Raw genomic sequence first — 72089 nt, 5'->3', positions numbered from 1 at the left:
TGCCTTGGTTCCTGCTCTTTGGCATCCCTGGTCCTCTTTGTAATTGCTCAATACATGTTTGCTGAAATAGTTTCTTGTCATTTATCTTGTTCTCTACCTCCCCATTTGTGAAGTAAAAAATGCATGCACTTCCAATCCAAAGCAAACTACTATTAAACACATACTTATTTTTCTACTCCACACCTTTCTCCATTTTCTCCTTTCAACCATTGAACACACTTTATGGTATTGCTTTCCTACATTTTACTTTTCATGTTAAGAGCCCATGTCAAAGATGCAGCAAATGTAATCCATATACTCTACTGTCAATGTTCCTACTTTTTCATTATCTTATTCCATTATATTATGAAATACCATTTTATACCAAAGAGAGAAATAAAAATGTGAGCCTGATTCACTCAAACCTAGCAAACACTGTTCATTTTCTTAAATTGACTTGAGTAAGGAGAAGAAAACCAGACGTTTGTAGTTTCTGAAGTATTAAAAGCATGGTATGAGAGTCTGATGGGGATTTAATTCTAGTCACTCTTTAAAGTAATAGCACAGACTGCACCTTAGAAGTATGATGTGTATTGGCATGCTGTAAAACCAAAACAGCAATGAAAACTAAACACAATAAACACAGTGAATACTCTGTTGCACACAGGAAAAACTTTTTTTTTTTATCCTCAAAAGTCTTTACCAGATAAGATGGTTCTCCAACCTCCTTTTTCTTCTTAAAGCTTCAAACATGATGATCTAACCCAAGATTTTCCAGACCAAGGCAAAGTATGTAATAGTCATTGATTTAATAAATTTCCAAACCTTTTTATTTTTAACTTTATAGTTCATCTCACTTGAATTGCTAACTTAAATATCTTTAAAAATCTTTAGAAATCCCATCTTACATGCTGTCTTGCATATTGGACTGAAAGCTTTATGAGGACATGAACAGTATTGGCCTTGAACTTGCCTTGACTTCTGAGGCATCCCAGCACTTATTACAATGCTTAACAGAGCAGGCACACAATCTGTCTTCATTGAATTCAATTAAACTAAACTGATCTTTCCTGAAACTATTTTAAAATAGATATAACATGTTAACGATGTTAATTGCTAGATTCTGAAATAAGCCAGTAAAAGTCCACAAGGCTTCAAGGTAATTTGAATCCATAAAATGTTACCAAGGTTTGGTTTTAAAATGGCCATGGTAAGGGTGTTATTTTGTGGAATTCACAATGGCAATGATTTTCTGTCATTCTCTTCCTAATGTCTTTTTCTCTCCTTGCAGGTCTTTTGAGTTTTTACACTTGTTTCTTTTCCTCACACGCAATAACAAAAAGAGAACAATTGAGTCAGACATTCTCTGCCACAGAGTTTCAGTGCAGACCAGCTTTATATAAGGGTCCTGATGAAGAGGAAAATGATTCAAGCCACAGTCACTCTTAATTTCCATCCAAGTCTTCAGCTGGCTGTACTTCTATAGATTGACTATGTGTCTGTTCTGATGTATCTACCTAGTAACCTTGCTTGGCTGGAAACTATTACATTTTACTAGCATCTCTGAACTGCAAAGAAGTCACAGAGTATCTTTCCTACTTCCCTTTCACTCTAACAAGGATAAGATTTATGACCAGGAGAATCAAGGAAGGGGCCAGGTGCACCAGAGCTTAGTGCTCACCAGTCAGAACATGGTGGAACCCACACAGCTGTGGATCTGAAGAAACCTATTCTGAGACCAAGGAGCAAATGCTGCAGCAAGGAGAACAGAAAATAAAGGCTAGCATCTCAAACTCACATTTTTTAAAATTCCAATTGGTATTTTGTATTTATATTGACATGCTACTTTTCCTCTGGGTTTCTGCATCCAAACACACCTAATTCAATCTCCTTATTTCATTTCACAATATATTCTTTCCCTCTCCCCACCCCTAGAGTTGGAATAGTATCTGGGTGTGGCTGTTTGCTAGAGGAAGTATTTGTTCTAAAGTTTCCTAATATATTCTCCATCATGCAGAAGATATGCACACACATAAGAGGCACCATTGTTGGTTGGTCCATTAACTATAAACATCTTATTAGAATCATAACCTAATATTATGGAAATGAAAAAGGAGAATGATTGAGTGGCACTGAGGAGAAAACTTTTCTCCTTTTTTCTCCTTTCAGAGCTATTGTTAGGCTCAGAATTGCACATTGCTTTTTAGCCCTCTGCCTATTGTGGAAATAAATGATGGCCCAGTCTGAGCACTGGAACTCACATCACTCCTGGGTTTGGTGATTTTTACCAGTCAACCACTGCATTCAAGCTTGACATGTCACAAAAACAATTAGAAATGCAAATCTGGAGCTCAGAAGAGAACTGAAACGGAAAATTGCCATGTTTTGGCTTTTGATAGTCTATAAAACCAGGGACATTGTTGAGATGACCTAATAAAACAATATATTTTGAAAAGGAAAGAGGATCCTAAGGTGATACCTGAAGAATTTCAACACTGAGAAGTTAGGAGGAGATGAGTCAGGCAAGGAAACTGAGGAACAGGAAGGAAGATGGAAATAAAATCATAGAAGATAGTGATAAAGATATTGTAAGAATAGAGTGCTGAAATATGCTTGGAGCTGAAATAAAATGAGGAATGAAAAATGTTTGCTGGATTTAGTAACATGTTGGTCATGGGCGAATTTAGCAAAAATCATGCTAATAGAATGGTGGTGGATAAAAGCTACACTGGAGAGGTACAAATAATGGAATGGAGGAAATCTTTTATAATTCATACATAAAATAATGAACAAGAACATTCATAATATTGAGTGGGAAGTGAGAGAGTTTAGGACAGCGTTGGCTTTATGTGAAGGGTACACAGGAGTTAGGACAATAGTGTAAGGGCATTGCACAATCAGGGGTATGTGTTTGCTTGCATTATTTGTAGTTTGTACACTGATAGGAAGAGTATAATAAAGAGAATAAATGAAGATGTAGGAGACTATGTATATGTCTCTGTGTGTGATAATCTATGAGACTGTGTCTCCTATGAAGAGAAGGAAGTTAGGTTGCAAGAATTTTGGAGAGATGCACCAGTGGAGTAAGAGGGAAGGGGTGCTTCCTCTATAGTAACTAGAAAGGAACAAAGTAAAGTAATTGTAGATGAAGACAGATTCATAAATTAGATAATAGTAAGGCAGACAGAGCTGTTCCATTTGCCAGCTTATATTTTCCTTATGGAGAAAACTGCTTGTAAATGCACTGTATTTTCTCATGAAAGTTAATGCCCAAAAGATGCTACAATGCCTGATGAGTATAAATAAATAAACCTATTAGAAATGTTAATTGACTGAGATGTATATAGTTTGATTTTTTTTTTTGATTTGGTTTTAACATTCTAAAAAGATAATAGTACTAGAAAGGAAAGTGTATTAAATGTTAAGAAGTAATTATTAGGTATAATGAAGGACAATTTTCTGAAATTCAGAATATTTATTTTTTGAGCTGAATCTTTTCCCTGAACAGTTTCACAGCTCTACATCTGGACCTCTGTTAGTGGTGTTGCCAAACGCTGTCTTACTAGGTTCTGATTACACACAGTGACCCTTGGTTTAAGAAAGATGAAAGCTACTGTGTGACCTTGTGCATGTATGTGTTCAAATGAGTGCTAATATTTCAGCAAAAACAATTTAGCATTTGGAAAATGTAATAATAATGTAGTAATGTCTGCTCATAAGTATTTACATAGATGGACAAAAATCTTGTTTTGTTAATTTTTTTAAAACTTGTGACTCTTATAAATTTACAAAAAAAAAAAAAAAAAAGAAAAGAAAACATCATGCTATTGTTTGTAGCATAAGAAAAGTGGATGTAATGTCAATGTTTGTTCTTATGTCTCAACATTTGAAGATATCTCCTTAAAATTTTCTGAGGACCAAGGTAATACTCAAAATATCCAATATTTTTATAAACACTACTTCATAAAGCAAGATTTGTGGTATTATTGAAAATTCAATTGTAAATATTGCCTAAGATATGACACTCTATTTAAAGCTGAACAAACAAGAACACAAAACTACCTAGATTTCATGTTTATAGGTAATTCCAATAAGGGTGGTAATAGCAATGATGCTGGAGATGCTACTGCTGGTGATAATTATAAATATATGCCCATATATACATGTATTTATAGGTATGTATTTACATAAATGCATGTTATAAACTTAGAACAAATATATTTGCATGTAGTTGATACAAATAATACAGAGATTTCACATACACTTTACCCATCTTTCCTGCTTCACCTCAACCCAAATGCTGAATTAGCTACATGGAAGACACAGAACATTATCATCTATTTTACTTTGGATTTGAAATATCCCCCAAAGGGAGACTCATAAATGGGTTAATCCATTCATGGGTTCATAATTGAATGGACTTGTTTTAGTTACCTTTTCTTTGCTGTGAACATATTACTTGAAAGGAACAACTTTGGAGGAGAAAAGTTTATATTGGGATTAGTTTCAGAGGTTTCTTCCACAGTCTACAGACTTCTTATTCTGGATCTTGGGTGAAGCAGAACATCATGGTAGAAGGGGGTGGCAGAGGAGCAACTTCTGTACTCACAGTGGACAGAAAGTGGGGATGGGTCAGGGGCTGCAGGGATGGTGGACCCTTCCAGGCATGCCTCCTGGTGACCTCCCCTCCTCCAGCTATACCCCAGCTGTTTAGTTACCACTCAGTCCATTCAAACTAAGATGGACTGATTAGGTTAAAGCTCTCAGGATCTGATCATTTTGCCTCGGAATATTCTTGCATTAACAAAGGAGCATTTAGGGGGCACATCATACCCAAACCATAGCAGGACAATTGAAGGTGGTAAAACCTGTGGAAGGTGGGGCCTGGTTGGAGGAGGTTGGTCACTGGGGGCATGCCCCAGAAGTATATATATTTTCCTCAATTCTCTTTCTTCCCTGTCCCCATTTCCAGGCTTCCATGAGGTGAACAGCTTTGTTCCACACACTCTTCCACCGCAATGTTCTGCCTTGCCTTGGGCCCAGAGCAACAAAGAAAGCTGACAAGCACTGGAAACTCTGAAACCTTGGGCCAAAATAAATCTTTCCTCTTTTAAGTGTTTTTTCTTGGATATTTTTGTCACAACAATGAAAATCTGACTGATACATTATCATCGCAAGAATCCCTCATGTTGTCTTTTCATAGCCACATCCACTAACCTCCAACTTTTACCACATCCTTAGCCTCTGACAACCACTAATGTATTCTTCATTTCTATAACTTTATTTCAAGATTGTTTTATAAATGAAATCACACAATATGTAAACTTTGGGAATCAGGGTTTTTTTTTTTCATTCAACATAATTTTCCCGGATTTATCCAGGTTAATATAAGTATGTGTATATATGTATGCATAGATAGATAGATAGATAGATAGATAGATGTATATATCTCTCCATATATATTTATCCAGGTTAATATATGTATATATTTCATTTTTATTGCTAAATTAAGTCCATGATATGTATCTATCACTCATTGAGGGACATCTTAATTGTTTCCAATTTAGAGCTATGATGAGTAAAGATGTCATAAACATTTGTATGTACATTTCTTTGTGACCATAAATTTTTATTTCTCATGATTAAGTGCCCAATATAACTGCTGATTTATATGTAGTATTTATATGTTTAGTTTTATATATTATAAAATAACTGCCAATTTTTTTCTAAAACATTCTGATAAAAATTGCCAATGTACTAAAAGGCACTCCCTGCATCACATCCAATCCACGTTATCCAAACAAATGAGACAGCAGAGAGCTGAAGCCCCTCCATGTGCATTGGAGATTTACAGATGATACAAACATTTTCATGATGTTGACAAAGGTCTATTGCTGGTGCAACCAATGAAGAAAAAGGATGTTTTTCTAGTTTACAAAAACTACTCTTGAGAGAGGAAGTTTTGGCCTATGATTTAAAATACTGTTATCTGGAAAGTCTCTCCTATATACTACCCCTGATGCTTTGCAGGTCATCTTAATTGAGAAAACAGGGGAAATAAGTGAATGGTCAAAAATTTAGCTGACAAGAATGGCTTTCATCAAGAATCAAACAATAATACATGCTGGGGAGGATGTGGAGATAAAGGAAGACTTTCCTACTGTTGGTGGGATTGCAAGTTAGTAAAACCAATATGGAAATCAGTATGGAGGTTTCTCAAAAGACTAGGAACAGAATCATATGACCTGGCACTCCTTATTGTATGTCCTAAATAATTTAATTCAGCATGCATAGTGATACATAAGTACTTGTGTTTACAGCAGCACAATTCACAATAGCCAAACTTTGGAACCATGCTAGCTGTCCATCAATGGATGAATGGAAAAAGAAAATGTGATATATACACACAATAAAGTTTTATTTAGCCATAAAGACAAACGAACTTATGTCATTTGTAGGGAAATGGATAGAACTTGAGAACATTATGTTATGTGAGCTAAGCTAAACGCAGAAGGTCAAGGGCTGTATATTTTCTCTCGTATGTGGAAACTACAGAGAAAAAAATTAAAAGAAAGATGTGTGGAGAAAATCTCACAAAAATCAAAGGGAGATCAATAGAACAGAGGAATGGAACTGGGGGAGGGAGGAGAAGATGGAAAGAGGAAATACTGGGGAATGATTCTCGACAAATTATATTGTTATATTGTGTACATATATAAATATGTAACAACAAATCTCACCATTATAAACAACTATAGGGTACCAGTAAAATATATGAGGAAAAAAGCTAAATGACAGATAAAAAATATTTCTAGGGAAGAGTTTTGGAACAGGGCTGAGACAAACTGTTAGTATTTGTATCTATGGAGAAGTAGGTTCAGAGCCTAGATATGGTCATTTTTAGATGATGAAAATGAGATTAAATTGGGTTGTTACTCAGTGTTAGAGTGCTTGTCACTTATGCATAAGGCCTTGAGTTCAGTGCCTACCACCTCTAAATAAATAATATGCAAAAACACATTGAAAAGTTTTTTATAACACTTCTGCCAGAAACAGTACAATTTGAATATCCACTGAAAAAAGAAGGAATAAATAAGTTGTGCAGGTTCAACCAATAGAATATTATACACTGCTGGAAATAAACATACTATTGAGTGAAAAGATAAAGTTCCAGAAATCTAAATATAATTAATACTATTTTATAAAACTTTAAACAAATGAAACAAGGTAATTTATTGCTTCAATACTTATGTTAAATTATTTTTAAGAGCAAGTGAATAGTAATAATAAATGTACAGTAACATTTCCTTCTGTAAAGGGAAAACAGGACAAGATAGAAAAGGAGCATATAGGTAGATGCAAACTTGAGCAATACTCAAGTCCTTGGGTTGGAAATTCATTAAGAAATTTTGCTTTGTAGCTCACATGATACATTGTGTGTATAAACATACTTATGTATATATGTAAATGATTATTTAAACAACAATAAATTTAACGAAAAGTAAAGTCTCAGTATTATATGTGTTATTTACCCAAAATATAAGAACAAGTTGTGTTTATAATACTACCAGTTAAAATTCTCAATAACTGAGGATTTACTATATAGGAAGCAAGTGATAGGCATATAAGCCCTGAAAGGTAGCATCTATGCTCCACGCTGCATTTGGTACCACTAAGTTGGCATATTTCCCTTAATATCTGTAGGATGTTATACAAAACACTTAGTACTAGGAACTAACACCAAATAAGTCAGCATTACATTGGTTTTCTAATTAAAGGTTGGGCAATCTAGATGGTGACACATATGTTCCTATCAATTCATATATTTAGTTATTATATGCAGAAACATTACATTCTATAGATTTAGGTATTGCAATGTTTGGAGACTTTTCACATCCTTTACTATTTTCTAAAATATGTAAAATATGTGACACTCTAGGCCCTCAGAATTTAAAAAAGTTACAAAAATGTAGAGTATATCCCCATCATCTCAACTAAAAGTCAAGATAAACTGGACTCTGTTTTGTATTTTGCCCCAGAAATTCCAGAAACTACTGATTTTACTAAGGGACACCACTGTAATGTTCATTTTTCTGATAGTTTCTCACCTCCACCACCTAAAGTCTATTTCTCTAAAATTTTATGAATTGCTGCTCAAATTCTTCTGGGAGACTCATGATAATTACCACTGCTTCTGCAGAGTTACAAATCTGCTACATCAATTTCAGCCAAAAGATACATGTCTCAAAAAGTCATTTCTCTTCAATGTAAAGCCCTGATGTAATTACCCAGGAAGCCCAGGTTTTCTAGGTGGGGAGTCACACACGACGGATGGTATTGCCTCAACTCCTGCAGGCTATTAGTGTCGTGGTTGTTAAAAATTTGGGGGTGTCATGCCCCTGAGGAACTGATATATCTATCTCATCAGGAGTACTCACAGCCACATGTGCCAAATCCATTTCACTTTCATGTGCTTATGCATCCTGATGCTCATTCATACTCAAAGGATCTGTGGGCCTACAGTGCTGTGACTTGTATGCCTGATGCTCTCATTTTCTTGGATTAACATGAGTCATGAGGGTGAGGTTTAGACAGTTTCCTATCACGTGTGTGAATTAAGCATCTAATTCCATCTTCCCTCTGGTTTCTCTGTCTCATCAAGCTCTGACTTCTGCACAGTTACAGGAATGATGTTTCTAAAACAAAGACTTAATCATTAACACACATCTACCCACTACTCCCTAACAAAAAGTTTTCAAAAGGTCTTTATCGCTGTTCAGAAAAAAAAACACAATTCTCTACAAAGCATCCGAGATCCCAGATGATCTAGACCTCTCCTACATTTCCAGCCTCATCATTTACCATGGCTCTCAGACCCTAGGCCCAGGAAATTTACCACATAGATTCCTGCATTTGCACCATCTGTAGTAACAGTTTACGGATATATTCTAATGCAAAGAATTATTATTTGCTGTTTTTACCACTTGGAGTGGGATTCGTCTCCTTCAGGAAGATTTACGAGCACTCCCCCCCCCACACACACACACTGTAGAAATAGTATTTGTGTGATATGAATGAATGAAAAATTTAGCTGTCAGAAACAATGTAGTTTAGAGAGAAAAAAAAAAAAACTGCACTGCTTGCTTGTCTGGAGGTCTTTCTCATCTAGATTCTGCTACTAATTCAGTGTGAACTCTCAAGCAAGTTATTTTCTAAGTTTTCTTTTCCTGTCTGAAAACATAAAGTGGTTGTACTAGATCCTCTGAAAGGTCCCTTCAACTCTAAATTTCAACTTTTATAAAACTCTCTGCTTACTTTTTATGCCTACCAGAATGTACATTATTGGTGTGTTATTTGATAGGAAGAGGAAGAGAGGACAAAGCAAGGTTGGATGTACATGTAGTCAATCAGAAGGGACCCAGTAATGTATGTTAGTTACATTGATGATGAGCTTTCTTTGTAGTTCCTTTTTCCTGCGGTCAACAAAAAGAATAAAAATAAATTGTCATTGGATTATTTTCTGTCATCAGAAGGAAGTAAGCAAGGGAGGGAAATGTTGCTTAGCAGCTTGTGGTCCTCAATTCTTTTATAAAAATGCAATTATTCAGGTTCCTACAATGTCATTTCTGACAGCAAATGGACTAGGAAAAACATATTTCTACCATAAAGCTTGAAAATGAGAACAAGGACCTTGTCTGTCTTGCCAGCCTCAATTCCCCCATGCCAGACACGTATCTGCTCCTCAGTGAACATTTATTGAATGAAGTGCATCACCATCATTCTATTCAAATGTATAAAGCAGACAACAGTTCATGTAGGATAAGTAATGTAGAAGAATTTCATTAATTTGCTGTTCAATTTTGCAAAATAAGTGTTTGCATATGGGCTGGACAGAGAGTTTGTAAAGAAGGATTTATTGAACATGCTCTGTTGCTTTCGGTAAATTTCAGAACGCAAGGAAAAATTTGTGTCATTACTTTTAAAAGTATTTATGTATAAGTGATCAATATGTTAATTACATTTGATTTAAACCTGTTCACCAAAGCAATTACCCCAGATAATTGCTTTATAATGCCCTTTAAAACCTGATTCTATATAGATTCTAGTATTTTTAAGCAAACTATTTAGTTAAAAGTCTTGATTTGCATAAAGGACAAAATACGGTTATTTGCTTTTAAAATACATTTTCCTAAAATACAATTTCAATCTTTTGACTAAATAATGTTTTCAGGTGAGTAGAGAACTAATAGTGTAGGTACTTGATCTGATATAGGGACAAATGAGGTACTGTCTCTGGTCTCAAGCATCATATACTCTGGTTAAAAAATGGAGACGCTCAAGGATAGAATGCACCTTTTGCACAGACTGGCAAATATTACCCTTTTGTGTACAGAAGGTTAAAAGAATGGAGAATGAGATTTTTGTTCTTGTCATGAAAATCAGAGAAGTTAACAAATAAGAAGTCAAATGTAAGCTTGTTTTTGAAAAATGGATGTAGTTTCTACAATAAAAGGGAAGAAGGAGGTGTTTCTTAAAAAAAAAAGATGGCATGAAAAATGCAGAGAATTTGGCAGGCACAGAGTAGGGATGGGAACAAACTTGTGTTCAGTGGGGTCACAGAGTGGAAGCTTCAGAAACAGGGACCAGTGCCAGACCTTGGATTACATTGAAAGCCAGATGAAGGACACTACCTTCATTCAATTCACAGTGAATGATAGCAAGGAGAGACCAGCAGTAGGAAACTAGGTTATCCTATCATTGCTTTACTCAACTATGACCCAGGACATAACCCTGGTGGTGTGTTGTGAGTGAGTGGAAGAATGACAAAGGAAGCAAGTTAGGGAAGAGTCAGGATAGTTTGGACATCTGTTTGGAAAAGTATGCAAGAAATAAAGAGTAGTGAAAATGAACCTGAAAGTGAGAAGATGAGGCTGTCTAGAGAGAAAGATAAGTCAGAGGGAGAAATGCATTCACTGTAGAGATGATAACGCTGACTTATTATTTTGTACACTTTCTTAGTGTCTATCTTCAAAATGCTAAATTTCAGGTAATGTGTGGCTAATAAAAAATATAAAAAAAAATTCAAGGCAGAGTTTGAATCTAGACCTCAGGAATGGAGTAAGAACTTGTTACACTAACTGTCCAGAGACTTCTCACAATATGCTTATTATCAAAACCTCAGGTCCAATCACATCATGCAAACTAAGTATTTGTCTTGCCAGAAAGGTCTCTAAGTTGAGATCTCCCCCACCTATCTTATCCACCAACACATCTGTCCTCTTGGTCACCAGAATTCTTTTTTTTTTTTTTTTTTTTTTGGTACTGAGGATTGAGCCTAAGGGTACTTTATCACTGAACTGTATCCCCAGCTTTCCCACCCTCCCCACTACCAGATTTATTTTTTTTTTAAACTTGAGACAAGGTGTCACTAAGTTGCTGAGGCTGGCCTCAAACTTGCAATTCTCCCGCCTCAATTTCCCGAGTCACTTGGGTTTCAGGTATGTGTTCCCACACCCAGCTTTTATTTTTTAAACCTAAATTAGCTAAAAATATATAAGCCCAAATTAATGCATCATAATTCCACAGTCTGTTAAGAGGTAAGTGCAACATTCAAAAAGTAAAATTGTGAGTGGCTTTATTATTAGCTATTGATAGATTGCTTGAAGTGAATAAGTAGGACTCAAGGTCAGGCTGCTCATATTGCAGACCAGTTATACCCAGTAAGCCCATAAAGCATATACCCATGGCTCCCTTTCAAAGCAGCCTGAGACCACAGGTACAGTATGGCTTCTGCTGCTGTCACTGCAGTTTCTAAGTTCTCTTGGGGCAGGGCGGTGTGTGGGGGAGTGCTCTCTTCAATGGAAGGGGCTGACTGGCTTGCTTGGGCCTCTTAGGCTGTAGAGAGGATCCTCACCCTCCTTATCCACTTTCAGTGTAGTCACTATCCTCCATAGACTGTGAGAAATTATTCCCTTTTTCTTGTTGGATTCATCTTTGGATTTACGAAGCTCTAAATCAGTTTAATGCTGATTTCCTCCTAAAAAGCAGACAGGTGAATTAGAGAGACAAATGAAAAATAGTTATGAGTCATTCACTTATCCTTTCTAGAGATTTTCCTCATAGGCCTGCAATGTGCCTGTTAAGAACTTAAACCTTTGTTGACTCCATTTAGCTAGCAGTCTGGAAAATGCCAGTGATAAGTACTATTCCTCAAGGACTTTAGCATGTATTCTTCTTCTCTCACTTGATAATTCCAGAAATACCACAGAAGAGGTAATAATACCTTCAGTAATGAGTGTGCCTTGGGAAATTGCTAAACTTTAGAATTCACAAGAAAGCACATCTTTATATCTCAAAGATTTTGTAGTCTTTTTGCTGTGCTCAAGCTCAGGGAATCTCAAACTGCAACCATTTCTCTGGCCAGATGAGGGCGAAATTGCTCTGTTTTTGCACATAAGTCCTGCCTAATGCCTTTGGAAAACAAGCACCAAGCCATCTGCAGAGAGGGGGCACACGCTGAGGGAGGAAGGGGAGAGGGGGCAGGCCACTCTAAAGCTGCAACATAGGGCAGCTCAACCAGTTCTGGGATGTATAAAAAGAAAATGACATTCCCTGCACAACAGTCTAGGGCTGTGGTGTGAAGTGGTATATTAGTTTTACAGAATATAGGAGTGAATTTTTCAGTGTGTCCAATGTGTATGGGTGGGTTTAATAATATTCATTTCTGTAATTTGCATTATATAACTTTCTCAAATCCCTAACAATTAAAACAAATAGAATGCTGACTTAAGCTTATCAGCCTAGTAGTACATTAATAAAGTCTGAAGGGGTCAGTGGTGTAGGGATAAAGTAAAGTCTAAGAAAAATGATGGTGTTTTCTGGGAGTACATATTTTTCTCACTTAGAATATATACCCTGCCCAAACATAATTCAAACCAGCAACTTTCTAGATCTCCCCTATAACTCTGTAATATGATACCTAAACTATGTACCTGCTGTGCTCTTGTGCTATAGGAGAAGCTTCGGTTACATGCAGGATGTCATTCTCATGACTTCTCCCATGCTCACCTTCAACTCCAGCCTTCACTCTGGAGCAACTTGGGCTTGATATTAATCACCACTGTTACTAAAATCTATGTATTGCTGCAGAGTAAGGCCTTCTCTTACTTTTATTTTTCATTACTTTTTGAAATTTGATGGTCTAACTAGTCATAAAGTGGACATATACTACAAAAAAGGAAAAAAAAAAGAATCCAGCTGAACTAGGAGGATAGCTGGAGTAGTAGAGTAGTATCAAGCATGCTTGAAGGCCTAGGTTTGGTCCTTGGCACTACAGAATAAAATCAAATAAAGTATACATATAAGTGAAACAGACTCTGTCTTCCAGAAATTTACATTTTTAATCTACTTTGCAGCCCTCTAGACAATTCACTTTACTAAGGTGGCAATAATTCCTAGGGCCCTCTCATACTGAGGAAAGCAACATTCTCTAGGAAGTTCCTGCAACTCTCCAAGTCCAAGAGGGAAAACGGGCCAGAACGAGACCAATTCATCAACATCAGAGATGAGACCCGAAGAAGGTTTAGAGAAAATTCAATCTATACTCTATTGTTAGACTAATCTTATTAAAGCACAGATCAATTCATTTCACAGCCTTCTCCGTGAATGTCAGAGTGAACCCTACTTTCCTTGGCTTGACATTGATGGCAGCCAGTTCTTCCAGCCTTCTTCTAGTCACCCTGTGAGCTCCAGTCAAAAGGAACCACGGAAAATCCACATTCACATTTCTCTGCTCTGATCCCAGGACAGCTTGCTTTCTCTAGAATTAACTGGTCTGAAGAGAGACCAGTTTTAAAAAGAACAGTTCACCTCCCCCACTCCACATGGCTGCTTGCATCCTTGGTGACCCAACCTAAATACAGCTTCCGCCAGAAAGTCTTTCCCAGTGCCCAATGGGAAGTCCTATGCTTTCCCAAACATGCATCCCATCTAATCTGTCTTAAGATACATAACTTTTGAGAGCTTCCAATCACTCCTGCAAGGTAGGCGGGCCTGCGACCCACTGGCAGAAGAGGAGCAGCGGCCTGCTGAGAGGCAGAGCCGCCCCCTCCCCCTGCGCCAGCAAGGTAGACGGAACTGTGACCACCCACAGAGCAGGCCCAGTGGCCTGCTGAGGGGCAGAGCCGCCCCCCACCCCCCGCGCCTGCCAGGTAGGCGGAACTGTGACCACCAACAGAAAAGGCCCAGTGGCCCGCGAAGGGGCAGAGCTTCCAATCACTCCTGCAAGGTAGGCGGGCCTGCGACCCACCAGCAGAAGAGGAACAGCGGCCTGCTTAGAGGCAGAGCCGCCCCCTCCCCCTGCGCCGGCAAGGTAGACGGAACTGTGACCACCAATAGAACAGACCAGACCTGCAATCGACAGACAGAACAGGCCCAGTGGCCTGAGGAAGGGTAGAGCCGCCCCCCCCACGCCTGCAAGGTAGGCGGACCTGCGACCCACTGGCAGAACAGCCCCAGAGGCCTGCAGAGGGGTAGTGCCGCTGCCTGCGCCTGCAAAGTAGGCAGAACTGCGACCACCGACAGAACAAGACTAGCGGCCCGCAGAGGGACAGAGCCGCTGCCCGCGCCTGCAAGGTAGGCAGACCTGCTACCGACCGGCAGAGCAGGCCCAGCGGCCTGCCAGCGTGGTAGGCACATTGCCCCAATTGGAGGAGGGGCAGAGCCGCCACCCGCGACTGCGAGGGAGACTTTGCAACTATACAAGACCAAAATAAATATATAGGGGGAAAATTCAATAGCACAACAGTTTCACCAAGTAGAAAGGAACGCGAACAGTATGAAGAGACAAGGAAAGAAAGGACCACAAGCAATGTAGTTCAACTCAACGTTAGAAGAGGTAATAGCTGCAGCAGATGGAATGTCAGATAAAGAATTCAGGATATACATGCTTCAGATGATCTGGAGTCTCAAGGAAGACATCAGACAGCAAAATCAGATAATGAAAGATCACTTCAACAATGAATTACATAAACAAATCCAAGAAGCAAAAGATCAACTATACAGGGAGATAGAGGTTATAAAAAACAAACAAACAGAAATCCTAGAAATGCAGGAAGCAATAAACCAACTTAAAAACTCAATTGAGAATACTACCAGCAGAGTAGAATACTTAGAAGATAGAATATCAGACAATGAAGATAAAGTATTTCAACTTGAAAAGAACATAGACAGCTCAGCAAGACTGTTAAGAAACCATGAGCAGAACATCCAAGAAATATGGGATAACATCAAGAGACCAAATTTAAGAGTCATTGGGATACAGGAAGGGACAGAGTTTCAAACCAAAGGAATGAGCAATCTATTCAATGAAATAATATGAGAAAATTTCCCAGACTTGAAGAATGAGACAGAATCCCAAATCCTAGAAGCCTACAGGACGCCGAATGTGCAAAATCATAAGAGATCCACACCTAGACACATTATAATGAAGATGCCCAACATACAGAATAAGGAGAGAATTTTAAAAGCTACAAGAGAAAGGAAGCAGATCACATTTAGGGGTAAGCCAATCAGGATAACAGCTGATCTTTCAACACAGACTCTGAAAGCTAGAAGATCCTGGAATAACATATTTCAAACACTGAAAGAAAATGGGTTCCAACCAAGAATTGTGTTTCCAGCGAAATTAAGCTTCAGGATGGAAGATGAAATTAAAACCTTCCACGATAAACAAAAGTTAAAAGAATTTGCAGCTAGAAAACCATCTCTTCAAAACATCCTTGTCAAAACATTACAGGAAGAGGAAATGGAAAATAACAATGAAAACCAACAGTGGGAGGTAGGACAGTAAAGGGGGGAAAAATGATCAAAGAGGAAAACAAACCATGTTTAGTAACATAAATAAACAAATATGGCTGGAAGAACAACCCATATCTCAATAATAACCCTAAATGTTAATGGCTTAAACTCACCAATTAAGAGACACAGGCTAGTAGAATGGATCACAAAACAAGACCCAACAATATGCTGCCTACAGGAGACGCATTTGATAGGAAAAGACATACATAGGCTGAAGGTGAAAGGTTGGGAAAAATCATATCACTCATATGGACTTCGGAAACAAGCAGGAGTGTCCATACTTATATCAAATAAAATAGATTTCAAGCCAAAGTTAATCAAAAGGGATAAAGAGGGACACTACATACTGCTTAAGGGAACCATACACCAACAAGACATAACAATCATAAATATATATGCCCCAAACAATGGTGCAGCTATGTTCATCAAACAAACTCTTCTCAAGTTCAAGAGTCTAATAGACCACCATACAATAATCATGGGAGACTTCAACACACCTCTCTCACCACTGGACAGATCTTCCAAACAAAAGTTGAATAAGGAAACTATAGAACTCAATAAGACAATTAATAACCTAGACTTAATTGACATATATAGAATATACCACCCAACATCAAGCAGTTACACTTTTTTCTCAGCAGCACATGGATCCTTCTCAAAAATAGATCATATATTATGTCACAGGGAAACTCTTAGACAATATAAAGGAGTAGAGATAATACCATGCATCCTATCTGATCATAATGGAATGGAACTGAAAATCAACGATAAAAGAAGGAAGGAAAAAGAATACATCACTTGGAGAATGAACAATAGGTTACTGAATGATCAATGGGTTATAGAAGACATCAAGGAGGAAATTAAAAAATTCTTAGAGATTAATGAAAACACAGACACAATATATCGGAATCTATGGGATACATTGAAAGCAGTTCTAAGAGGAAAATTCATTGCTTGGAGTTCATTCCTTAAAAAAAGAAAAAACCAACAAATAAATGATCTCATACTTCATCTCAAAATCCTAGAAAAAGAAGAGCAAAACAACAGCAAAAGAAGTAGAAGGCAAGTAATAATTAAAATCAGAGCTGAAATTAATGAAATCGAAACCAAAGAAACAATTGAAAAAATTGACAAAACTAAAAGTTGGTTCTTTGAACAAATAAACAAAATCGACAGACCCTTAGCCATGCTAGCGAAGAGAAGAAGAGAGAGAACTCAAATTACTAGCATACGGGATGAAAAAGGCAATATCACAACAGACACTTCAGATATACAGAAGATAATCAAAAATTATTTTGAATCCTTATACTCCAATAAATTAGAAGATAGTGAAGGCATCGATAAATTTCTTAAGTCATATGATCTACCCAGATAGAGTCAGGAGGATATAGACAACCTAAACAGACCAATATCAATTGAGGAAATAGAAGAAACCATCAAAAGACTACCAACTAAGAAAAGCCCAGGACCGGATGGGTATACAGCAGAGTTTTACAAAACCTTTAAAGAGGAACTAATACCAATAGGTTTCAAGCTACTTCAGGAAATAGAAAAAGAGGGAGAACTTCCAAATTCATTCTACGAGGCCAACATCACCCTGATACCTAAACCAGACAAAGACACTTCAAAGAAAGAAAACTACAGACCAATATCTCTAATGAACCTAGATGCAAAAATCCTCAATAAAATTCTGGCGAATCGGATACAAAAACATATCAAATAATTGTGCACCATGATCAAGTAGGATTCATCCCTGGGATGCAAGGCTGGTTCAATATACGGAAATCAATAAACGTTATTCACCACATCAATAGACTTAAAAATAAGAACCATATGATCATCTCGATAGATGCGGAAAAAGCATTCGACAAAGTACAGCATCCCTTTATGTTCAAAACTCTAGAAAAACTAGGGATAACAGGAACATACCTCAATATTGTAAAAGCAATCTATGCTAAGCCTCAGGCTAGCATCATTCTGAATGGAGAAAAATTGAAGGCATTCCCTCTAAAATCTGGAACAAGACAGGGATGCCCTCTCTCACCACTTCTGTTCAACATAGTTCTCGAAACACTGGCCAGAGCAATTAGACAGACAAAAGAAATTAAAGGCATCAAAATAGGAAAAGAAGAACTTAAATTATCACTATTTGCAGATGACATGATTCTATACCTAGCAGACCCAAAAGGGTCTACAAAGAAACTATTAGAGCTAATAAATGAATTCAGCAAAGTGGCAGGATATAAAATCAACACGCATAAATCAAAGGCATTCCTGTATATCAGCGACAAATCCTCTGAAATGGAAATGAGGACAACCACTCCATTCACAATATCTTCAAAAAAAATTAAAATACTTGGGAATCAACCTAACAAAAGAGGTGAAAGACTTATACAATGAAAACTACAGAACCCTAAAGAGAGAAATAGAAGATCTTAGAAGATGGAAAAATATACCCTGTTCATGGATAGGCAGAACTAACATCATCAAAATGGCGATATTACCAAAAGTTCTCTATAGGTTTAATGCAATGCCAATCAAAATCCCAACGGCATTTCTTGTAGAAATAGAGAAAGCAATCATGAAATTCATATGGAAAAATAAACGACCCAGAATAGCAAAAACAATGCTAAGCAGGAAGTGTGAATCAGGCGGTATAGCGATACCAGACTTCAAACTATACTACAGAGCAATAATAACAAAAACAGCATGGTACTGGTACCAAAACAGGTGGGTGGACCAATGGTACAGAATAGAGGACACAGAAACCAATCCACAAAACTACAACTATCTTATATTTGATAAAGGGGCTAAAAGCATGCAATGGAGGAAGGATAGCATCTTCAACAAATGGTGCTGGGAAAACTAGAAATCCATATGCAACAAAATGAAACTGAATCCCTTTCTCTTGCCATGCACAAAAGTGAATTCAAAATGGATCAAGGAGCTTGATATCAAATCAGAGACGCGCCGTCTGATAGAAGAAAAAGTTGGCTATGATCTACATACTGTGGGGTCGGCTCCAAATTCCTCAATAGGACACCCATAGCACAAAAGTTAATAACTAGAATCAACAAATGGGACTTACTCAAACTAAAAAGTTTTTTTCTCAGCAAAAGAAACAATAAGAGAGGTAAATAGAGAGCCTACATCCTGGGAACAAATCCTTACTCCTCACACTTCAGATAGAGCCCTAATATCCAGAGTATATAAAGAACTCAAAAAATTAGACAATAAGAGAACAAACAACCCAATCAACAAATGGGCCAAGGACCTGAACAGACACTTCTCAGAGGAGGACATACAATCAATCAACAAGTACATGAAAAAATGCTCACCATCTCTAGCAATCAGAGAAATGCAAATCAAAACCACCCTAAGATACCATCTCACTCCAGTTAGATTGGCAGCCATTATGAAGTCAAACAACAACAAGTGCTGGCGAGGATGTGAGAAAAAGTGTATACTTGTACATTGCTGGTGGGACTGCAAATTGGTGCAGCCAATTTGGAAAGCAGTATGGAGATTTCTTGGAAAGCTGGGAATGGAGCCACCATTTGACCCAGCTATTCCCCTTCTGGGTCTATTCCCTAAAGACCTAAAAAGAGCATGCTACAGGGACACTGCTACATCGATGTTCATAGCAGCACAATTCACAATAGCAAGACTGTGGAACCAACCTAGATGCCCTTCAATAGATGAATGGATAAAAAAATGTGGCATTTATACACAATGGAGTATTACTCTGCATTAAAAAATGACAAAATCATAGAATTTACAGGGAAATGGATGGCATTAGAGCAGATTATGCTAAGTGAAGCTAGCCAATCCTTAAAAAACAAATGCCAAATGTCTTCTTTGATATAAGGAGAGTAACTAAGAACAGAGTAGGGTCGAAGAGCATGAGAAGAAGATTAACATTAAACAGGGATGAGAGGTGGGAGGGAAAGGGAGAGAGAAGGGAAATTGCATGGAAATGGAAGGATACCCTCAGAGTTATACAAAAGTACATACAAGAGGAAGTGAGGGGAAAGGGAAAAATAATACAAGGGGGACAAATGAATGTCAGTAGAGGGGGCAGAGAGAGAAGAGGGGAGGGGAGGGGAGGGGAGGGTGGATAGTAGAGGATAGGAAAGGCAGCAGAACACAACAGCCACTAGTATGGCAATATGTAAATCAATGGATGTGTAACTGATGTGATTCTGCAATCTGTATATGGGGTAAAAATGGGAGCTCATAACCCACTTGAATCAAAGTGTGAAATATGATATATCAAGAACTATGTAATGTTTTGAACGGCCAACAATAAAAAATTAAAAAAAAAGAAGATGCTCAAAAAAAAAAAAAAAAGATACATAACTTTTTCTGCCTCAACATGGAGTTCTTTATGGACATATATTTTCTAGTAGCCACAAACTAATCGAAAGTAGAACCTATAACTAATACTTTTTTTTTTCCCCAGTTTTAACTTTTGCAGTACTAGAGATAGAACCCAGGGCCTTGGAATTGCTGGGAAAGTGCTCTACCACTGTGCTATATCCCCACCCCTTAATATATCCTTTTATCCTCTGAAATATTTTGTGTAATGTCCAGCACCCATAGGAATGTAGTAAATGTTTACTAAATGAATTAACAAATAAATGAATTAATTCATAGTTTCTGTTAGACCAAAGTTATTTCCTAGAGAAATATTTGAAAGACCTAATGATATTGCAGTTACTTCCTTTTGTACAAAATTAACTATAATTCGACCATCTAACTCAATAGAGTATTCATCTGACTGAAGAAAAACTGCTTGGTCCAATATGTAACTGCTTGTGATTCTGTGTGTGTGTGTGTGTGTGTGTGTGTGTGTGTAGAAAGAAACTGAAATTTTCTCTTCAACTTGTGTGTGTGTGTGTGTGTGTAGAAAAAGAAACTGAAATTTTCTCTCCAACTTGTGTGTGTGTGTGTGTGTGTGTGTGTGTAGAGAAAGAAACTGAAATTTTCTCTTCAACTTTCAAAATAAATGTACCTTCAAGGAGATCCTCATCATTATACAAAAATACATGTATGAAGATGTGAATTTGGTGTCAACATATCTTATATAAAATCAGAGATATGATAAATTTTTGTATAATGGTGTTTTAAGACTTGTAATGCAAAATAAATTAAAAAAATAAAAATTAAAAAATTAAAAAAATCTGAGTATATATATTATTCCAATATGTAACTAAAGTTAAATAAATGGCATGGCATTGATTAAAATATATTCAGATAAGGAAGAGCCATTAAAGAAAAAAAAAAGAAGAAGAAGTTGGGATTCTACCTGAGTTAACAAAGGTCAGAGTAGGCAAAGCATGGGTAAAATAGAATATTTATAACACAAAAACAGCTGAACAAAAGGTGGAGTGAAAATGACAAATTATTGAATGCTAGGGAAGGTGATATGTGGCAAGAATTTACTGAGCACTTACAATGTGCCAATTACTGCCCTAAATATCTTTGTAAACTAGTTGTATTAGGGACAGTAATTCTTAAAGTGTTGTCTACTGGCCAGCTTAGAAACATGTAAACCTTCAAGTCCCTCAGGACTTAATTGAATCATAGGCACAGGAAGTCACAGACAGACGTTATGAACACTGGTGTTATCAAAAAAGTGATATTTATTTACTTCTAACTGTTCAGAAGAAAAACTAAAAGAGGCTAAATGTCTGAAAAGAACTGTCACAGGGATGTCCAAACTATGTAAAATCTTCATTAAGCCACACAGCTTCGGAGGGGGGGATGGGAATTATAATGAAACAATTCTTTTGATAAAAATATCTTTTTAAAATTAATTAATTAACAATTATACTGGGGATTGAAACAAGGGGTACTTAACTACTGAACCACATCACCAGCTCATTTTTATTTTTGATTTTAAGACAGGGTCTCACCAATTTGCTGAGGTTGACCTGAAACTTGTGATCCTCCTGCCTCAGACTCCCCAATCACTGCTATCACAGGGCATGCACCCTTGTACCCAGCAAAGCCACTCTTTGTAAAAAAAAAAAAAAAATCAATAGATACCTAACTAATTTTTCCTCTCTGATTGTTCTTTCTGCTTTAGGAGCTCTTTAAAAAAGAACCCTGAATTTTTCTAGAATTACTGGGTAAAATTTCTAGCCTATCATGTTTTTTTATTGTACTAATTTCTTTTTTGAGTCTTAAATACAAATTTTACTTTATAAGGCCCTGAGGAAGAATGAAACTTGACACTTAGCTCAGATGCCAGGCATCCTGGGCTGGGAAAGGTACTCCTCTAGAGAGCCACAAGGGACAAGGTGTTTACTGAGTATTTTAAGTAGGAAGGAAAAGCAAGGTTTAAGATAGCAATGAGCCAAGTAAGTACAATAACAAGCAAGATTTTAGGCAATTAAGCAGGACACAAGAAATTTTAAAATCTAAAAGCCCAGTGTTGTAAGAACCTATTTAAATCAAAAGCAACTGCAGAAGGATGTATGGTCCCAGGCACACTGTTATGTGCCCTACCAGATAAATTCATTAGCCCAAAGCTATTTGAAGATGTATCTTGCCCAGAGGTTTTTCTGGAAGATAAAAGAGATTTACCAGATCTTGGAGGTCTATGGGGTGGAATTTTTTTTTTTTCTCTCAGAGCCTGCCTTTTTGGTCCTTCAGTCCAAATAACAAATTACAGTTTATCATTTATCTTTTCTATCATCTGCAAATACTCCTACTTATTAAAATTTATAAGGAATTCCCAAGCCCATTCTCGCTGTTCTTTCATGAACATTTCATGTGCCTGTTCATGTTCAGCTGAGCTGCCTTTTTATTGTTTATTTTTTTATTTTTTTGATAGTGGGGATTGAACTCAGGGGCACTCGACCACTGAGCCACACCCCCAGCCCTATTCTGTATTTTATTTAGAGACGGGGTCTCACTATGTTGCTTAGCACCTCACTTTTGCTGAGGTTGGCTTAGAACTTGCGATCCTTCTGCCTCAGCCTCTCAAGCCACTGGGATTACAGGCATGTACCACAGTGCCAGGCTGAGCTGCTTCCTTTGACCAACTCTCACCCTGAACATAAGTGACCTTTTTGTGATCTAATTAGTGCCATGTTTTCAGAGCTGTGGTTTCTATTGGTTATTTCCCTGTCCCACAAGCACAGTGCTGAAGTACTGTTTAGTGTGTCTAAGCAAGAGAAAACCGTCCTGTGCCTTGCAGAGAACATATCTGCATAAGATAAGCTTCACTGAGGCTTGACTTACAGTGCTGGTGGTGGGAGTTAAGAGTTAATGAATCAGCAATCTATATTCAATAAAGTGTCTTTAAAGAGAAACACACAGAAAACAAGGGTAGGTATCATCAGTTAACAAAAATGTGGTAACCTGAGGCTTCTAGGAACCTAACTTTCTATTTGCCCTCCAAGCAATGGCTCAGTATTATTATGGCAATGTGTGTGCTGACTTTATGGAACATTAGCATTAAGGGGTGGTGTTCTGCAGTTATGACTGGGGTGGTTATGAAACCTCAAATTATCAAATTATGACTTCAAATATGCATCTTTGTATCTAACTAACATGCTAAAGGCACAATCAAATATTAGTAAAGAGGAAACTTTGGAGCTAACTCACTTGTCCCGAAGGTACAATTGACCTGAAGAATCTACCACTTCAAGGCCAGTCAGGACCATTGGTATCACAGTGATTAAAAGAGCCACACCTTTAAATGTGTGGCATGCACCAAACAGCATGTAACTGGATGACTTTTGTTCAAGAAATACAGGGAAAGTAAGCACTGTCCCAACAGGAGTAATTACAATGGCCAGAGACAAACTCAGTCTGGTTTTGCATCAGACATTCAGAAAGTCCCTCTGTGTTTTTCTCTGATCAGCATTTGAGCAAACTACAGCATGGCAAGCAAGAAGCAGAAGGAAACAAACACTGGAGCTGATGCTCTGCCTCCAAAAGTCCAGATCTCTCAGGCAGACCAAAGGGAGCATGCTGAAAAGCTCCAGGGCCACAAAGCAAAGAAAGACAAACAAGAAATAATAAAACTAACTCGTGTCTGTGATGTATGTCAATCTTCCATCCATGACAAGTAACAATTTTTAAAAGGTGATTTTATCCTTCCACCTGTCTTACTTTCTTGTCTCTATGCACAGGTATTTCAAATAAGTTGCAATGTAAAAATCCAAATTATTTACGAGCATTACCTCTGTCTTCATAACTTCTAGACTTTAAAAATCTGAAAAACTGGAAATTGCTGATACGGGTCTCTGTATGTGTATATAATGTATGTGTGTGCATATATCAGTCTCTCAGTCTCTCTCTCTCTCTCTCTCTCTCTCTCTCTCTCTATCTCTCATATACACATATCACATCATCTTTGCAATCAGAACTACAGACCATCATGATGACATTAAGAATCTGGCTGTGTTAATGCTGTGATTTAGAGTGTATTTGTGAAATACTGTTGCCTTTTATGCTTTACTCATGGAAAGAAACTTGTAGAATAAATTAAACCATAAAATCAGAGGGCTCCCTCACCTTAGGATAGTAAAGATGGTGGTGAGAGGGGAACATAGGGTTACTGAGGTTCTGCCTCCTATTTCTCCATTCTTCATTAAGGTTGCTGAGAAAAAACAGTTTTACAGCTCATTCCATATTTTGACAATCCAGTGTCAGGGGGTTAGAGGAGTGACAGGGTAAGTATACAGGGCTTTGGGAATTTATTTAGTTGGATAGGTCATTTTGTGTTGGGCTGAAACCCTCAGAATGAAAATAGACTTTTGAAAATGATTAAAGACTGTGATTTGCACTGAAAATGTGTCTTACTGAATTGATGAACTCCACTGTCTACACTACTCACAACTGAGGTACCACTGGAATTTTACAGGCAGGAACTTCACTTACCAGGAGGTGGTAAAATGAGAGGAGGGTTTCCTTTTCATAAGAAGCTGTGGGTCACTGTGCACATCCATGGCTAAGGACACAGCTGTTGCTCTCTAAGATACAGAAAGTGAGCCCGGTAAACTGACAGGGTACTGAAGCTTAGAGACTAATTTGACCCCACAGGAGGTAGAAGTACCACTCTCAAGGGGAAAAAAAAAATGGGTAGCCAGAAAACCACGCCCCACAGTGGCCCAGGGAGTCAGGCCTTTGAGATGTCCCAGATAAAGGGAAGAATTAGCTCATTAAAGGGAGGTTGGGGAGAGACAGAGCCCTGCTAGGACTGCTGAGGAAGCCCTTAGGCCCCTGGAGGGGAAGCCCCTGCTGCCTCTTGGGACCACCCTGGCTCATTAAGAGGGAAGTGTTGCAGCAGAGGACTTGGTCACTGAGGTCTGCTTCAGAACTTAGGCCAGTGTTGTCAAAGCAATAGCAAAAGATCAGGAATTGGGAGAGGAGTGGGGAAAAGTGGCCTGTTACAGATTTTTTTTTTTAAATCTTGGAAGCTTCTGACAATGACAAAAGAACAAAGAAAGTGACAGAAGTGGTGGTGTTTCCTTCACTCCACAAAATGCCTCCCATTTTTTTTTAGGATATTATCCTTACACAGAGAGGATTTCATTTGAGGCCACATGCTGATATTCACAAAATCACAAGGGTTCTCAATTTATAGGAAAGGTGGTGCAACAGAAAAGGTCTAAGAAGTTAATATCTGAGAATAATTTTTAAATTACATTTCACTTTCAAAGCATTTCTGATGCTATACCAGGAATTTCCAGGCCATATGATTTAAGTTGAGTCGACATAGAAAGCTTGTTATTGCACATATGGACATAGGTGGTTTGCTGTAAGCTTTATGTGGCGCTTAAAATAAATGTTATTCCTTAAAGGAGTTTAGTGTCTAATTAATGATATCTACATGATAGATTTATCTATAAAGATTAAATGCCAAATATTTATAAATACATGTGTGTGTAATATATAAATGTAATATATGCATACATATTAGATTGATGAAGTTTATTTATCATGATATGTGTTTTGGCTCATGAACAATATAAAGTGAAATAATAAATATTGTCCCTTATTTCTTGGGATGGAATTGATTTCATGGAGCCTGTATAATTTACAGAGTATTTTTAAATAAAAGCAAATAAAGTAAAAAGCAAAGACCTTGTAGGTTTAAGACAGTCAGAGAGAGAGAAAGGAAGTATGAGGGATTGTGAATGTCCAAGGGTATGCCACACAAGACAAGTGGACCTATGAGATGAAAATTGGATGGCAAAGGAACCCCAGTTGAGGTTTTGAAAGTGAGGACAAGAAAATTGTTCTTAATATATTAGAGACTAGGAACTAAGGGCTACTTTTAGAGTATAGGACTCTATTATCAAAGTGGTGGATAAAAAGGAAATTTAGACTATAATGTTCTAAATAAGACAAGTTTCTGATTTTTAGATGCATTACAGGGTATAAACAAGGTATTGACACAGTGCTATAGAATTTTGGTCTCATCTGCATAGGAGATTCATTCTAAAGAGTAAGAAGACATTGGGTCCCAGAGAGTTAGTACTAGCAGAGGTCACAGAGTCAGCCAAAGGCAGAGGCAAGACTAGAACCCAAATCTGTTCATTTATAGAACTGGCTTTCTTCTTCACAAAAGTCTAGAATACTTCAAAGTCACAAACTCTTTCTATTGAACAAGCTCACACAGGATACCAAGACACAGAACAGAGAACAACTTGCCTTGGTTGAGGGGGTGAGGTGAATTGAGGGCTGAGGGGTATCTGGCGCCATGAAGCCTCCCAACACTACAGTTGGTCTCAGGGACCCACAGGGGGTTCCATGGGTCTGTAACTCAATTGAAAATTCCTTAAATATCAGACTTTACCAGACTTTTTCTTTGTATCCTATCCAAACAAAGAATAAGTCAGTGTTCCTTAAGTAACAACAGCTTTTAAAAAGCATTTGTTCAATTTTCAATGATTTACCTGTTGTCAATCATTTGTATGAGACCTTGGGCCAGGTGACCTAATAGGTAGTCTTGCCATCAGGAATGTCACAGTGACATGTGGCCAGAGGTCAGCAGCTAGAGACCCAAGAAAGGCATTTTTGTAACATAAGGGAAGGAAAGACTTTCCGAAGAAGGTGATGCTTAGACAAGGATTTGAAGCACAAAAGGACAAATTAGCTGATCAAAGAAAGATGGGCCTATTCCAGAAAGTCAGGACAACAAGTGCAAAGATACAGGGGTAAGAACAACCCAGTGCACATGGGAGCACAGGAGTGCCTGTAATGACCTGGAACACAATGGGTGAGCATGGAAACTTCCCAGAGAAATTTGATTAATGACATGCAGTTGAATAATTAAGCTTGTGAGTGTCTTGACCCAGTTTCCTCCCCACAAAGGGAGGAAAACACCCATCTCCCAACTGTTCTGGGAAACCATTGTCAGATTCCCCTTTTTTATAACCTCCCTTTGGTAATGGGATGTGCTAATTAAAACTATAAGGTAATGTTTTAAATTCATCAGATTGGCTTAAATCAGGCAGTAAGAATATTGCTGCTGTTTACACGAATCGCACAATCTCTGTGGAACCCAGCAATATTTTTCTGATTTGTAAATCCATTAAAACACGCTGAGGAATTTCTCTTAGGAATTTATCCCAGAGGTACTCTCAGATATGGGATCAGTGACATGGTCTCAGCCTATTGCATTGGTAATATTTTAATACTGGTGAATGGTATTTTAGATTGAAGCCAAAAAGGTCCTAGAACACCATTTGATTGATTTTTGTTTCTTGGAGTTCTCAATCTCACAAATCACTCTGATGCTGTAGAATGCAAATCATTCCTAGCACCTAAAACAAGGAAATAGCAAGGATTCATGGGACAATCCATATGACAAATGCCTAGCATGGGCGTGTACCACCTAAAAGACATTATTAGTTATTAGATATTAGACAAAGCTATGAGGAGCCTCTTAGTGATTTTAAGCTGAAAGTGATTTGAGAAGATTTTAGAAAGTGTTTTAAAATAAACACTTGGGCAACAGTAGGACAAGGTGGAGAGAGGCTTTGCAGGTGGTAACAAAATTAGTTAGAAAGCCCTTAAAATTGTGTAGATAAGAAACTAAAGGCCTGAACTAAAGCACTGGGACTCAATCTGTAACAGATCGGAAGATGCTAAAGAAAGAATTCTTCAACATGTTGATCATAATGAATGGAAGAGATGATATATATGAAATGTATTTATGCATTTATAGAATATATGTATAAAATATATTTTATATATTATAGGTATTATGTATATTTCATAGATATATGAAATATATACATTGCCTATAAAAAATTTTTGGCAATTCTACCATTAGGGAAAAATATGGGGAATACTGAATACAATTGAATCAAGTCACTGTGTAGACATCTTAGAACACTTTTGCCTAGATAGAATTTTTAGTTAGACCTCTATGTAGACTTTCCTGTGGCTGTGAAATACACATGTGCTTACACACAAACACCCCACATACATGCATAACACTCACATACTCACTCGGAACACATTGCTTCCTTAGAGCTAACAAGGCCCCAGTGTCGAAGCACCCGCCAGTGTCAGCACCCTGTCCAGAAAGTACCACCTCTCCTCTCTCTTTAGCAGTGTCAGGGAGTGCTCTGCTTCCAAGCAGCAATGTATTTGTGAAGTTGATGCAGTGGTTTGGGAGGGTGTATCCTGTTAATATCAGCCTGAATTCACGTTCAATGCTTTTTGAGTCTACTCTACTTCCTGTATATCTTCAGTGACAGGTATCGGCTATATCCATTCATAGTGAGAATAATTCTATAACATTTAAAATGACATGAAACATGACTTTCAACACAGTGATCAAAAGTACTCATCCCCCAAATCATTCCAGATAATCAGGAAATTGTATTGATGATTTTGTCAAGAAAAGAGACTGATTTATATTTATTTCCATTCCCAATCAGTATCTTAACACTAGTTTCAGAAAATGTAGCTTGATTGCTTTCTATCTCTTAAATTTACATATGCCTCTTCAAGCAATTTTTCCCAGTCCTTAACTGGCTCCAAATACAGTGTGTATGACAAGAAGGCGAGGCTGGTCTCCCACCCAGCCTGCCCTAGGGACATTTAAATAAGCTTTTAACCCATAAACATTTGCATGCAAAATGAAAAACCTCTGTGAGCTAAGTCATGTCAGGAAAAGTATGGCTCAGAGAAAAGTAGAAGCTGCTACCAGACAAGACCCCAAGAGGGCAATCACCCTGGGGTGTTTAAGGGATACTTGCCAGTTGACTGACTGCTGGCCAGTTTCCAGTGCTGAGGGCTGCTGTCATTTCTGTGCTCATAAATAAGAGGAGAAAACAAACTATCCAAAGCCCTGAGCAACATAGCTGGCCTCCTGGGCATATGGAACAGCCATACAGCTCTGCAACCTGATTAGAGGAAGGTTACTCAAAAGACCACTGCACCCTCACAACATGCCCAGCAGCATGTCCTGGAGACAGCTCACTAGTAGAAACTTATATTTGTTAGTCCAAGGATCTGTGCTCAAAGAGTCTTCTGTCATAATGCAGAAGTCTTGCCTAGTCACATTGTAGGCTACAAAAATACTCCTTCATATATCACGTTAGAAAGCAATATATGTATTGCTTTCTAACATGATCACTACTTAGCTAGAATAAGACACTGAAAGCACAAACCTCATATTGGAGCTGGATAAAAGATGAAGATTGGATTTTAGGCTGTGGCCCAGAAAAAGCAAACTAGTTTGCAATCTCCGAAGTAGCCAGGAGCACAATGCCCTAAGAGTTGCCACATGCTTCATGATTTTGCTTGGGTACTACAGTTCTGTAAAGTGCACATATAACAAACATACTCATGTTAGGTAGCATACTAATGTTTATATTACATAGAAGACTTTATCCCTTTGGTTATTTTTCCTAGCGCAATAGGGTAGCATTTTTATTTTCTAGATTAAGGTGCTATGGTATAAGAAATTAAGTACTTTGTTTTTATTTTTTATGTTTCAATTATCTGTCATATAATTAAGAAATGATTTATAAAGAAAAAGTCACAGGTCTAATCAACATCTATAGTCCTCTCTTCCAAACCTATTCTTATTACTTAATATGCAAGTGTTTTGTATGTGTGTGTATGTGTGTGTTTTTCTGAAAAAAAAAAAAAAAAAAAACATCAAGGGAAAGTGCTGTAGTTTGGATCTGGATTGTCCTTCAAATGCTGAAGAGTGGAGGGGTTGGTCCACAGCTGATACTATGGCGGGGGGGTGGAAGCTTTAGGATGTGGGGCCTATTGGGAGGAAGTAGGTCACTCGGGGAGTGCCTTGGATTGATGTATTTTGTCCCTCCCCTCTCCTAACCTTCCTTTTTTGTGGTTGCCATGAGGCGAGCAGTTTTTCTCTGCCACATCCTTCCTGCCATGATGTTCTGCCTCACCACAGGCCCAGACCCAATGGGGCCAAGAAAAACCTCTGACACCATGAGCCCAAACAAATCTTTCCTTAAGTTGACTTTCTCAGGTATTTTGTTACAGTGACAAAAAGGAAGTTACAGAGTCCATGCAGCTAGAAAGAATGAGGTGACCAGCAACCACACACAATTCCATCATGGTAAAGGTAGAGCCTGCTCAATGACAGGCTGGCCATGGTGTGTACAGCAGCCTCAGATATTTTCTCCATCACCAGGTATAGTCATCAGGAAACTCATCCTCATGGCACTCCTTGAAGATCAGGGGTTGAGTGACCAACCCCTTTTTCCTTGGGTACCACAGTTCTCCAGTCAAACATTTTGCATCTGAATAATGTAATAGAATCTTTATTGATAACCCAGTTAACAAAGTGATCTTCTAAATCTATAAACCAGACCCTGCCATTCCCTGGCTTAAAATCCTTAAAGGTTTCCTACAGCTCTAGAACAAGACTCCATCTCTTTATATGACTATCAAGCCTGCCTGACTGGCCCTTCTAGAATCTCTGTACTCTAGGAAGGAATCTCTGGCCACTCTCCCCTTGCCACATCACTCCCAACACTTTTTCCCCTTAAATACATTACTTCTTCTCTAGAGCTCACTTGTTGCTTCAGGCTGAAGAGCCCGTCATTCTGTTCTCAAAGCCCTGTTCTCATCCCAATTAGGTCTCATCTCCAGAGAACTAATGTTGACTCTTGTACCACTGCCACCTTTATTCTCTATCAAGGGACCCTGGCTCTGAAATTCTGATGTTCATTAAAATTGTAAGAAGATACTCCCCTACCTGTTTCTTGTTTAATCTCTGTCTCTTTGACTGCAACTATAGCTTCTTGACTGCAACTATAGCTCCTTGAGGGCAGGGATTCTTGTCTAATTAATAAACTTTGCCAAAGCCATTATCTGGCAAAAACCTGGTCCATCTTACTTATTATTTGTCATATAAGTAAATTAACTCTGACTTTCTAAATAGCTATTATTTCATATTGTTTGCTTGGGATACAAATAGTTAAGGGAAAAGTGTGCTGCTCTCTCTAGACTAAGCCATGAAGAGAAAGACTCAGGATTATTTTTTCTTAAATTTTGCATGTTATAGTCAATTTAAGACAGATTCTTATTAGCTTAGATCCCACACCCAAGCACAGTAATTTATATTCCACTCCTTTGTTCTGAGTTTTGATCTGTGACAGTTTTAGACATAGGAAAATGAAATTAATACAACAGAAGAGGCTTGGTGAGAAAATACAAAATCATCTTTCCTTTCCAGTCAGCAATTTATAGATACTTTAAAAATGCATTGTTTTCTAAACTTCTTCATTTAAAAAGTACAGAAAACAAAATTTAATTTTAAATTTTCTAAATAAGTCTACTGTAATTGTTAAATATGCACCCCACCCTAATGTCTTGTGATTTGGTGGTTATGTTTTTTGGTGTATACAGAAAATGTACCTTTATGTATATTTGTGTCAGATGGAGAATAAATGGAACAAAAAGTAAAGTAACACCTGGAGTGAAACTGAAGCATGCTTGGCCTTCGCTCTTTACTCTGCCACTTGACAGTTGTGTGCTCTTCAGCAAGTTTTGAATATCTGCATTGACCTTCAGTTTCCTGGGCTGTAAAAGGCAAAGGTTTCCATCTGCCTCACAGTGATTGGGAAACTTAGATATATGGCAATGTAAGAACATCCAGGCCAATCCTAGTGAATAGTGTGCGCTTCATAAAGGCTAATTCAATTTAAATCTAAATCTCTTCCCACTTTCCAGGAGTTTTTAATTGGTCCCTCTGTTAAGCTGTTTAGCCTCCATTTCTCAGTAAGTCCAGTCATGTGTTTGGATTCCTTTGAGCCCCTAGATTCTTAATTGGATAGATCAGCCCATGGTTTATTATAAAAGCCTGGATTCGACAATCAAATTATAGATCAATCAACAATTACAAGAAAAACAATTAATGGCCAGCCACAGTTAGCTTAGGGAATGGCAGCCTTGCTTGTTCTGCTCCCCTCACTTCAGGTTCCCCATCTGAAGAGTCTATAGAATGCTCCCTGAATAGTTCCCCTTCTTTACTAAATCTACACAATGATCCACCATAGATCTGCATCACTGAGGTTCTGTCATAATATATTTCAGCTACCTGATGAGGAGAAGGGAAAGAATAAATCTGTTATCCCTCTTGGGTGCCACTGAATAAAAGGAGGGCTTCAAGGTGTACTGCCACTTGAGAGCATGTATCCCCATCAGGGTCAATATCACCACCAGGGGATGCAAAACACTTAGATGTTACAAAAGTCTGCAGTCCTCAAAAGGGCCACAGTACAAAAGATACATAATAGATATATACTGTATAATTGTATTATAATATTGTGGGGCTTCGAGGGGCAATTAGAAAAGATATTGTTTAAGAAGGCTTTAGGGGTAATAAGAAAATCCAAGGTATATTTTAAGGAGTTGAGAAACCCTATTCTCTTGGGATTTTCTTTTCCTTGAAGAGTATACATGTGGAGCACAGATACTTACAGAGACAGGTAAGTCACCAAAGGCCTATAGGTTGACTTCACAAGCCAAGTCATTAGAATGAGGCTTACCTATATTTGAATCCTGAGTCAGTGACCCTCTTTGGACAAGTTAATTTAATATCTCTGTAAAATGGGAATATTGGTACTGACTTGTAGGACTAAGGGAAGGATCAGAGATAACAGTGCCACATGCCTGGCACATTATAGGCATTCAGTAAATGGTTGCCATTATTAGTTTCACGGTTGTTGTGATGGTGGTAATGAGATGGCTAGGAGCCAACAGCTCAGAGTCCTGCAGGGAGCCCACTCTTGCACAATGCAGCATGGGAAAAAAGAGCTGGGAACCTGAGTCCACCTTACCTCCTTGATCTTTTCCCTTGTGATTAAGTCTTGGCATAATTCTACAGCCTTAGGCCATGGAATTACTTCATTACTCACAAATAATTACGTTTCACCATTTTTTTTTCCCTCTGGGTCTATAACCTTGCTGCAGTGCAGTTTTATAATTGTGATGTTGCTGTATATTGCATGAAGAAATTATTTGAAGAGCTTATTCCTACCGTAGGCTGTAGCAAAACAGTATTTCAGCCAGAGAAAAGCCATCATAGTAGATGAGGGGGGCTGCTGCTAGCGCTCCCCAGGAGTCACCTGGGAATTGGAGCTGTGTGGATCTCCCAGACTTCTCCCATAGAATGATTTATAGAGGACATGTGTAGCATAGCATAGAGATATATTTCATGCTTAAAAGGTTAATTCTTGATTTGATTTGTTTTAGTTCTGGAGATTTGGTGGAGGACAAGAAAGACAAAGAGAGGAATTACAGGGCCTGTGCTCTTCAAAGAGAATAATGGAGGGAGATAAAGAAATGCATGGAAAGAATTATTTGGTGTTTCTGTGAATTTATCTGTTTAATTTTCTCACAATCCTCCTCCAATACTGCTTCCCTTTTGCATGTTGTTGCTGTTTAGACATGGGCATTCTCTCTCCCCCTTATCCTTGCTCTTACAATGTATCCATTTTCACAAGTATATCTTGTGGATTGGTGAAACAAGAGGAAGATAGGAGTAAAAAAGTCAGCAAGAGTGAATTTTTTATAAGTAGAAGGAAAAACAATGATACCCCACAAATCAAGCCTTTTCCTTTAAGACTCAATTAAGGTTCATGAGTACACATTTCCTGCAGAAAAAGGGGTTAAAAAATGCCTTTGGTGAATTTCAGGATGCATTGTTCAAGCTATTTTAAAAGTGATAAAAGACTTTTAAAAACAGAACATGCTCCTAAAAATCACCACTAATATTTTATTTATGTGTTTACTTCCCTGTGTTGGGAATAATGGAGCCACTGGATACTTTGACTGTAGAAAGAGCAGTTTTTCCCCCTCAGAGGCCAGAGGTTGGATTATGGATTTTCACAGAAATATGGCAGTAACCTCACATTTCTACAGAATTCTTCAATGTGTGGCTGTCAAATATATTTCTCAACAAGTGCATTTATGCCTCCATGAATCCAAATGAAGATGGCAGGGCCTGCAGTCACACTTTCTTAAAGTGGGGGAGTAAGATTTTCTTTTTTTTGACCTAATTGAAACTGTTGGAGAAATCTATTTTGGAAGCCTAATAGAATTTCCTGGTTTGGATTTAAGCCAAGACATTGGAGCACCTTTATTCCCTCATCATAAATCTTACAAAAAGGACCACTGGGACAAGGAAGACAGGATGGAGTTGGATATCATACTTGAAAGCTCATTATCAAGTATGCTTTAAGAGAAAGGTCCAGTTTAGAATTTACTTTCTGCTATTAGGGCAACCAGAATTCTAAAAAATTGTTTCTTCCATAGCCCTTAATGTCCTTTATAAATTAGCAGGCACCATCCCACAGGTATCCTTAGCATCCTAAAGCATGCTTTTGGTTTGGGCACCTGGATGTCAGTGGTGAGACCTGTGGGAACAGCATGGAGGCCACTTTCAGGTACATCTGCAGTGAGCACAGACAGGTCAGGAGCCCCACAGGATCTGAGATACTTCCTTCAGGATTGCTTTAAGGGTGGCTCTGTTCTCCCAACTACTAGTATAAGTTCCCTGATAACCTGCAATGAATACATGGCAGTCGCTTCATTTTTCCCTCTCTCTCTTGAATTCCTGATATAAATACTTCCACTGGCCTAATAAATTTAGACCTCTTAAACAATTACCTTTTCATCTCAGAGCTTCATGATGACAGAGTGACAGAGGCTTTATAGATTATATATGTGCAAGTTATCCTCAAACACACCTACACTTGACTTTTTCACCATGCCTGGGTCTAAGTCCTACTAAGACTACTCGCCATCATGATGCCTTAAACAACCGTTTTACTTTATTACCTCTTATTTGTTGCTTGCAAAAACAACCTTCCTCCCAAGGTTGTAATGATTAAATGAGATAACAGGAGTATGTTTAATATAGGCCTAGTGCATAGTGCCTTTCACTATCATTATTATTTATATTTTATTAATATTTATAAATTAATTTATTAGTAATGCAAACTTAAAGATTTCCTTGTTCTTGTTCCCACAATGCTATATGTGCACAATTCTAAGTAATTTTTTGTAGCTCTAGGAGTTACATAGAATTCACTTATGTATGCTACTAAAGTAACAGTCATATAAAATGAACCATGAAAAGTACTCTTGAAATATCTGGGATAATCGGAATCTTTGAGTTACATGTGATCCATCAAATTAAGTTGAACATGGGATTCTAAGTTGTTTCTCCTCTATCACAGTTCATGCTCATGCCTAGTCCTTTTCCAGATTGAAAATGCTATCATTTCTCTCCTATCCCAGTTAGTTCTCATTCACCCTTGACTCTGAATGGTTCCCTGGGACATGGTCAAGATCATGTCCTATCGCTCCCCACACTTTTTCCTTCCTGCCTCTTCCTTCTCTACCCCTACTGTGATGGCCTTAGTCTAGTTCATAAGAGGAAGTCTTTTAAGATTATGGAGTGTTTCTGTATACCTGATCTGCACAGAAATGGAGAGGAACTATATCCATCCTGACAAGGCACTATAAATGGACTGTCTTGACATTTGTATAAGTAGGAAGAAAATAGAAGAAAGGCATTTACCAGTTACCACTCCGATCCATCAGATGCTAGAACAGTATGGCTTTTTATAATGCTTCAGTCTAAAAACTTATTCAACTCAAATCCAGGTTCCTTCAAAACATTTCTGAGAACTTTAAATACTACCTCTCTATAGCTCTCTAAACAAAAATTTTGCCACTACCTTAAGCATACACATGATTTTAGTCACATCAAAGTATTTGCCTTGCATACAACGTGTGGCTACATGCTGCCATTTATTTAAATATCACACTCTTTAGAAGGATCTTTCCTTAAATCAACTTCATAAATTCACCCTTTGACATTCTACTCAGATTCAGGTGTCTAATCTGGGGAAATGAATCCCAGACACAGACAAGATCCCTTTTTGGCATTGGAAGCACTGAATCTTTCACCTATTGTTTTAACAGAGTTCCTTGTCTTATGGCTTGCATGCCTCTCGGGAAAGGCTGAAAATTACTAGAAGGACTCAAAGTTTAAAAATTTTTTATGCTCATAATATGGTGTGCAATATTTGCTGAATGAAACAAATGAAAGTTGGAATGGCAAAAGTAATGATCCGATCCTTTCAATATTCCCCGCTGATTCTATTTCCTTGATGTTGCCTTCTCTACAAATCATCCTGACTAGGAATAAATTTATGACTTGACCAAACAATATAAACCAAGGCTATGTGTTTCTACAACCACAAGTCTGCCTGCCTTACTGTTTCACAGCAGGGAAAGGCAACTGGAGAAGAACACAAGGCTGAGAAGGACATTCAGATGGATTACATGAACGCTTCTACTTCCAGTCAAGATGGTCAATCAGAAACGCACTTAGCAAATTAAAATGGGTTTAGTAATAGCGATTCATTCACATTTAATTACTCACCATATTTGTTGACTTTATTTAGGGAATTTATAGGTTGTAGTTAAAAGTAGAAATAGTATATTTTATACTTTGAAATCAAATTAAAAATTAACAGGTATACCAGTTACGATTATTTAAAATAAACTATATGTAGCAGCAATGAGGACTACTTATTTAGAATCTAAATAAAAAAGATTACCTCAGATAATAAACACTGCGAAATGTTTCTAACATCGTGCCATTTATCATTGACTTCATACAAGATAATGGAACATAAGTTTGCATTACTAGTTTATACATTTTATTATTAAACTTTGACTTGTACCAATTTACATACAAAAATCAATTTTGAGCAAATGCAATAAAAAGAAAGCATACCTCAGCCTTTAAGTAGCACTCATGCCTACAGAAAGTCTTTGTATTTACTATCCTGAGAAGATGTAAAGAAAGGAAAGTCCAATGCTTCTACTAGCTGAGGAAAAGAAGAACTCAAATTAGCACTATTTTCTGATGATATGATTCTATACCTAGAAGACCCAAAAAGCTCCACCAGAAAACTTCTAGAACTAATAAATGAATTCAGCAATGTAGGAGGATATAAAATCAACACCCATAAATCAAAGGCATTTCTATATATCAGTGACAAATCCTCAGAAAGGGAAATAAGGAAAACTGCCCTATTTACAATAGCCTCAAAAAAAAGAAAATACTTGGGAATCAACTTAACAAAAGAGGTGAAAGATCTATATAATGAAAATTACAGAACCCTAAAGAAAGAAATCAAAGAAGTCCTTAGAAGATGAAAAGATCTACCTTGCTCTTGGATAGGCAGAATTAATCTTATCAAAATGACCATACTACCATAAGCATTATACAGATTTAGCCCATTTTTAAGAAAACAAATTATTTTTTTAGAATGGAAAAAATTGAATTAATCTTGAAATATTAAAAAATAAAGCAACTGAACCAATCTGCACAGGATGGCAACTCATATTTTTCCTTATGGTGTGCTTCAGATCGTTGGAGGGAAACACAAAGGTCTGCTAACACTCTGGTTATGAAATATTAGTGGTATTTTTCTCTTTCCTCTCATTATGGCAGTAAATTATAGCAAGGTAGGAGCCCATTCTCAGCCTCATAGAATTGGCTTCCTGCTACCATCTCGGGCACAGCCATCCCAATTAGTCACCAGCTGAATGACTACATAACCACAGATTTAGATTAAAAAGCAGTGTTCATCTCAAGAGAAATTCACAGCAAGAAATGTTCCTCCTCTCACCCCATGACCTTTCAGAATTCCATCACTGCAGAGAGAATAACAAAGGATGGTACCCGTTTTGGTATTCTTCTTATTCTGGATTCCAGGGCAAAGTTTGAAGAGGAATGATTCAGGTCAGGGAGTAGGGCGGCAATTTTTTTTTTTTCAAATTCTGAATCACACTCTAGGTCTTTAACCAGTGCATGTGGACTTTGCAATTTGTGTTTTGTGAATGGAACAAGAATTGAGTAGATGTAGAGAGCACAAAAAAGAGAGAAATTCTGAGAAGAAGAGTGAATCTTTCAGAGAGAGTTCTTCAAATGCTACCCATCACAAAACTAGAAACATGAATGTGTATATATGATGCAAACTCAAGAACACAGCAGCAGAAATACAGGATGTGAGTTCTAGCTTTTTAATTTTCCTGGTACATAACTTTGAGAAAGTCACATAATTTTTCTGATGCTCAGCATTTCCCCATGCATCAAATGAAGACAATTATGCTACATCTATTTTCCTCATAGAGCTAGTGTAATTAAGAATGATAATAGTACATGTAAGCTTTAAAGAGCTTTTCAAATATTGAGAGGTTTTGTTTTCAGTATGGCCATGACATACACTCAATGCATGAACCCTCCTGTAACATAGATATGCAATGGATATTAGCATCTGTGCAGGCTCACTACCTTGGAAAATAGCACATCCATTATTAGACACCTGTGACTATTGCAAGGTGACTCGATGCTGCTTACTTAATATTAAGAAATGCTTCCATTTTCTTACACTTATCATGTTTCAGGAAAGAATTCTACTAAACAGTTTACAAATAAAGTCTAACTCTTCTAAATAAAACTAATAGAACATGATTTATACTCTTTCACATGGTTTGGACACTAGAAATCATTCATTCAAGACTGTACATTTGTCAGTTAACGGATGATCTGGGTGAGATTTGTAGATTGTGACAGACTCGAAAGGAAGGAAGGAAGGACGGAAGGAAGGTTGGTTCTGTTCTAAGGAGGTATTAGGAAGAGTTTGTGATGGTTCCTTTCTTCTCCCTGTCTTCTTTTCAGTGTGAATTTGACTAAATGGGACAATATTTATCTTCCTCCCCTGAGAAAAATAGTACTTTCCAGGAGCCATAGAGGGAAAACTGAGCAAATTAGAAGAGTATTGTATATCTTTGAAAAATGCATATCCTAAATAAAAATCAAGTATTCTACTACCTAAATGGGTAAGCACAATATAGCCAGGTTTTAATAATAGCATTGAATTAGGTAAGCAGAGAACATGGCACCCATAGGAACAAAATCAAAGCAATTACTTAGCACAGATCTTTGGAAATTTGAAATAATAGAACCACAGGATTCTCTCTGTGATTTGTGTTGTTTGCAGGTTCTGTTGACACCTGAACCATAGATGGCTTTTCAGACTTGTCAATACCTCTAGTTGTGTACTAACTGGGGAGTTGGTAGCAGAACACACGTAAATGCATGTGCTGCCTGACCTTTCACTAACTAGACCAATGCTTCTGGCCTGCTCTGGCTCTCGAGCTTCCTGCTGGCCTTTGAAGATGTCATGAGACCAGCCCATTACAGTCATATAGCACTAGGTTAAAAAAATATATGGATAACTGGGACACGATCCATATTCAAGAATTGGGTGCACATTTCATGTCAAACTGAGATGAGACCATCTTCTGGCTTTTAATATCCTCCAGGTGGAAAGAATTCACTGGATCATTTCCTTTCTACCTGCTAAACCCTTAAAAATCAGGACTTTTGTCTATTTCTACAGTGATAAAAAAATATGTTAAGGGGGATTATTCCATACATAGCTCACCATGATTCTTGCTATTTTTCTGTTCAATTACCCCTAAAATTGAGTATAGAAAATTCATTCTAAGGCTATGTCTTCCTTGCCTCAGAAAAGCTTTGAATTAAGGAGTTATCTAATTGAATAAGACACCACTCAGAAAATTCAGGCTTCATTTCCACATCTGGCTCTTCTCTTCTGATTTCTCCTCAAATTCCTTGAAATATTGAGGGCATGGCAACCATAGAAATAAAAATTAAAAGATTCAACTAATGGTTGTATAAAAATAATTACAATAATAAGGGTTGAGAAAAAAAGAAAAAAGGGAGATATTTAAGTAAGAACATGTCAAATGTAGAAAACACCTTATCCTCCATGACTTTTTAATTTTATAGCTCTTCCTCAATAGTAATTAGAATTCTAGATAGCAAAAATTTGATGAAAAATAGAATAAAATAAATACTGACACTTAAGAAATAACTAGAAATTCATAGATTCTTTCATAATAGAATTGAGATGCTTGCTAAGCATCTATTGTGTGCTCAGCAAATAGCAGAAAAAATAACATCTAGATTTACAGAAATAAGCATTAGACTATAAATAATTTGTTAAAAAAGGTACTGGGAAAGAACAGTGTTACTCAATTTGTAATGCTTTATTTATAAAAGCAATTAAAAGTAAATATGACAATGTTAACTCATTAATTCTGCATGTGGTGGGAATTTGTGGTATAAATTTGGTGATAGCTCATACATAACTGGAGATACAGAACTGGAGTTCAGTTAGAAATCAGGATGAGATACTAACTTTGGAGATTTCATTCTAGTCCCTATTATCCTTATTTCTCTACCAAAGTGGTACTTGTCAGTATATAATTCCTAGGACTTTCAAGCCAATAAAATGACTGTTTATAGTAAGTCTCACATTTTGCCTACCTTTGACTTTCCTCAAATCCACATACACTTGTCATCTAATTCTGATACTTTATTTACATTGGTCTTTCTGAGAACTTAACACTTTGCAATCTTGCATCTCTGACCTATTTTTTTTTTCTAATAGGCAATTCTGAGATGGGCAAATCCTTGTTGGTAAGCCCTGCAACAAAAGACCACTGGGCTTATGGTCTTCTCTTTTGCATCCATGTATTTTTTCTTTTGTTACATTAGATACAAAGTTTCCAAGAATATAGGAAGCTATGGCTCAAGAAAGTCTGGAACAAATAAAAATAAAATAAGTAATCCTATGAAAGTATTTCTGCATGTAAAATAAAAGGAACAGAGCTGTATTCCTGACACATTCACTGTTTTGCTGGATGAATTCAGACAAGTTTTGTCTACTTAGCCTGTAACTTTATCACCTGTTAAATTGAGGACTCTGGAATAAAGTCTTGCTAGAATTTTTGCAACTCTGATATTTGATTTCCATAACACTAAATTATACTCACTTGAACAGATGAAAAATAAGCCCAATTTTCAAGATAAGTGTTAATCTCAGAAAATATTGTTTCCAAGGGTTTATTCTGATTTTTTAAACCAAACAACATAAATTGACTTGCTTAACTTAACTATATTACCAATATTTTTTTAAGTTCAGAGGTCATAGTCTATTAATTTTCTACCTGCCCTGCCAGAGAGAAGGAGCCCACGATTTACATCTAGAAACTAGTTATTTAAAGACAAAAAGATAAACCCTAATGTTAATATATTCCACTAGTGGAGAAAGCATTTTCACCTACAGCATTAACCCTCATTTAATTCTCTTGTTGCCATAATGAACCCCCAAATTAATGACAGTCTTTTGTCTTATCAGTTGCATTGCTTACAGATATTGCTTGCTTGAAAAATCTTAAGCTGGATGCCCATAACCTCATGTTTTCAACTGCCAAGACCATCAAATTATCGAATACTTCCAATCACAAAAGAGAACTCCAAACTGGCTACATATGCTTTGGGAACCATTTTGATACCCCATACAACCTTGGACTCATTATATTCTCATAATAATGACAAAAAAATTCACACCACTGGCACCATGAGAGATCCCACTATACGCAAGTTATAGAAGAAAGAAGGTGGGACCCTAATTCCTGAAAATCTCCCATCTCCATGCAAGCTTTGATGAGAACCTACCTAACTAGCATGCCTGCTCACAGCACAGTTGAAACAGAAACCTAGCGCCCAGACCTGCTCAGGGAGAATGCACCTTTAAAGCATGAATCTCCCTTTCTCCATTCTTTGGCCACTGAACAAAATTTCCTGTCAGCGCTAAGAAGCTTTTTGTCATTTGTCAATGGTATTAAGTAGAAAAAGAGCCTTCAAATTTTTGATACTGAAGTATCACATACACACACACACACACACACACACACACACAAATACAACCCTATAAATTAGAAAACACATATTTCACTTTCAAGGAAACAGCTTTCCCAAAATCATGACTTGTTGGAAATCTCACAGTTGTTAAATTATGTTGCTAGCATTTGAGTCTGGATTTTTATTGGATGGATGAAAGAAGACACTATTAAGACTAAAGTTTTCCTTCTACTATTAAAAGGCAATTTTCTACTATATGAAGGAAGAGACATAGAAGGTTCAGATAAACTCTAACATGTAACACTATAAGAAACACTAGTTTTGAACTGCCAAGATCATTATAATGTCATGTGTAGCTAATAAAAAAAGAAAAGAAAGAAACACAAGTTTTTAAATAATTAGCCTGAAGACTAAGTAAGCTTAGGATGTCAAAGAAACTAATGGAGATCACCAGATTAATAAATATAATCTTTATATTATTTTTTGCATTCGGCTTAACAAATTTTATTAAGAACATTTGCATCAGAAATTTGATATGAGTCTTAGAAGAAATGAACCCTCCAATTTGCCTCTAAAACGCATCCAAAAGTAATGGATTTATTAATCTCAACATTACCTATTATCCTTGCTAAACATCAGTATGCATTAATTCAATTTGAAAAGAAAACATGTTGAATCTATTACAGCTTAATTTAACTTTGAATTTATCTTGTGTTATTTTCCCCAGATATTCAGAAGTGTCAGGTACACTCAAGTCTTTCCAATCTTGAGTAAAAGCTTTCAGGATACATTCATTAACTTTGTATTTGATAATCAGAGACTCCAGCAAGACATAGCATTTTTAGGCATTTTTTTAATAAGATCAGATTGCATATGCTTGCTATTTAGTAAGAACAATAATTCCTAATATCAGTTGTACAATATCTAAATTGATAATTTGGCATGGGTACATGATGTCTCTCACCCAAAATGAACTATAAGTATTGAATATGTTATGTCAAAAATCTGAAAATATGACTTCGGTTCATCTTTCAATCAGTTAACATGTACTTTCTGAAATCTATTGCAAAGCATTCATTTTCCAAAAACTGTTCTCATGGTGCATATAAAAGATACTGTATCAAGAAGTGGGGTTGTTGCTGTCACTAACCTGACCATGTGGTTCAGAAGACTTTTTTTTTTTTAAGAGAGAGAGAGAGAGAGAGAGAGAGAGAGAGAATTTTAATATTTATTTTTTAGTTCTCGGCGGACACAACATCTTTATTTGTATGTGGTGCTGAGGATCGAACCCGGGCTGCACGCATGCCAGGCGAGCGCGCTACCACTTGAGCCACATCCCCAGCCCAGTTCAGAAGACTTTGAAAACAGTATTTGGCAGAAGTTTGGAGAAGTCATGGTGCAAGCTGGCAAAACTTTAGAACACTGTAAGCAGAGCTAAATGGGTGATTTTGATGGCAGCTCAGAATACAAAAGCATCAACAGGAATGCTAACTGTGCTTTTGAGGGTTCAGAGGGAAAGGAGAACACTATTGAAAATTGGACAAGAGGCACTCGTATTATATTCTGACAAAGAACTTATCTACATTTCCCCAGCTCCTAAGACTGTGTGAGCCTGAATTTTTTTTTTTTTTTTTTTTTGGACTGGGGATTGAATCAACCACTGACCACATCTCCTGTACTTTTTATATTTTATTTAGAGACAGGGTCTTGTTAAGTTGCTTATGGCCTTGCTAAATTGCCTAGGCTGGCTTTGAATCCTCAAGCTCCTTCTGCCTCAGACTTCCTAGCCACTGGGATTATAGGCCTCTACCACTGTGCCCAGCATGAGGCTGAATTTAAAAGTCATGGACTAATTAATCTGATGGAAAAAATTTCAAGGTAACACATAATGTTATTGGCATGGATATTTCTGGAAGCTTTAGCTAGTTTACTATAAGAATTGGGAGCAGAAGAAAGAGATGAAGGATTTTAAAATCTTGCTGTTTGACCATAAAAATGCTTATAAAAGTGGGGCCAAGACAGTTGTGGTTGTTAAAGAGATTACAGCAACAAAAGACATGCTAAGCACTTTGCACACACACAATAGAAAAGATGGCTTGAGGGCATCTCACAAAATTGCAAGATCACATTCATTGTAGGTTCAAGGATTTAGAAGGAAAAGTTCCTTTGGGAAGAGATCATCATGGGGGCAACTTCTTATACAAGGTGGCCTAGAAAGTTGTTTCATCATATTCAGCAGTGCAGGCACTCTAAAGCTAAAGTTGCTTTCAGCCACAATTCCAAGGGGTCCAAATACTTTCTGCTAGTGGTAAATTTGGTGTCATTCATATGTGCTGCTTCTGTGTGAGTGCACAATGGAAGACCAGGCAGTCTGCTCCTAAAAAGGTGATGTATGAAATTGTGATGTGGATGCTAAAGCTAGAATAGAGATGCTAGGAATTAAGAAATGCCAGTTGCATGAATATCTACCAATAAAAGCTGCTTGCTGTGGAGAGAACCAGGGTAAAGAACTTATGTATACTGCAAATGGCAAGGTTATAGGGGTAGGGCTCCCCAAGTCCTATGTATAACACTTCTCACCACCATGTGTTCCAGGAGGTAAACAGGAAATAGAGAACCAATTTTGTTGGCTGGAGTTCAGTCTTGTTTTGGACCCATTTCTTCTTTCTATGCTCCTATTTTAGAATGGGAATGTTTACTCTGTGCAAGATACATGAAACTTGTGTTTGATTTTTATAAGGTTTGTAGCCAAGAGTTAATATCTTAAGTTTCAGATGAAACTTTGGACTGGGCTATTTGGGAAATTCTGAAACTGTTAAGACTATGGGACTCTTGAACATGGACTGAATTCATTTTGCACTGTGGGATGCTTTTAGGGGTTCAGAGACAGAATATTACGGTTTGGATATAAAGAGTCCCTAAAATTTTCTGAGTTAATGCAGGAATGTACAAGGGTAAAATTATTGAATTGTGGGAGCTGAAACAAAAATCAGTGTTGTAATACTTTGAATAGACTAACTTGATGATAAACTATAAGTAGGTGAAATGTGGCTGGAGGATGTAGGTCCCTGAGGTATACCCTGAAACGATTGTTCTTCATTGTGGCCTTTTCCCCTCTCTTTCTCTACTTTCTGGCTACCATAAGGTAAGAAATATTCTTTTACCATGTTCTTTGAGTATGAAATTCTGCCTTATCTTAGGCTAAGAGAAATGGAGTCATCCATCTATGGACTGAGACCTCTGAAACTGTAATCCTTCTGAAACTTTCACTAAGTTGTTCTTGTCGGGTATTTTGGTCACAGCAATGAAAATCTGTGTAACATAGTTGCATACACTAGCACCAGTCTGATGGTTTAAACCCTGATTCGTGGAGTGAATGTCTATGGATTAAAATTTAAGTTTACACAATCAATATAGGTATCGTCACACACACAAAAAAAAATTCATGGCATTCAGTTCCTTAGAGGGAATTTTGCACAAGAAAGATGTTTTAATGATATTGAAGGATCTGAAAATGAAATAGGAGATAATGAAGTAAACCATGGCATAGAAAGAACAGAAAGATACTACTATATTTAAAATCTAAGAGGGAGGATGTCACCATGTCCTAGGAGACATATCACCACAGAGGAACTGAAATCATAACAGAGGCCGCTCTTTAGATGCTAGGACCATGTAAAAAGATGCAGAAGTAGAAAGAGAAATAACCTGACTCATTTGTTACTGCCAGTCTCCCAATAGTAAAATACACTGACTGAACAGGCCACGAAACCAATTGGCAATGGATTAGAAAACATATATTGGAGTGGGGGACAGCAAATGTAATACAGAGCAGAGCAAGGAAAGTACATGGAGTGAATCTGAAACCAAAAAGCAATAAATTCCTATATCTATATCAGTTTGATGTATATATGCACACATATACACATCACACACACATATACACATATATGTATTAACACACATTATACAATGGGAAATACAGTTAGCTAATAATCTTCAAAGGGCCATAAAACTCAAATAATAAACTCCACGAATTATATTTATAGGCATATGCATAATCATTTATAGCCTAGAAAGGTTTTGAAAGTATCTTGACCAGACTTTACCTCTACACAATACTCGAATAGAAAATCTGAAATCGAGTTCCATGTGTATTACTTACTACATTGCCTCCTACCAACTGTAGCCATTTCATCCATACTGACACCATGCTAACTCTTATTCTTGTTTATAAATTATATTCTGCCCTTTCATTTCAAGTAAACTTTGCTTCATGAGTATTCTTCGCTTGCTCTAAAAAATATAGGTAAAAGCCACTAAACATCTTCATTAAATGCAAACATTCTGTGTATTTTGCCTTTAGTTCACTATTTGTACACTCTGAACTATAAATGAAAGTGATTATATCATTTCTTACATATTCTTTTTAGCACAATATAAAGACTAATCATGCTGGACACAGTGGCAAACACCTGTAATTTCAGCCATTCAGCAGGCTGAGGAACGAGTCACAAGTTTGAGGACAGCCTCAGCAACTTAGGGAGGCCCTAAGAAATTTAGTGTGACCAAATCCTCGTCCCCCCAAAAAAGTAAAAAGAGCTGGAGATGTAGTTCAGTGGTATAGCACCCCTCAGTTCAGTCCCCAACATAAAAAAAAAGATTAATCATAATGCTGTTTAGAAAAATAATAGCTCTTCTGAAATAATTGTTCCTAAACTGAATTGTATTATTCAATATGTTCCTGCTATTATGTAAAAATGGAAAAATATGGAAAATGTTCCCATTGGACTGTTTCTTCTAGAGAAGCTTGTTCTAAGGGAAAATCCCATATACCTCCATGTTTGAGTCATTGGCTAGTCAGCCTTTCTTTTCATTCAAATATTACCTACTTCTCAGCTCATCCAAGAGTACTATCAAGGGTTGGTTCATTAAACTGGCATAGATGACAATAAATGTAGCACTTGAGACAAATGAAAACAGCAATACATATTATTACCAAATAGGCTTTTTAGTTATCATTCAGAAAGAAATATTAAGAAAGCTGAATAACAGAGGCCTGTTTGTTAGCAATAGCAATACAAGTATAAATTAGAGGAATCAAGAGAGGATCAAAGATGATAAATCTGGCCTCTTCAGTAAAATTTCTGGTCAAAAGGAAAAGTATATAGCACATTAGCTAGGAATAAAACACTGATCTTATCAGCAAAGGCATTTTGTATGAAGTACAACACCTAATATTTATTTAGCTTCAGCTTTATTCTTTGAAAACAACTTCATATACAATTCTATATTAAAAGAAATTCTCACATATTAAATGTCTCTTAAAACAGGATGCTCCATTTGTATACAATGTGTCAAAATGAATTCTGTCACCTATGATTAATTACAAAAATATTTAAATAAATAAATTTTAAAAAAGGATCATGGTATACAGTATGCATGCCATTTATTAACTAGTTCTAATAAATTATAATAGCTATTTAATTATATTTATTGTTTAATATAATTATAACTATTTATAACAATACCATGCTCCACTCTATCTTAACCAAATTTAGTTTCCAAATATTTCAGCACTAAATAAAGATGAAAATAGCCAGCACATATGTATCCATCCTGAACCAGGTATGATTCTGTTTAGTATATAATCTGTGTCTTCCAAATACCTGTGAATTTTTATCCTCATTTTATGAATGAGGAAATTAAAGATACACTGCTGTGTCTTGGTGAAACAGATTCAATCATAGACAAATTTCAGAGTTTCTCCTAAACTCCTTTGGGTTAAGTATTTGTAAGATCCAAATGCTTTTTTATAGGGAACATGGTCAAATAATTTGGGGAGAAGAGGGGATTGAATCAGGTTGATTTGGTAGAATAAGTCAAGAGGCTAAAAATTGTTTTATACAATTTATATTTATACAAAGTTTAAATAAAGTTATTTAAAGGAAATTGTATACTAAGAACTTATATAAAATTGGATATACTGAAATGAATGATTTTTTTATTGAATGTTCAATCCACTTGTCATTGAATTTATAAAACCACAGTCTAGTAGGTACTCACAGTCTAGTAGGTACAATAAACTCACTGTTGATGTGTGTTACTAAACTCCTGTTAAATGTATACTATTAGATTAACAATAAGAGAAATCCATGAAATCAAGGGTTTTGCAATCTTCTTCAGACCATATACAGAAACACCTGATTGATCCTGAAGAATTAGGAACAATTTAATCTAATGTCAAGGTTTTATGGATAATTGTATTTGTTTTCTTTCCTTCCTTCCTTCCTTCCTTCCTTCCTTCCTTCCTTCCTTCCTTTCTTTCTTTTTTTTTTTTTAACCAGGGATTGAACTCAGGGGCACTTGACCACTAAGCCACATCCCCAGCCCTATTTTGTATTTTAATTAGAGACAAGGTCTCATTGAGTTGTTTAGAGCCTTGCTTTTGCTGAAGCTGGCTTTGAACTCACAACCCCCAGACCTCAGACACCCAAACTTCTGGAATTATAGGCCTGTGCCACCATGCCCTGTGGATAATTGCATTTATTAACAAACTCTTTGAATACAATTTTGGGTTCACTCTCAAATCTCCTTTTCTCTCTGAGTGTTGCTTATAGGGTTTTCTATCAATGTCAGTGAAATTTCTATCCATCCTTCAATCCTGGGTCAGAAATAATCATATCATAAATTTTTCTCTCATTTCCCAATTTACAATATTATTTTCCCCATTTACCCACAAAACTCTTCATGTGCTTTGTTTATAGGTATTATACATAACATTATGTTGATGTATATCCCTTACTTATATCTACCATAATATTAAAGGCTCCTTGGGAGCAACATCTGTATTTTGCTCATCTATCTATTCTCAACAGGACTTAATATAGTTACCAATAATAAATAGATGTTTAGTGATTAAGGAGTTTGATATTCTTGATAAAAAGCTTGCCTAAGCAAATTTATTTTTAATTAATGTGTAATTTCATTAGTACTAATTAAAATAATGGTTAATGTGAAATAATAGTAACCATTGACTATTTTAACTATTCTAATGAGTAGTTTGTGTACATGTAATTTACTCCATTTTTATCTAAAGGTATCTTATGTTTAGGAATTACCTAACTTATATGGTTTTAAATTTGCCACTCAAGACTATATTATTACACAGTTTCACATTTGTTTATGAAACTATATGCAAAAATATGCTAATATATCATTAAGACTGAAATTTAATTACACAGGAGTCAGAAAACTCTGTTAAAGTTCCCACAGCAACCATAATTCTTTTTTTAAAAAAATATCAATGAAGAAACATATATTTTCAATTTGTTCTCCTGTGGTTCCAAAAGCCTGAACACAAAATAATCTTGAGGTAGTATCTGAGAACCAGGAAGTAAACAATCTAAACATGGAGAAATTTTACTCTCTTAAATAATTAAATCTTTTAAGAGGTAAAACAAATTACGGAGTTGATGAAAAGTCCATTGCAGTCCATTGCAATGTAAAATATCTTTAAGTTTCAATAATGTAAGGTGTTAATAATTGAGGGAAAAGAATTTCTAAGATATATAATTTGGGTCTTGCCTGGGACCCTCTAGCTATAGAGTTGCTATAGCAATGCTACTAAAGAAAATTAATGTTTGTAATTAGACCAAGCTTTAATACCATAAATCCCACTACAGCTATTTATTTTCAAACTCTTAAACATCTGTGGCTATTTTCAGGACTCAGTGATTTACTTTTGTATTTCCTTTGTTCCAGGGCCACTATTTTGGCATTCTAGAAAATGTCCAGTTAACTCCATTGAAAATTCTGATTCAATTAGATGAAGTTTCAATAAATGTGCAGAAATGTGAGCTCGCTCTCTCTCTCTCTCTCTCTCTCTCTCTCTCTCTCTCTCTCTCACACACACACACACACACACACACACATATAACTCCTTATAACAAAATATATTTTAGGGCTCTGTTCTTAGAAAAAATGTTAGTAATTTTTTTTAGGGTATGCCATTACAAAATCTCTATAAGAAAAACAAACACTAACAATTATATAGCTTATAATTTTAAATCTGCATCTTATACTTTATGATTTTCCATGATATTTTCATAATAGCCACAATTTTATTCCTTGTGAAGACATTTTCTATCTACCTTTGAATCCTTATTCTACCTTATTAGAAGAGAGGAACTAAGCAGGAGTCAACCTGAAAGGAAACATTAGCTAGAGAATTGCAAAGAAAAACCAAAGAAATTTCCAGAGTTTATCACTCACATCTCTGTCAGACCATGATAATCTGAAGAATTGCTGATCCCAACATCCCTCTAAGTTACTCTTCTGATGAGTATAAAAATCACAATGAAAAAATAACTGAGTAACTTTTGTATGAGAAATGAACTATATTGTTCCACTATAAAATTTGAAATCCACCATTTTGCATTACTCAGTAATAGCAGGAGTGTCATTTAGTTTTTGAAGCCTCATCAAGATCTATCAGTCAACCCTCAGCAAGAAATTTATAACAAACTTGATAATAAACATAAATATGCAAACAAATATTGTAGTCCTTGTGTAACAATCTGCAAGTGACCATATCCTCAGATCCCTTAAATAATTGAAAACTCTATAACTAGATCCTCAGTTAAGATAAAACAAAGAGATGCCATTACCCAAACATGAACAGGCTGCTTACTTGCTTCATATACATGAGTTTTCCCAGGACAATAGATTTTTTAAAGGCAGGTACAGCAACTTACCTAAAGAGAAAATAAGAAAAATATAGTTTATTGGAATAGAAATTTAGAAACATCTTAAAGGAAGTGTAATATATGCTGACACATATAATATATGTTTGCTATATACAAAAATCACTTAAGTCCACCAAGTGCTTCCATTGTAAGTGTTATGCCCCAAGTTCCTTTAAGTGTTTATTTTTATCTTATCTCTGTCTTGTTTTCTCTTAGCAACTCTCACTTCACCCTAATCTTTGCAGGCATTTCCTCCTCATATTGATTTTGTTCCACTGACACTCAACTATTTCTTGAAACAAACAAACAAAAAATAAGTCATTTCATCCAAAAATAAAGAATCAGAAAATTCAGATGAGATTTTAGACTTTATCTTTTACAAGAATACTACCTTGATCAAAATCATTCATGAATTGAAATGATTTATAATTTGGTAAAAGGAAACAATTAGGGCCCAAAGAAATAAAACCTAAATAAAACGTTGGATTTAGTGTCTCAGTTGGGATAAAATTTGGAGACATAGACCCTGCCACTCATGTTATTTTGTTCCCTCAGATTGGCTACCTGGTTCATGACTAATTTGCCAGACAAAGTTCTGGGCTGATTACAGTGTCATAGGAATTGGGAATTTATATCACACCAACGGATTGGTTTTGTTCCACGGATGGGTAGCAGAACTCTATATAAAGAATTCGTTTGGTAGTAAAAGAAGGGATTGGGAGAATGAAGTGGAATGACTTGGTAAATGGATACAGTTGTCCTGAGATCACTTCAAAGCTCCTATATTTAAAGGCCAACATTGTTCAGTGTACTGGTTGTATAGAATGCCTCAGATAGGAAATTTGTGGGCCCACAAGGATACATGAGCAAATGATGCAAAATTAAGATAGAAACTCTTGTAGGGAGCAGGGAAAGGACTGAATCTTCTAGGCAGGTGCTGAAGTATTTGCCAGGCAACTAGAGCAACCTAACTCTATTTCCTTGGGAACCAGTTTGGAAAATACTCTAGGTGCATAACCTTAATGTTTCTCTTGCTGGAAGCTGAAGTGTTCATTTTATGCATTGACTAATTTATGAGTTTAGTGCGAAATTCTTTGTAAAATAAATTCTGGAAAAGAGAGAGAACCTGAAAACGCATTCCCTCTGCACCACATGTGTGTATGGTCCCATTAGCAGTCGCACAGTGGGCTATCGATTAGGGAGGGAAAAATGGCTTTTTTTATGGTAATGGATTTTGAGCCTCCTGGTGATAATTTATTTACTAGAAATTTTGCAGAGCTGGCTAGCACGCTGATGAAAAACCTCCGAACATGCTCATTTAAAAAAAAAGAAAAAGTGGCTTGGCTTATTTTTGAGAAATATTGTTATTAAATCATTGGAAACATATTGATAAAATATGCCTGAAAGCTACAGTCCTGTAATTTATAACACAAATTACATTGCTATTGACAAATGGCAATTTAATCCTGCAATTAACTTTAACAATTTGAAATTCTCTGTTGCTTTTTTTTTTTTTTAGAAAATCCTTGACACACATTCAGTAATATTATACTAGGTGAGTCAGAGTACTTGTTTTTCTTTTCTGTTTTTTTCCTTTCCTAATATTCCCTTCCCTTTGTATTTCTTTGTATAGAGTTCTGCTATCCATCCATGGAACAAAATATAAAACCAGGGTATTCTCTCCTAGACTTCTAACCCCAACAGAATCTTGGAATAAAAGGAATTCTGTCTCAAATTCCTTGACACAGAGAGAAAGGCAGTGTGGGTTGGTTCAAAGAAAATGAACTTTGGAATCCGAATAATTCATGTTTCTATTTGACTTCCATTGTGAATTGATTCCTTGGAACTGATAAACCATAATTTCATCACTGAATTTGATTTCCTTTATTGGTAAAATGAAGAAAAGTCTATCTCAGGAAGGGTATGGAATACACATGTTCTTCCTGTCCTCTCATATCCGTATAGCCATGTTCATGCAATGAGACTTTCCAGATGCTGGAATGTGTTTTCTTTTAGAGGAAGCCTCTTTTCAGCTCTACTAACAATTTGAGAGTGAGATACTCATTAGCAGTGAAAAGCCAATATTCATTTTGTAATACCTAAATACACAGTATTCCCTCTGATTTGGGAAGCCCATAAACACTAAGAAGTAAGAAGAAAGAAATTAGAAAGTATTTATAAAGGATCTTTTCTGGTCTGGTTGACCTCATTAATATCTGGCTATGAAACTACTATTATAGCAAAAGAGCTGGGGAGGGGAAAATAATATTAAAGACTCCTAACTTTGGAGATTCAAGAAATTCATGCAAATGAATACATGTCTGAATCAAAAAGTCATTAGTAACCAAAAAGAAAATATTATTTATGTTAAAGAGATTTAAAAAAAGTCTGAGCATATTTGCACTTGATCACATAGCCCCAAAATATTTGAAACAGTTACTGGCTAAACTAATAAAAGGAATACATGAATCAACTATTATTTAAAATTTTAAACCCAGACATTGAAATAATAAGAAAAGCAAAGAATGGAAAATTTATAGAATATTTAAAGAACATGATTTGACAAATACTCCTTATAATGAATGAATACATATTCTTTTGTTTGTTTTTATTTGTTTATTTATTTTAATTAGGTATATATGACAGAACAGTGCATTTTTTGTTATTTTTAGTAATTAATTAATTAATTTTAATTAGGTATATATTACAGCAGAATGAATTTTGACTTATTGTACACAACTGCAGCAACACTTTTCATTTCTCTGGTTGTACAAGATGTAGCATTGCACCATATGTGCAGTCACACATATACCTGGGGTAATGCTGTCCATCTCATTCCACCATCTTTCCTGCTCCCGTGCCCCTTCCCCACTGTCCCTTCTCTTTGCCCAGTCAAAGTTCCTCCATTTTTCCCATGTCTTCCAACATGCACCTAGGGTAATGATGTCCATCTCATTTAAACATCTTTCCTGCCTCTATACTCCCTTGAATACATATTCTTTACAAGTGAGTATAAATGCAAAATTCCTAAAAATTCTTGTAGACTTGTAAGATATGGAGGTTCATGACTGTAATCCCAGCAACTTGGGAGTCTGAGGCAGAAGGACTGAAAGTTCAAGGACTGTCTGAATAATTTAGTAACATGCTGTCTCTAAATAAATTTTTTTTTTAAAGGTTGGGGTAACAATTCTGTGGCAGAGTGCCCTTAAGTTCAATGACCACTACCATCCCACTACATACAAATCTTATAAACTAATTCAAAAAATTATAAATTTATTTGAAGATTCATTATCATTCAGATTATGTTATTTGAAAAAAAATAAAATAAAATCAGGTGTTACTCATAAAAAGATCCAAAATTCTACAATTTGTGTAGAAATGTTAAAAATTTTCTAAACAGTTATTTGGCTAAAGAGAAAGTCTTCAAAAAAATATGTGGCATTTGAAATAGTATGTGGGGCACAGATACATTTTCAATTTGAACATGTATAAGAAAGTCATAAACTATTAACTAGATTCATGAGTAAATATATATATATATATACATATATACACATACATACACACATACATATACACATACTTAATCAGAAATAATTCTATCCCACAAGTTATGACTTAACATCAGAAAAGGTAGCAATGTAACACACTAATAGACAAAGGGAAGAAAAAAAATCACATAATTTTCTCAATAGATTTATAAATGTTAAACATCTACTTGCAGTTAAAACTTGGAAAATTGGAACTAGAGTACTATTCGAGGAAATACTAGAGCATATTGGCCAAATTATATTGTGCTTTCTGTATTGTGGCCATGAACAAATACGTAACAATGAATCCCACCATTATGTATAATTATAACACACAAATAAAAATATGGGAAAGAAAGAGCTTTAGTGTGAATAAAATTGTATTCCGAAACTTATGCTTTATACTGAATATAGATAGAAAACTTAGAGGTATAATAAGCTCAGAAAGTCTATGTAGAGTTGTATAAAAACTCTCTTAAAAACACAGAACAATAATTAAATAAATTAAGACATATTAAGATCAAAATAGCAAAATTCATATTATTAAGACATTGTTTTTTCCCAATTTTGGTCTATGATTATATGAAATGCCATTAAATTTTCAACACAATATTTTGTATAACCTACCAAATATTTACACACACACACACACAGTGTAAAAATTAAAACAAAGCCAATTTTTCTTTTTCTTTATTTTCTTTTTCATTATTATTTATTTATGTATTTATTTATTTTTGCAGTATAGGTATGGCTCAATCCCAGGGTTACATACATACCAGGCAAGCACTCTGCTACTGAGCTACCCAGGTCAATAAGGCCAATTTTTAACACAGAATATCAAAGAGAAGGGACAAGTAACCATTCCAGCCCATAAAATGATAGTGTTGCAGTCATGTGATACACCTTGAATACAAAAATGAGAGTTCTTGAGTATAAAAATATTGATATATTACAAAGATGAAGTATATATCAATGGAAAAAATAAGATTTTTTAGAAGTTATTAAGAAAACTGGTTTATAATTATAGAGAAAAATAAATAAAGATTTCTTCCCTATAACATGCTGAAAATGCACTCAAAGCATGTTAGTCCTAAATATAAAAAAAACAAAAATATAAAGCTAACAAAAATAGAAGAATCTATTTATGTTTTATGGGTAGGGAAAGTCTTACTAATAAGATCCAAAATGTAAAACAATGAGATTAAAAATTGGTGATCAAATAAATTAAACATCACAAAACACCTTTGATGTAATAGAACCAGGTGAGATTGGGAGAAGACCATTTTCTATATAAAACCAATGCAAGATTGGTGTTTTAGTTATTCAAGGAACTCTTTAAAATTTACAACTGTGGGAGTTCATAAGAAAACTGGTTGTGACATATAGTCAACAAAGACAAACTCTAAATCCTTAAGGATATGAAGATATATTCAGAACCTTTCATAATAAGAAAAATGAAAACCAAAAATTTGAGTCATAATGACTAAGATCTTGGCAAAAATTAAATCTGATTAACACCTAATGTTGTGTATGAAGTGGGCAATAGAAAAACTCAAGTATTGCTGATGGAGGTTTAAGCTAGTACAAGGTAGTAAAGAGCAACATGGCTGTACTCAGTGCTATTAATTAAACATATAGCTTCTGACAAAGCAATTGCAGGACATATATTGAGAGAAATTTTTTCAGGGGAGTGGAACTGAATAAAAATGTTCTTTCAGCCAGGCATGGTTGCCCATCCCTGCAATCTCAGCAACTCAGGAGGCTAAGCCAGGATCACAAGTTCAAGGTCAGTCTCGGTAACTTAGTGACACCCTATCTCAATAAATAAATAAATAAAAAGGACTGGGGATATAACTCAGGGGTAGAACACCCTAAAAAAGTTCTTTCAGTGCTATTTATGTTAGTGCAAAGTTGAAGGTGATCTATATCTATATACAGTATGGGAACAGATAAAACGTATTGGCATCATCTTGCACAATCTTGTGGAGTTACTAGAAAAGAAAACATTGCATGACACACACTACAATAAATAGATCTTAAAAGTCAACTCGGGATAAATATAGGAAAATGAGACTTTGTGGCATAATCTCATTTATGTAATATGATATAAAAATAGCATTATGTATTATTCAAAGATAGACATATTTATGAATACATATCTAACATATTAGCATGCGTGGTTATATCTGGGTTGGAATAAAAGAAGTGACTGAGGGTAAAACATAAATTTTAGTAATTTTTAAATTTAAAAAAAAAAATAGGAGAAAGTCCATGCTGAAACAAGGCTGAAGGTGGACTTTAGTAGGAGAAACATGATTAATTCAACATTCTCCTTTCATGGCTAGGGAGAAAGGAAGTCATAACAGGGAGGGGAAAAAAGAAAAGGAGAAGATAAAAGAAAGAAAAGAAATTGAAGAAATATTTGGCAGTGTTTTAGTCAGCTTTTCATTACTGTGACCAAAAGACCTGATGAGAACAATTAAAGGAATAAAAATTTATTTGAGGTTCATAGTTTCAAAGAGCTCACTCCACAGCCAGCCAGCTCCATAGCTCTGGGCCTGAGATGATGCAGAACATCATAGTGAAGGGGTATCACAACAATGAAACAGAAAGAGGAGAGAGAGAGAGAGAGAGAGAGAGAGAGAGAGAGAGAGAGAGAGAGAGAGAGAGAGAGAGAGAGGCACTCTGCTTACCAGGGACATAACCTACACTTGAAAGGCACCCAGTGACTTACCTTCTCAAGCCACACCCTATATGCTTATCTTGGCCACCCAGTTAATCAATGTCAGTGGATTAATTCACTGATTAGGTCACAACACTCATAATCTAATAATTTTACCTCTGAATGTTCCTGCACTCACACATGAGTTTTTGGGGATACCTCACGTCCAAACAACAACAGGGAATTAGGTAAAGAGAGCTCAAATAGGATCACACAAGTATTGTATATATGCTATTCTGATTAACAATAAGGCCCAACTAGGCTCAAAGAACCCAAGATTTATGAGTATTACCACATGTAAGTAAGAAATCAGGTATGATTGATCTCTGACTCCGGTGGGGCCCTGGTGTGATCGAGATTATACTTCCATGTATTTAGCCTCGGAATCATCCTCAGACTTGGTGTATCAACTGAGTCAGAGACACAGCCAAATCACTTCTTCACTGAAAGCAGGTGTCAAGAAGAATTCCAGAACTAGTAAGTCTACAAAGTCTTCTAAATTCACTTATTTTGAGGATATCCAATCCTGTCTCTGCCTCAGAATTTTCTGAGGAAAGTTTGGAAACTAAGCATGTTAATCCTCCACAATAGCTCTACTGATAAAGCATCAATAGCTCTATTGATAGGGACTGTGAATTAATTGATCCTTGTGTAAGCTCTTCAGGTGATTTTATGTGGCCAGACTGGTACCAGGAGCATTGGCTTTGGGGAACAACCCACCTATTTTACTTCCCACTCAGTACATAGTATCCTTCCAATAGCTGTTTAGTACCTTCTAGAACAATTCAAGGAATAGTGGAAGAACATGATGTTCATAATTTGAAAGAAGAGAGTGCTATCTTATTTTTTCTTTTAACCCTTCCATGATTAGGTTGCCAATAGTAGAACTTTGTTAACCGATGTTTTGCTACATAAAAACTGAACAAAATATAGATTTTTGTTATTATTGCTAAGCTCTAACCAATGGTGTATTAACTACAAGTATATCAAACAACCATTTGAATGAGGAACATGTATTCTGTTGGGGGCATTTGGCTATAAATAAATAGCAGTTCTTTCCTGTCTTTTGCCTGCTACTGACGTTTTGTCTAGAATAGGTATTGGCTCCTTTAAAAGACATCAATAATAGATTTTGAATATTTAAAGCCCACATAAAAAATGGAACTATTTTGACAGATTTACTCAAATTGTATGCAAATGTAATGCATATTTAATGCAAATATACATGTGGTTCTCTTAACTATTTCCTATGCTTCACTGTGCCCCTCAGTAAAATGCTAATGGTTCATCTGTGCCTTTTTATTCTGCTTAGTAATTAATTGTTAATATAACTTCTGAGCATTGCAAATGGCTAAAATAAAGAAATATGAAAGAAAAGATCTTTGACCTTCCACATACTACAGTCTAGTTGCAGAGAGAATGGATATTCCAGTTGCCCCTACATGCCTGTGTTCCTGAGACCTGTCTTGCTTAAAGGCACCACTTACAGACCTCTGAGAACCAAGAGGGAACTCTGAGTTTTATTCCTGACTCCATTATCACCCATGCCCATATTCAATGAATCAGAAAGCACCTATTACCTTTCAAGGGAACACCCTTCTCCCTATTCCATAATTTCTACCTTAACTCAGCCCAGTAGGAAATAATAGGCAAACTTTAAGAGCATCTCATTGATCGCTGTTCTCAACCTTAATCCATGCTTTATTCTGCTGCCTAAATGATTTTTCCAAAACTCAGAGCTGACCCATTCTTAATTCTTCCAACAACTTTCCAAATACCTCAAATCCTTTGCATAACATCTAAGCCTCTTATAATTTGTTCCCTGACTAATTGGATCTTCTTTCACTTTGTAACTCGCTTCATGTTCTTAGGCCATAAACAAGGATTTGCAATCTTTTATGCACGAACAAGCCTCTGTTACAGCTGAATCTTCTACTTGTAACAGCTGCTTCTGAATATACCCACTTCCTCTTATCTAGGTGGTAGGCTTCTATTCATTCTTCATTTTAAATGATCACTTTCCCCCAATATCTTGCTATACCACTCCCCCACGCTGAATTGGGTGCCATTCTGAATTGTGTCCAAGAGTTTTATGAATATCTCACACTTTACTTTTGTCACAATGGGGATAAAAATTAATTCATCTGTAACTCTGAGAATATGTACTTTTATATCTATGACCCTTGTTTTATTAGCAAGCCCCAACCAATATCTGTAGCTATTCAAAATAACATGAGGAGCTAGTTTAAGCCACAAAACTTTAGTGTAACAAGTTCTTGCTGATCCCCTATTATTCTACAACTTCGGTTCAGGACTATGGCAAAAAAGAGTCTAGTTTCCAATTCTCTCCTAAGCCCCAATCCATGGAATATAATTTAAACTTATACTGATGCCATCACCACCATATCGCTATTACCGCTGCTGCCACATTCACCATTATCATAATTCCTGAAGACCTTTATCACAGAACTCCAGTGTTTCTGATGAGATTGTGTTCAATCCCTTGGGGGTTGCTGGAAGGCAGGGTATGTGAAGATTTTATTCCTGAGCCATCCATTAGAATATGTATTTCTGTAGAACATAGTCAAAGCTTTTTTTTCCCCTGGCTTTGTCAAAACCTAGCAAAAAGTCCGGCACATGCTAGGCTCTCAGTGGATGTTTGACAGGTGAATAGATGAATGAGAATGCACAAAATACAAAGTAACCAAAAGAATACTTCCTAAACTTTATTTCCTATGCTGATAGGGTCAAGATACTGAGAGAATTTATTATGGGAAGAGCATCACTGTGGAAAAAGGTAATTAAAGAAAGATTTCTTAGTATGGATGAGTTTTGAGCTGGGTCTGATAAAAAAAAGTATAAAAAATAAAGAAAGCATTCCAGGCTGAATACATAGGTAGGTACATGCTGTGTCATACAAAAGTCAAGACTCACTGTCACAGGGAATGCACCGAACCAAGAAACTAAAAGCATCTTGACTGCTCAGTTGAGGAATCACATTGAATAAGAAAAGGGAAATTCCTTCTTCTATTCAAACACTGATAATTTTTAATATCATGATAATTGAAATAATGACAAACTACATTTGGGATTGTTCTCCTTTATTCATCACAGAATGACCTGCTCATTGTTCATGATAAACATCCACTGCATATTCCTTTCCAACTAGCAATGTAGGCCAAGTCTTTTTAGAAAATGAAAGCAACATAAAATATGCAGAGAGCATCCAGATCCCTTCAGGCTCAGGATAAGCTGAGCATCTCCGAAAATATTATGCAAATACAAGAATATTTTCTGTGGTATAGGCCATTTCGCTGGGGCTACTAACACCTTGAGATCTCAGAGAAAGTCCATGGAAGAGATTCAAATCCAATGTATTTTCACTGTGAGTGAGGGCATAGGTAGTTCTAACAAAATCATCTTCTCCCAGCCCTCTCCTGAAGGGCTGCTCAGATGTTCAATTTTAGTTACAAAATAACATTACTAGGGATGTTCACATTGTTCTGGACATTAGGTTAGACCCTCCACTGAAGAGCACATTGAGCTAGGATACAGATAATCCACTAACTTCAGTTGTTTTCACAATAAATCCTGGTCACTATGGGCCAATCTATCATTTTATGAAATGTATTGATCCCTTAAGATTACGTAGACATCAGTCACTTTTGTAAAAATAGGCAGAGCCACAGGTTCCCTGTTAGTCTATGCAAACCATGAATACAGCGATCTCCTCAGAAGAAATGTTTTCAGATTTATTTTAGGAAAGGTCTAATAGCTAGGCTCACTGGGGTGTACAGATATTTTATTTTGACAGATAACCATTATCTTTTAGAAGTTAAATATATTAAAGGCTGATTAAAATATATCTTAACAATATCATAGGCTATTCGGTGCGAGAAAACAAGGACAATATTCCTTTCTACCACAGGGGAGAGGGAGATAGTGATTTATTTTCTCTGCATCCCTTATTAACAAGGAGCTGGGGAAAAATCTCAAAATGAAGTACCCTGAACTTTGCAGAATTGACTGCATCTTCTCTGTCTACTGTGTACTGATGGCTATAGTCCAGTTTGGATGCTTGTAATAACTAATTAATATATTTCTTAGTTGGGGCATCATTGTACAAATTTAGAATCCAAAATTTCAAGAGTTCCAGATTGGTTTTTGTCAAGCCAGGAAGAACTGTTTTATGATAGCAGTGGCATATGACTTTATTTGTCCCTTAGGTGAAACTGTTCTCAAATCAGATTTAATACCAGTCCCCAAATTGCCTCTATCAGGAGTATCTTTGTTTATAAGATCTACCAGACTATCACTTCACTGTGAGAAACTTCACCTTGATTCCATTAGCAGGTAACAGCTTTCCTTGCACACTTTCCTTCTACAGCTAATATACACTAATGCCCTTCTAAAAAGGAAAATAATAATTAGGTATTTTTCTTTGCCCTGGATAAAATTTCTTCTAGGGAGACAAATTTATTACAAATTATAATTACTTTATCATGGTGTTTTAGATTTTTTTTTAAAAAAATGACTTACTCTAAATTGCATCTTGTAAAGACTACTTAATACAATTAATCATTTGTCTCCAAGAATTATTTACTTAAAACTAGAATTTGCTGAAAAGCATCACATCATTTTTTACTTGTGCCACAGAAGGTAATTGTGTAATTAGTAACTGGTTTACTGAGGCATGTTTTTCACATAATGCTGATAACCCAGGTCTAAATTGCCCTTTCCATCCAGGATTCCAAGGCACTTTATAAATCATCTTATTTAAGTCGCTACTCGCACCTGCTCACGCCCACACATGAGCTTCAAATGGGGTATATTTAAGAGGCCATTTAATACTAGGATAACTACTGTGAAGAATTCTCCACTGGAGTGAAATGCAGCAGTTTTAACAGATGCTCAAGAACAATAGATACTAGTTGAGGTAAAGAAATGAAGAATGTCATCTCCGATTAAAACTACAGGAAAAGATTTCGCAGGAAAGAATGTAATTAAGCATTTGGACTTTGGCCAGGATACCAATTCTAATACCCTTCACACTGGAGAAACTTTTCTAAAGCTTTAACAACCCATCCATATTATAATTGCACTTGAATATCTCAGGTAAAGCAGATACTTCAGACTAAAAGACAAATAGAAAAAATGGTTCCTATCACCAAATCAATTTTAATTATGGTGTAAACTATGTCCCAATCAAACACACACACACACACACACACACACACACACACACACACACACATGCTTCCAGAGATTAGAAACAAGAGGGGTCAGAAAGACTACACTATTAGCAGTGCATTCACAGATGGAATAAGGTGCTGAAGGCTTAGTGTATTTATGCACAAATTAGATATTGCAGGGAAATTATAGAACTAAAATTCAACTAACCAATAATCCTTTTCTAGTCCTGCCTCATATCTCCATTTCAAGGATTAATGTAAAGATAGTCTGCTGTCACGATCACTAGTAAAATAATAATGGCATAGCCGAAAAAAATCTTAGGAATTACTACTGCTGTGACGAAAAAACTGAAACCTAGGGAATGCAGGCAAATACCCAAGGTCACACAGCTGTACATAATTCTATGATATACTCAAGACATTGCAATTTGGGAAATTACAAGATGACCAAGGTCCTTGAATGCTTCAGATAATTCTAACCTTTGACAAATGTCCACAATCGTTTAGCTAGGCAGGGCAGAAGCCAAGGGAGATTCATGTGCATGTGTTTATGTCATTTAAAAGTTGTCACCTTTCTGCCTTATTATTTCTAGGATCAAAAAACACTCTTGTACCCTCAACTAGCAGATTGTGGGGAGAATGTGAAAGCACAAAGTGACACAAGGAATGAATTGAAGAGAAACATTCATAATAACTATGATTAGAAGAATTGAGCACAGTTTGTAGAAAAATGTATGCCTGCCAAATTCAATTCTACTTTTACTTCCACCTCCCCTTCTACCTCCCTAACTATAACACCCAAGGTCCTTAAACACTGACTTGGAATTAAAATGGATTGTTTGCAGCTGCTCACATGCAGGCTTGTTCTGCTGGCCCTGCCCAGTGTTTACATGTGGCTTCCCTTCCCAGTCTCATTTCTTGCCAGGGAAGGCCATTTGAGAAACAACAGGATTGCAAACTGAACAGAATGCATTTTATGAGTCAGCTTGATCCTCAACCACGGGCTGAGAATTCTTAGCGTTAAAGTCATTAGCCCTGGTGCCTGGTTTAAAAACCACAACAACAACAACAACAAAACAACCAAAAAACCTCTCTGTCTTTGGTTATTCTTCTAACAGTGGTAGCTACAGGATTCAGGCCTTTTTTGCTGCTTCAATTTAGTTTGTGTAGTTCCCCTTTAGCTTCTACCCATCTTCTGTTAGGCTGAGTAGAATTTTAGAACTGAATATGGATAAAAGACTGCATTATATCTTATTGTAGCACGCTACTCGTACTTTTTAAAAACCTGTTTTAAAGAAGTGGGAATGAAGTTGTTCTTGCATCTGGTCAAGTGCAGCAAATAGGAAAGTCCTTGAGATTAGGTTGGAATATGGCATCATTTAGGCACAGAGGTGCCTCAGCAGATGCTGACATAAACAGTGGAGATGGTGCACATCTGAATGTGAAGGAGTCTCCATTACTCTTAAGATTACAACAGCCCAGTTGGTTCTTTGCTTAGCACAATTCCACCGGCAGGTGAGAGCTTAATTAATATATCTCTGGTTGAAAGTTAAAAATCATTTTGCCTCCAGCTGGATGGAAAAAAAGGCATTAATTAAATAAAATTTATGCCTGATTTTACAAGTGCTTTCTGTGGAATGAGATGTGGACAAGAATATTGATATAGCTACAAATACAGGGGGCATAACAAATGTTCTACTTTTAAAATTTTTATTCTATGATTGTCTTGACATTTCCCTAAACTTACACCATTAAATAGAAAAATATGCCAGATTTCACTCTAGTTCCAAATTATGGACCTAATAGTAATGTACTTGTATGCTAATAAAGTGCTTTTTATTTGACAACTGTTACTTTGCCTCATCCTTTTAAGAATGGCGATCCTTCTGTTTTCAGATCAATTCTAATACCTGGTAAAGCAAAACAAACAGCAGTGGTTTATTTCTCCTCTTGTGAGTTTGCACTTTGCAGGACTTAAGTGGAAGGTGTTATTCAGCTTTTCATCGCTATGACCAAAATACCTGACAAGAACTTGGAGGAAAAGTTCATTTTGCTCACAGTTTCAGAGGGTTTAGTCCATAGCTAGCTTGTTCCATTGCTGTGGACCCTAGATGAGGCAGAATATCATGGCGGAAATGGGTGGTGGAGGATACCTGGTCCATTCATGGCGGCCAGAAGCAAAGAGGGAAAAGGGATGGCTACAAGGAAGATGAACCCTTCCAGGGAACACCCCTAATGACCTATCTCCTCCAGCCATTCCTCACCTGCCTGTAATTACCATCCAGTTAATCCACTGAAACTAGGATGTACTTATTATGTTACAGCTCAAAATCCAATCACTTCACCTCTCAGTATTCTGAGAATAACAGATTTGGGGGGACACCTCATATCCAAACCATAACATAGGGGATACCAGAAACTAAAAGATACAATTCAATGTCATCCTGCCAAGGCCCCTCTGTTTCCAAGGCCCCGTGTGCATGCTCCTCTCACAGGTGTCACCTTTAATCACAATGTACTGTCTTTGTCTGTCTTTCCAGCTGGAATATAATTCCTTGATGAGATCTTGATATCCTTAATATCTGTATTTATAGAATTTGTTGTTGTAGTTACCACACATTGAGGAAGTACCTAAATTAAAATGTGATTGCAAAAATGTGGGTAGAATTATGTAGCCATTATCTTCAGGGATTCCTTTAGTATAAGACATTAAGTGAAACAAAGGATTATGCAGTTAGATCTCTTCTCTGAAGAGCTCAGAAGGAGGATAATTCTCTGTATAGAGGATGAAACGCAGACAAAATTCATTCAAACTATTTACTAAGCCTTATTAACCCCCAGGTGCTGAGCCAGATAACTGGAAAGCAAATCGGTGCAAGGTAGACTGGAACACGGCATGGGCATTGCACAGTCCAATGGAGAAGACACACCTCATCTGCTGAATCTGTCCCCATCAAGGAAACACAGGAGTGTTGTGCTAAGGTTTCCTGCTACCTGAAATGGCTCCTGAAAGCCATTTGCTATATCCAGGTACTTTGCTATCTGGTTGTTAACCATCCATTGCTTGTAATTAGCCAAAATGGGAGGGGTATCAGCAAATACTACAAACCCAGGACTTCTTTTTGTTAGTAAGGGAGAGCCAGATTACTAGGCCCTTATTGGCTGTATGAGAACCTAGTAAAATGTACCCAACTTTTATATAGTCACCTCCCTTTCACATTTTTGTCTATCATTTTTCTTTAGGAGGTAAAAACATAAAACTCATAGATATTTATAAGATAGTCTATTTAGAAATGTTTTATAGTCTAAATTTGAAAAATACATAATTAGAACTTTTAATATTTTCAATAAATTAAAGAAAACAAAACAAAATGCTTAATTTTTTGCCTTTACATGTGACTTACCCTAACACAGATAAAAATTAAATCTAATAATGCTTAAACCATGCAAAATGCCTTACACATAATAGTACTCCATAAATGCATATTGACTTGAATTGACTCAAATAGAATTGAAACAAAGGCAATTGGATGGAATTATAGTGAATGGAAATGAAGACTCAACTAATTTAGAATCTGCAATAATGGAAGATACCTTTATTCTTTGAATTGAATTAAAATTACCTTTAGAACTAAAAATAAAATCAGTTATTTTATGAAAAATCATTTATATTTATTTTTGTTTATAAAGATAGGTAGTTCTATTGTCAGTGGTGTACTTTTTTGGCGGATTGGCAATATTTTGATAATCTGTGCTAATTTACATCTTAGATTACAGCATTTATCATGCTAGAAGGAATATAACTGGAATTAAGAATGATTTTCAATATAGACTTTATACTTAAATGGAGCCTCACTTTGCTTTAATGGGATGAACTATTTCTGCAATTCTTGATTCATATCCATTGCCCAGGTCTCGAGTTCTACTTTTTGAAGTTTTAATTTTGTGTTATTATCCTCAGTATATGGGAATCCTGTGAAATTGCCTGCCACGGTGTGGTTGGGAAAAACAAAGACCAGCAGGTCTAAAAGTCCTGCACTTGAATTCTAACTGATGGGGTTTGGTTAAATTATATATCCTTTTCAAGTCACAAATTCATTATCAGTTAAGTATGTATAAGGCAGTTTCTGTATCACAGAGATGTGTGCTAATGACATGAGATGATTAATGTACAAACTAACACAGGATGCAGATGTACATGCCACTGTATCAAAGTTAGTTCTTTAAATGTGTTGACATTAGCTCTATAAATTAAAGCATATTCACAAGGAGTAAAAGAGAAGAAAACCTGAAATCCATGTGTGTTACAAATTTACAAAATATCTAATGAAAGAACACAAGAACTAGATGGAATTGGTGAGGGCATTCTGAAAATTTAGAGCTGAGAGAAATAACCTGGTACATTATTTTTAAGTATACTGCAGGGAGAGAATAACAATAATAATGGATATTTATTGGACATCTACCTTGTGCCACACAGTTTTCTAAAGTTTCAATTGCATTACTCATTAAATCTTCAAAACAACCCAGTGACATAAATATCCAAGCTCATGTTCTGGGCTGAAGAGATCTCCAAAGTAATGAGCAAACAATTTGAACATTGAGTCCAGACAATAATTTTAGAATATACATGTACACACACAAATAGTAAAGTTATGTGTGTGTATATATATCATATATAATATCTATATTATAATATATATATATATATATATAAATAGATACCTATTTTTGTGCTGAATTAAAATTACCTTTAGTATTAAAAGTAAAGTTAGTTTTTTAATAAAAAATCACTTATTTTTTATAATGACAGGTAGTTCTGTGTGAAATACACATCATATATTACAGAGTGCTTATATATAGGCTCAATTCTAGCTTTTTTCAAATATTAATTTCACTTAATATTCATAATTGTACTATGATGTAGGCAGTATTACTATTCTCAATTTATAAATGAGATATCTATGAGTGAGTCACAGATGGATTGAATAATTTGTCTGAGGTCACATAGCTAGTAAAATGGCAGAGTCGAACTTAAACCTGGATGATCTGACTCTGAAATCAGCTACTCATAGGACTGCTGTAAAACCCAGTGACAAGGAATTTTAATAGTCCTGTTCCATTTGCCAGCCTATATCTACTGGAGAAATTCACTCAACAAATTTTCAAGAGTTGCTTCCATGGTAAAACTCATTTTGCTGTGTAGCAAAGCCCTTGAATTTTTTAAATAACCTGATTATAATTTGTTTCCCACACTGGTCTCCATACAGAGATATATTTGAGTATCTGAGTATTTCTATTCTTATGAAACAGCTGCATTTATCAAAGAAAATTAGTAAACTGGCACTCTGGATTTATAGATCATTCTCTTGGGAATCTGATTAGTATGAGTCATCTCCTGGAGGACCAAGTTCCTGACCGTGGTGGACTTTGGCCATACTATACATAGTGTTAAACTCCCGAATGTAATACCAATCTATGAGGCCTTTATGAAGTATCCAATACCTTTTCCCTTTACTTCTCCATTAGTTATAAAAATACACATTCCTTTTCTTATTCGTATTGTTACTGCTTAGAGGAGATTTAAAGGGAAACTTACAAAGATTGTTTTTTTTTAAAGCTAACTTTTAGTTTGTCAGGTCTCATTAATTCTTGGTGGATAAACTGAAACCATTGGTCAGACCATGTTTGTTGAATAGTCTGGTGCTCTTAATTATGTATATTGTCTCTGTATCTGGGTATATGGATTTAATCTCTCTAGTTCTAAGGATTTGTTTTGAATCGATACAACCTTTTGCTAAACTCTAGAATAATCTCTCTGAAGTCTGTTCTCCATCTGTGTCCCCAAGTTTAAAACTCTCCCCCTCCATCTGCTAAATTCAATAATGATTGTAGCACCAAGCAGCAGGTAGAACCAATATGCTGGCTCAGAATGGAATCCTGAAAATGAATCTGGCATCCCTGCTGCAGAATCATCTGTGTTTGCTGATCTGCCCCCATTAATCTCCGGGGAATAGGAGTGAGAAACGTTGCAAGGGACAAAGGGGGGGATTTTTCTAATTAATTGAAAGCAATAATAGCATAAAAGCCATCAGCCTTTTGCCTGCATAAGGACAGGTTTGCAAAATGAGAAAATGAAAATGTCACAGTTACAGCTCTCTTCCAAACCCGAATTGGATCAGAGTGTTCAAATGCACGCACGCACACAGGTGTACACACACACACACACACACACACACACACCCCACAGCCCTCCATCCCAAAGCAGAAACAATGCAAAGGACAAAAGTCCCATCTGCCGGATTATTGATTTAGTGTATGGAAATAAAGGGTGAAGCCATAAGTACTCAGAAATAAAATGTCAAGAGATCATTTATATATTGTAGTGCTGAAATTTCATGTTTCTATTAAAAATAATTTCCCTTAAAACAACAATTTGAAACTGCTATCTTTTATTCCTGAAATACCTGAATCACTCATTAATTAGGAACTCAGGATGTGTCAGCACATTCATGCTGTCTCTTCCAGCTGTTTGACTTTTTAAATTCATAAATTGTTCTTGTGGTCTTATCGTTGAATAAAGAAATTGCTTTTGAACACCTCAGGGGCACAAATAAAGCATGCATGTTCCCTTCCCTCCTTTTCAACCACTGCATATTTTCACATACTGTGTGTTTTCAAAAAAGACCATTTGCTACAAATTCTTCAAGTGAAAGATCAGTAGATTGAAAACAAAGCAGGAAATAACCTGAAGAGGAAGGAAAATTCTTCTACTTTCCTATGCAATTTCCCTTGAATTTAGCTATTATTCAGAAAATCATAGGCTTAAGTAGTATTTACTGGTCATTCAGAATTTAGAAAGCATTTTTTTCCCATTCCCCTTCTTTTGTTGCCTCAGAACTTGAGCTCCCTCCTGCCCATCTTCCAGAGAACTCTCAGTCACCATCTCATCCATTTATTTTTTCCTTTCCAGATCACCTCCCTCCTGCAGGGAGGCAATGACTTGCATTACCTTGGACAAAATAGACTTCTTATTTTAAGCTAACTTGTTTCTTTTGTTTTCCTGCAAATGTACTCAGCCTCAATGCTTTTCTCACTTCCAAACTTCATCTCAGTGATACTAATATGCCTTTTCACCTTCATTCTTTTATTCCTCTTATCATGTTTTGTTTTTTTTTTTCTTTTTTTCTTTTTTCCTAATACCACTAACAGCACTTCAGATATCACTAGGTAATGATATTCCTTGGACTTACCTATGAATTACATTTAAACTGGTATCTATATAAAATGTAGGAATACTTAGAACAGGCCATCAGCCTTGTAAACTCCAAGAAGGGAAGAGGTATAACCAATAGAACTGATTCATAGAACAGAGAGGACAGTATTTGTATTTGTAAGAGTATCTTTTGATAACACAGAGAGAGCAAAGAAAAAGAGGATGTGGAGGATTAAGGGAAGATATTGGCTCAATAAAGTCCAGAACTTTCTCTTTTATTTTGTCTCCTTTCTTAACATTCATTTTCTTTTCTGTTACACTGATTATTCCTCCTTTCTTTCACTTTAACCTTGCATTTGTTACTTGCTTCTACACTTCACCTCTTTTCCAGCTGCTTTTCTTTCTCTGTTTTAGGAAAGGGCAGGCTGTAGCAGTCATGCCTCTCTAAAAGCCAACAGCATTGAAAGTATGGCTTTCCTTTATACCCCTGTGCTTAAAGATATGTCCTGTTTAAAATTTAATAACTAAATTGAGGTCATTTGGGGTAAATAGTGTAGGATACAATATTGAAAAATATAATTTAGAAGTTGCATGTACACATTTTTCTCAGTAAATAAATTATAACCACCTTTTATATTATTGACATTCACACATCACCCTAAATGTTAAATTGATGATACAATACCATCTGACAAGTTTATCTTCACCCTTAATTTTGTATTTTATAACTTTTATGATTAGAAGAGCAAAGAAACAAAAGAGAGAAAAAAGTAAAGTAGGTCAGGTCAGTAGATTTTTGAAAAAAAAAATTTTTGTTACATGAATTATTTTCCTGGTAAAATGTATCATGGATTTTCCTTTCTCCTTCTCAATCTAGACACAGTATAATCCAAAGACTAAAAGTTTTGGAAACAGAGAAGCCCAAGTTAAAATCCCACCTCTGCTACTTAATAGTACTACTTTGTGTAAGAAAGACAGCCTCTATATTTTACTTTCCTTATCTATAGGTAGGATAGTCTCAACTATTTCAAGAGTTATTAGAATGTCTAAAATAGCATATACCACAAATAAAATCCCTGCCATTTGTAATTGCTCACTTAATATTAGCTTTTGTTCCTATTTAGAAGTGGTTAGTCAACCTCTATATTGAAATAATAGTTTTATGTGAGTCACTATAAGCATATAACCACATTTACACAGTGAGATAGAAAACAATGTATTTGTATTCTACATATAGAGAATATGATCTCTTAACTATAAAGTAGAAATCAACAAGATGACTGGAAAATCTCAATATATTAGGATGTTCATCAATGTATTTTTAAATAACCTATGAATCAAAGAAACATTACAAAGCAATTTAAGAACAATTTGAACTAAATAGTAAAAAGTATGACATATCATAGCTTGTGAAATGCAGCTCATGTCCTGCTTAGAGAGTCACAAACAAATCTAAGTCCACTCATTAAAACAGAAAAACTAATTATTAGTAATCTACCCATCTCAAAAAATATGTAAAATGAATAGTAAATTAAATTTAAAGAAATGGGAAAAATAATTAAATAAAAATTTAAAAAACCCAAAAGAGTATTTTAAAATTTTCTAAAATAAAGATATATAATAGGGTTCAGCAGACAAAGTTATTTCTTTGAAAATAATAATAACATTTATGTACCCTTAGCAAAGATGCTTAAGGAAAAAGGAAATGTATAAACAACCAATATCAAATGTTAAAAGTGACATCACTACAGATCATAGAGATGTGGAGGTGATGATCTGAACATATTACAAAGAAATCTGTTCTGATAATTTGTTTTTATATGAACAAAATGAAAATTCCTAAGAACACATAATTTATCAAAATTATATAATAGGGCATACTTACTGCCTGAATTTTGTTTTCTAATACCAATTCTTCAACAAAAGAAATGAAGACTCCTTGAGAAATAGCTGATTTTAGGACTGGGGCAGAAAATATTTGAGATTAACCTGGAACATATGGCAGTGCCAGAAATTAAGAAAGTGCTCAGAATATAAAGTAACTATAAAAACTGCACAGCAAGAAAAACTATGAGGAGGCTATGCAGCTGCCACCAGCGCAGCCCCTGCTGGACCAGGAGCAGTCAACCCACCCTGCAAGTCTGCTGGCATCACTCTGTGTCCTAGGACTTGTTCTAAAAATCTGTTAAAGCATGGTTCATTACTATTATGTTCTACGTGTGCAGAGACATGCCTCACCCAGGACATCAAAAAGTCATTTTGAGCCAGGGGTTGTGGCACATGCCTGCAAGCCCAGAGGCTGCAGAGGCTTGTAGTTCAAGGCGCTAAGCAATTCAGTGAGACCCTGTCTCTAAATATAATACAAAATAGGGCTGGGGATGTGGCTCAGTGGTCTAATGCTCCTTAGTCCAATTCCCAGCCCACTCCCCCCCCCGACCAAAAACAAAAGTCATATTGAACATTGGCACTAATGTCATATCCAGATGAAAATCCTGAGAATATTTTGTTATTGGTGTCACAAATTACATCTTTATATATGAAGTATTCATTAACATATT

The 72089-nt window shown here is 36.2% G+C and overlaps 1 pseudogene; it reads left to right on the top strand.

Annotated features, from left to right (window-relative positions):
• Positions 1-71723: 71723 nt before the first annotated feature.
• Positions 71724-72089, top strand: part of LOC114093196 (dnaJ homolog subfamily B member 6-like) — a 1052-nt pseudogene continuing 686 nt past the window's right edge.

The sequence above is a fragment of the Marmota flaviventris genome, chromosome 8 (genome assembly GCF_047511675.1).
Source record: "Marmota flaviventris isolate mMarFla1 chromosome 8, mMarFla1.hap1, whole genome shotgun sequence".
Classification (NCBI taxonomy): domain Eukaryota; kingdom Metazoa; phylum Chordata; class Mammalia; order Rodentia; family Sciuridae; genus Marmota; species Marmota flaviventris.
Note: the sequence above shows the minus strand (reverse complement) of the source record. Positions and strands in the feature narration are given on the sequence as shown.